General features: G+C 39.7%; 3 protein-coding genes across 6 annotated transcripts in view; 1 reads left to right on the top strand and 2 right to left on the bottom strand.

Moving 5' to 3' along the window:
- The first annotated feature begins 28852 nt into the window (after positions 1-28852).
- Positions 28853-29692, top strand: LRRC10 (leucine rich repeat containing 10). The gene has a single exon (XM_049883874.1). It carries the CDS (start codon positions 28853-28855, stop codon positions 29690-29692), a length of 840 nt encoding a protein of 279 aa, XP_049739831.1.
- A 4693-nt stretch (positions 29693-34385) lies between these two features.
- CCT2 (chaperonin containing TCP1 subunit 2) lies at positions 34386-50728 on the bottom strand. Its single transcript, XM_049883866.1, has 16 exons — positions 50623-50728; positions 49801-49875; positions 49641-49706; positions 48793-48904; positions 48362-48438; positions 48126-48238; positions 47128-47330; positions 44365-44465; positions 44042-44169; positions 42100-42203; positions 39619-39738; positions 39113-39241; positions 38806-38909; positions 38404-38503; positions 36447-36588; positions 34386-34672 (listed from the first exon to the last, which is right to left on the bottom strand). Exons 1-16 carry the CDS (start codon positions 50623-50625, stop codon positions 34642-34644), a joined length of 1608 nt encoding a protein of 535 aa, XP_049739823.1. The 5' UTR covers positions 50626-50728; the 3' UTR covers positions 34386-34641.
- Positions 50729-64101: 13373 nt separating this feature from the next.
- The window catches only part of FRS2 (fibroblast growth factor receptor substrate 2), a 116341-nt gene continuing 108353 nt past the window's right edge, over positions 64102-72089 (bottom strand). For 2 of the 4 annotated variants that reach the window (XM_049883867.1, XM_049883869.1), the window contains exons 5-9: positions 71559-71650; positions 70128-70314; positions 68994-69152; positions 68507-68670; positions 64102-66846 (exon numbers count right to left, since the gene is read on the bottom strand). In XM_049883867.1, coding sequence (XP_049739824.1) covers positions 65896-66846; positions 68507-68670; positions 68994-69152; positions 70128-70314; positions 71559-71624 — 1527 coding nt within the window. In that variant the 5' untranslated portion in view covers positions 71625-71650 and the 3' untranslated portion in view covers positions 64102-65895. Of the gene's footprint in view, positions 66847-68506; positions 68671-68993; positions 69153-70127; positions 71651-72089 lie in introns of those variants that run through there. The other 2 variants (XM_049883871.1, XM_049883870.1) reach the window with 2 other exon arrangements.

The following is a 72089-nucleotide window of genomic DNA, read 5'->3' as shown; positions in this document are numbered from 1 at the left end:
ATCCCTGAAAAACAGGCATCAGGAAGCCAAATTTCTCCCAAGGATGAAAGAAAATTCAAAAGGAAAAACTCACTCCTTTTTAAAGCCATCCATCTGAGCTGAAGCTGTCTGCGTTCTGTGTTACAGGTCCAAAGATGCCAAATGAAAGAGTAATGATCGTTGTGTCTCTGATGCACAGGACCGTTCACAGCCAGACACCAAATCACCATGAATAACACGCCCTGAGAACACTGCTGACTTTGGAGAAGCAGCTGGATGAGGGAGAAGAAAACATGGATGCAGAACAAGAAGGCCTGGAGTTGTGTTTCATAGTGTCACTTACTGTGTGTCATTGGACTAGTCATTTTAATCCCTCTGAGCCTCAGTGCTTCTCATGTTACAGAATTATGGGTACGCAGTGAGATAAAGCATGTCAAACACTTTTAGAAGAGCAAAGCATAAATTATCGGTTACAATAATCTTATTTTTATTATTTTCTTACTATTCTAGAATATAGAAAAGAAATTTAAAAAGAGGAAAAGAAAGAGGAATGGAGAAGAAAATATTTTTCACTGAGACAGCAATCCTAAGCAACAGCTCCAGATGGTAGAATTTACTCTGCACCAAGAGTGACGACATTTGGTAAATTAACAAAGAGACAGATGTTAGATGAAAAAAGGCTTTAGCAAATTAACATCACCTTGCATACCAAATCGACTACAAAATGTTAACATTGACAGAGAAAGTACATCTCATCCATTTCCTTCCCATGACAGATGAGAAGTCAAAGGCTCAAGTCTGAGAAGTGGCTTGCTTAAGAACACATGGTGAGTTCCTACATGAGTTAACACAAGAACAATGTTCTTCTTTACAATACGTGACATTGCCTCCTACAACTGAATCCTACAACTAGCCCTGCAGTCCTCAGAGGACACAACACTGTCCCATAACACAACACTATAAATTACAAAATAAATAAACCTGCAGGTTTTTTCTTAAAATAAGCTATTTTTTAAATTCTAAGTGCCTTGGATTGTAGCTCCATTAAATCTAAGAGATTTCTGTAGCCCTGGAGCATGCACTTAACTTCAGTGGGGTTTTTTGTTTTGTTTTAATCTTTCCTTTTCTGTTTTACCTCTTAGGTATGATGTCATTTCACATCAGGGTACCTTGGCCCAGAAAATTTCCCTACCACAAGAACCAGTGATTCTAGTGTCCAGACACTCCTTCATCCAACAGATTCTTAGTGAGGTTGTATGATATGCCAAGCCGTGGTCTAAGTGCTGGCGATACACAATGAGCCTGAGACAAAAACCACTCTCTGATGGAGCTTATTATATTCTAGTGGGGGATGGCAGACAATAAGCACGCTACTCGATAAAATATATATCTTGGTAGATGGTGATAGTGCTCTGGAGATAAATAAAGCAAGGAAGGTGAAAGAGGGCACAGGGATTACAATTTTTTTTAAGTAATCAGGAGAGGTATATAGAGCAATGGAATAGAATAGAGAACTCAGAACTAAACCCATACATCTATGGTCGTTGGATTTTCAACAAGGGTGCTATATGTCCATTCAATGGGGAAAGGACAGCCTCTTTAATAAATGGTGCTGGGACAAATGGATTTCCACATGCAAAAGAATGAAGCTGGACCCATACCTTACACTATACATGAAAATGGTCTCAAAATGGGCCAAGGACCTAAATATAAGACCTAAAATTATAAAACTCTTGGAGAAAAAACACAGGAATAATGCTCTGAGATTTTGCTTTTGACAGTGGATTCTTAAATATGACACCGAAGGTGTGAGCAACATAAAACAAAATAGATAAATTGGACTTCGTTTATCAACAAAGTGAAGAGACAACCTAGAGATCGGGTAAAAATTTCTCGGGACCATAGATTGGATAAGAGTTTAATAGCAAGAATATATAAAAAACTCCTACAACTTAGCAACAAAAAGACAAACAACCCAGTCAAAAAGTGGGCACAGAAAAAAAAAAAGAGTGGGCAAAGAACTTGAGTAGACATGTCACCAAAGAAGGTAAATAAATAGCCAATAAGCACAGAAAAAGATGCTCAACATCATTAGTCATTAGGGAAATACAAATCAAACCCACGAGATACCATTTCACCCCCACTAGGAAGCTATTATCAGAAAAACGAAAAATATTAAGTGTTGACAAAGATGTAGAGAAACTGGAACCCTCATCCACTGCTAGTGGAATCGTAAAATGTGTAGCCACTATGGAAAATAGTTTGACAGTTCCTCAAAACTTAAACATAGAATTATCATAAATCAAAAAAACCAAAACCCATTGAGTCAATTCCTACTCATAGTGACCTTATAGGACAGAGTAGAACTGGCTTCCAAGGCTGTAATCTTTATAGGAGCAGGCTGACATCTTTCTCCCACAGAGCAGCTGGTGCGTTTGAACCACAGTTGAACACTTTAACCACTGCACCACCAGAGCTCCTTCAAAATTCAAAATATCAAACCAAAAACCCATTGCTGTCAAGTTGATTCTGACTCATAGCTCGTGTATCAGGACTTCATTTCTCTTTATGGCTGAATTATATTCCAGTGTATGGATATATTGCATTTTATTTATCCATTTATCTGTTGAGGGACCCTTGGATTGTTTTCACCTTTTGGCTACTGTGAATACTGTATTTTTATGCAAATAATGTGTGCCTGCTATATTTGTTTGCCAGCGGAGCCCTCCCCCTTCAAGGTATTTTTATAAGTGGCATTACGCTAATTTTTTTTTACAGCAACATGTAAAAAAAAGTTGGCATAGCGGTGTTATGAAAATAACTCACCGGGGGAGGGCTCGGTTGGCAAACAAATGTAGAAGGCGTGCATTATTTGCATAAAAATACAGTAATGCTGCCATGAACATTGGTGTACAGGTATTTGAGTCCCTGCTTTTAATTCTGTTGGTATATAGCTAAGAGTGGAATTGCTGAGTCATACAGTAATTCTGACTATGAGTTACTGTATGACAGAGTATACAGTATCTCCATCAACAGATAAATGGATAAATAAAATCCAGCATATTCATACACTAGAATATAATTAACCCATAAAGAGAAATGAAGTCCTGATACATGTTACAATATTGATGAACCTTAAAGACACTACCAAAACCAAAAACCAAACCCAGCGCCATCGAGTCGATTCCAACTCATAGCAGCCCTATAGGACAGAGTAGAACTGCCCCATAGAGTTTCCAAGGAGCGCCTGGAGGATTCGAACTCCAGACCCTTTGGTTAGCAGCAGTAGCACTTAACCACTATGCCACCAGGGTTTCCTTTAAAGACATTAGGCTTAGTGAAATAAGTCAGGCACAAAAGGACAAATGCTGTATGATTCCATTTGTATGAATATCTAAAATAGGCAAACACATAAAGACCAAAATTTCTTAGTGGTTACCAGAGGCGCATAGGAAGGGAAAATGGGAAGGTATTGCTTAAGGGGTGCTAAGTTTCTTTTAAAAGTGATGAGAAAGATTGGGAATGGATAGCGGTGGTACTTACACAACCTGGTGAATGGAATTAATGTCACTGAATTGTACATTTAAAAATGAAATGGCAAATGTTTTGTTACATATATCTCATCACAATAAAATTTAAAAATTTAAAAAAAAAAAAAGAATTTTATTCAGCATATCCCATTCAAGGCTCACATTCACCCTATGAAGTAGAGTCTACTATTTTCCCCATTTTACAAATGAGGAAATTGAGTTAGAGCAGTTAGGTGATTTACTTGAGGTCAGATAGGCAAGGAGAGATTGACTCTGGACACCATGGCCTTTATCTGGTCATCTAATACCCTTCTCATTCCTCAAGACAGATTTAAGCTATCCCAGAAGGAAAGGGAGAAATTTTAAATAGTTGCTTCATGTTATAAAAGTGGAGTCCCTAGGTGGTGCAAATGGTTAACGTGCTCAGCTGTTGATAGAAATGTTGGGGGTTCAAATCTGCCCAGAGACACCTCGTAAAACAGACCTGGAGATTTACTGTCAAAAATATAGTCACTGAAAACCCTATGGAGCATGGTTCTACTCTGACACACATGGGGTCACCATGCATCAGAGTCAACTAGGCAGCAGCTGGTTATTATAAAAATAGATGCATTACATAATATTTTGGAAAAGCTGGAAAGAAGAATGAAATTCATTATCAAAACCACAGTCAGCATTTTAACATGCTTCCTTCCAATCTTTTTTCCCTCCTGTATATCTTTTTTTTCTAATAATTGTAATCAAGACATAATATAAATTCTTCATTAAAGAGTATTCTTAAAGATCTTTTTTTCCTTCAGGAATGTTCTATTCTTAAATATGATTTCCATAGTTTGAGTCAAAGCAACAGGTATTTGCTCATACATCCAGGAGCAGTCTGGCCCAGAGCTCTATGCCCGGAGCTTTATAGTACCTGAGCCTGCCCTAGTATGCTTCCCAGAGAGCCAGGGTTGCTGTGGAAACTGACTGTGGGCGTGAAACCTCAGGACAGGTCACGAGGCTTGCACGAGTGCACTGCACTCAGGACAGGTGTCCCAGAGGGAACACTGGGGGATTTATGGCTGATTCATTTCCAGCAGAGGTCAGCACAGCAGCTGTCCTCGAGCTCAGGGCATGGGGAGCCCCAGGGCAACCATCCACAGCCCCTGGGAATCTTGGGAAATTTTTCTCTGGCCACCAGAGGAATGTGGCTATATGGCAGCCCTCTCCATGAATCCTTTTTACAGTTTGCACTGTAACCTGAAGAGTGCTTCCCCCTTGCTAGAAGAATCTATTCCTCTGCCTTAGCGCTAAGATAACTGCCACTGGATGCAGTCCCTGGGGGGCTGAGGCCTTTGGAGCCAGACAGATGCCCAACTCTGCCACTTCTACCTCCTAACATAAACAAACAAACCTGCTGCCATTGAATATATTTCTACTCATAGCAACCCTATAGGACAGAGTAGAACTGTCCTATAGGGTTTCTAAGGAGTGGCTGGCAGTACTTAAGTTTCCTGGGCCTGCTTCCACATCTGAAAATTGAGGACAGTAATAGCTACTACCATGCAGAGTTGTTAAGAGGTTAAATAGACATTTAGCTGAGGATGAAGCACGCAGTAACAGCTCAACAAACCATGGTAGAAACTCTCCAGAAACTCTACAGAAGTTGTCTGTGCAGCAGAAGCTGAAGACCACATGTAAACAAAATGCTGTTCATCCAGAATATCCAAATTCCTGCATCCTCTTAGTCCTACACAAGCACTGGGAAAAGAGGGAGGCTGCCCAAGAGCAACCCTGCCCTCCTCGCCTCTCTCCCCTCTTCCCTGTACACTTTCCCAAGAATACCAGAAGGATTGTACCAGGGTAAGATTCAAATTATGTAAAAACTGGGACCAAAGCAATACAATGCCAGCCATAGTCCTGAAACAGAGTCCTGGGAGCCTCATGTGACATCAGATGTTACCACTTTATTTCCTGGATTGTTGGGAGATATGGGGTCCCGGGAGAGGGGCCAGGGAAGGTGAACCGATGGGAAGAATACTCAGCAGTCTCTGGGTAAGGACTATATGCCAATTGATATGGAAACACTTCAACATTATAAACAATTAACATAGCCAAACCAGCATGTGTCAACTTACTTATCCCCAGGTAAGACCCTGAGAAGTTCTCCTTGGGATCCCCTGAAGAACACAAGGGGCCACAGATGAAGTAAGCCCACGTGGAGCACACGACCTATTGAGGATGATTGATTTGGGAGATGGAGTTTATTACCCAGGAGTCTGCTGAAGCGTCAAGACAACCCCCATCCACGTCATTCTTTATAGCATACCTCACTGATGCAATAGATGGAAGGGACCCAGAAGTTAGACAATGCTGTGTTAGACATCCCGGTGAACTCCTAAGCTGTGGTGCACATGCTGACTACCCCCATAGTACTGGACCTGGAAGAAAAATATACCAAACCCAATAAGCAGAGCAGGGGTGCAGCCCAACACCAGCCCATCTGGCCTGTTCGTTCAGTCATTCATTCCACGAATATTCATCAAGCCCGTAATAGGTGCTGTCCTATGGGCTGGGCACACAACTGTTAGCAAGACCAACATGGTTCCTGCTTTAATGGGGCTCAGCCTAGTACAGGAGCCAGACATATGGGCACAAAATTATAACACAGGCTGAACAGAGCTACAGAAGGGAAAACACAGGGTGCTAGGAGAACAAGGGGAGCACCTAACCCAGAAGTCTCCCTGTAGGAAGTACTGTCTGAGCCACAACTTAAGGCTGAGGGGGAGCTAGCCAGTAAAGAGGTGGGGAAGCATGGAACAGCATGCGCAAAGCCCAGGAGTGGCTGAACCATCAAAAGGGTAACAGAAACATTTAGTCTGAAGTTCAATAAAATCATTTTGACATGCCAAGTTTGCGGTACAATTAATAGTACTAACATGTAGGCCTGATTTCTTGCCTAACCAGAGAATGGTTTGGGAAGACAATAACCTGGTAAATTTAAATTCCAAGCCAAGGAGACCAGGTAGTGTTGCAAGGGGTAAAATGTTGGGTTTTGGTGTCACATAAACCCAGGTTCAAGTCCCAGCTATACTTCTTCTAAATTGGGTGACTTTGGGTAAGTCAATTCAACCTCTCTGGCCTGTAACTTCATCACGTGTAAATGGAGAATAATGCTGGTACCTATTCACTGTGAGTCAGAATTGACCCCATGGCACACAACAACTTTGTACCATAGTAAGCAAAACAGAACTAAACCCATTGCTATCAAGTTGGTTCCGATTCATGGCAATCATATAGGACAGAGTAGAACTGCACCATAGGGTTTCCAAGGAGCAGCTGGTGGATTCAAACTGCCAACCTTTTGGTTAGCAGCCAAGCCCTTAACCACTGTGCCACCAGGGCTTGTACCGTAGTAGAGGTATTCAAATTAGCATATAAAGTCCTCAGCATGATGAATGGCATGGGGTCGACTCTTATTATTAGAAATAGTCCCATGGAATCTATCCCCCAACCTAAACATCATTTTGTGCTCAAGAATCGCAGGTGTTTTTTAGAACAGAAACCCAATCTAATCCAGAATCACAGCTAGCATTTATTGAGAACTTACCATATGCCAGACCCTATTCTACATGCCTTATATGGATGACTTTGTGTGTCTTCACAACAACCCAATAATGGAGGTATTACTGTTATCCATGTTTCACAAACCAGAAAGCCAAGGCAGGGAGGTTTAGTGATTTATCCCAGGTCATCGAAAAAGCTAAGAAGTTTCAAAAATAGACTTCAAACGCAGAAAGTCTGGCTTCAGAGTATGTATACCTCTTAGCCATATACTATACTACCCAAAGCCATTTTTTTCTTTTTTTTTGTCTGTAAGGAAACAGATAATAATTTTAACTTCTAATGAAAGGAGAGATCCAACTTTCAATAGATGTAAAAAAGGGAGAAAAAATAAAAAATACTGAAACAAGGAGATCACTGGGCTTTTGGAATGCGCTTACATTTCAGGTTGCCAACCCTTCCTAATCCTTCCTGGAGACCAAACAAGGCTTTGAAGCTGATTAAGCTGACTCCTGCTTCATGTGCAGTGTTTGATGAAAAGCACCTGATTCGTGGCGTGAGGCCAGCATCCCAAGGGCCCTTTAGTCTGGAAACAGCTGTGAGTAATCAGAGCACCCAGAGCGGAAGCTTTATCAGCTGGCCCGTCCCAAAGCCGAAGGAAAGCTGTCTGCTGATGTAGCTGCGCCTCCAACTGCCCTATTTTTAGAGAAAGGCATTCTTTCCAGGGCTATGCTTTGACAAGGAGTAAGCCAGCTCTGTCTCAAGGCAAGAACAAATTCCATCATTTGCCTGACTTAGGACTCATTTTCTGTAGGTTTATGAACAATCTTCCAAAGCATTTTACCAAAGGATTTATGAAACTCTGGTGGCACAATGGTTTAGCACTCAGTGGTTCAAACCTATCAGCTGTTCCATGAGAGGAAGACCGGGTGATCTGCTCCCGTGAAAATCACAGCCTAGAAAATCCAATGGGCAGCTCTACTTTGTCACATTGGGTTGCTATAAGTCAAAAATCAACTTAATGGCACCTATCAACAACAGCTCACTCCCTATTAGAGGGAACCCAGCATAATGTGGCTTTCTGACCATGAAAGAGGGACACAAGACGTTGTAAGTTACTGTTCAAACAATAGTGTCTTGCCAACATTTCAAAGAACACCACTCAAAGTCAATAAAAAGCCTTTTTTTTTTTTTTCCTATAAGGAAACAAACGTCTACATGGGAGGCCTAGTAAACTAATTTATATTTTTATATATCATTGTGGGAGGAAGACAGCATATAGTTGGCCCAGTCAGCTTTAGGTCTTCCTGACAACCAAGAAACCATATGTTGTTGTTGTTAGGTGCCATCAAATCAATTCTGACTCATAGCGACCTCAAGTGACAGAATAGAACTGCCCCACATGGTTTTCTAAGTTATAATCTTTAAAGAAGCAGAACACCAGGTCTTTCTCCCAAAGAGCCACTGGGTGCATTCGAACTGCCAACTTTTAGGTTAGCAGCTCAGTGCTAACCATTGCTCCACCAGGGTCAGGAATTGGGAAAAACAGGCCCAGAGCTCATCCAGGCCTCAACTCACTTAAGCGTCTATCAGGATTCCTTGGAATAGTCCCTGCCAATAGCTAATAATAACATAATAATAAAGAAGGATAATAATACCAGCCATTTTTCAAGCACCTCTTGTGTGCAAGACACTTTAAACACGACAACCCCATGTAGTGGTGTTATTCTAATTTGCAGGAAATAGAGGTGAGAAATTAACCATGAGAAATGAAGGCAAGTTGTTATTCAAACTCATGTTTCTGACTCCAAAGCCCATGCATTCTCTTTCCCTCCCTTATGTTGGCCCCTGTAAATGCCTTTGGGGGTACACAAAAGGAAGGCCAGGACAACGTTTTTGCCAATTTTAACTTAGTGGCAACTTTAACTTAGAATTTAAATTAAAACAAAAACAATAACATTTTTCTCAAGCCCAGTCAACTCCCCGTTTATCCACCCCGAATGGAGCCCTGGTGGGGCAATGAATTGGAATCAACTGAAGTTAGGAATCAACTCAGCTGCAACTGGTTTGGACATTACCTTTAGCTACAGGGCCTGAAGTGTGACCTGCAGCTTGGAATCCACTTCCTCATAGAAACCCTTTACGCATAGCAGTCAACAAGATGGAAATCACTCTATCATCACCATACTTCTGTTGTCCCATGGATTAAGCCAACTTCTGTGGATTGATTTGGGATACCACCATTTATGGCATTGTTCCTACTGGAAAATGCACCACAAGATCCACTGTTTCTGCCCCCTCCCCCAAGGAAAACAAAACAATTTACAACAGGTTTCATGAGCCTTTTCTAAGGTTTACAGTCAATTCAAATTTCCCAGGCCCAAACTCAAAGCTGCTTTCACATTATCAATCTATTACTTATCAGAAAGATCTAAGAATATTATGACTGCCAAATTTTTGAAAATACAATGACTTATTTCTACACTATTCCCACTCCCTATTTAATTAAACTGAAAGCAAATCTTCCCTAAGACTGAAAAAAATTTTATTCTGGTCAAGAAGACAAAATACTAGCTGCTGTATGCACTTTATTATAGTAATGCATTTCCTTGTGGAGGACTGATTGGCATCAGTACAGCCCAGGGTTTCTCCACCTTGTCACTACTGACATTTGGGGCTAGATAAATTCTTGTTGTAGGGGGCTATCCTATGCCCTGTAGAGTGTTTAGCAGCATTCCTGGCCCCTACCCACCAGGTCCCCCACGCATCTGTCAGTTTGTCATACTGTGGGGGCTTGTGTGTTGCTGTGATGCTGGAAGCTATGCCACCAATATTCAAAAACCAGCAGGGTGACCTATGGAGGACAGGTTTCAGTTGAACTTCCAGACTAAGACAGACTATGAAGAAAAAGAATTAGCCAGTGATAACCTTATGAATAGCAGCAGAACGCTGTCTGATGTAGTGCTGGACGATGAGTCCCTCAGGTTGGAAGGAATTCAAAAGATGACTGTGGAAGAGCTGCCTTCTCAAAGTAGAGTCGACCTTAATGACACGGGTGGAGACAAGCTTTTGGAACCTTCATTTGCTGATGTGGCATGACTCAAAATGAGAAGAAAGAGCTGCAAACATCCATTAATAACCAGAACGTGGAATGTACAAAATAAGAATCTAAGAAAATTGAAATTGTCAAAAATGAAATGGAATGCGTAAACATTTATATCCTAGGCATTAGTGAGCTGAAATTGACTGGTATTGGCCATTTTGAATCAGGAAATCATATGGTCTACCATGCCGGAAATGACAACTTGAAGAGGAATGCCGTTGCATTCATCGTCAAAAAGCATTTCAAGATCTATGCTGAAGTACAACACTGTCAGTGATAAAATAATATCCATACACCTACAAGGAAGACAGTTGATACAACTATTATTCAAATGTACACACCAACCACTAAAGCAAAAGATAAAGAAATTGAAGATTTTTACCAACTTCTGCAGTCTGAAATTGATCAAACATGCAATCAGGATGCATTAGTAATTACTGGTGATTGGAATGCAAAAGTTGGAAACAAAGAAAAAGGATTCAGGGTTGGAAAATATGGCCTCAGTGATAGAAACTATTCTGGAGAACACATGATAGAATTTTGCAAGACTAAGGACTTTTTCATTACAAATACCTTTTTTCACCAACATAAATGGCGACTATACAAGTGTACCTCACCAGATGGAATACACAGGAATCAATTCAATTACATCTGTGGAAAGAGACAATGGAAAAGCTCAGTATCATCAGTCAGAACAAGGCCAGTAGCCGACGCAAAACAGACCATCAATTGCTCATATGCAAGTTCGAGAAGAAACTGAAGAAAGTTAGAACAAGTCCCTGAGAACCAAAATACAATCTTGAGTATATACCACCTGAATTTAGAGACCACTTCAAGAACAGATTTGACACGTTGAACACTAATGACCAAAGACCAGACGAGTTGTGGAATGACATCAAGGACATCATACATGAAGAAAACAAGAGGTCATTAAAAAGACAGGAAAGAAAGAAAAGACCAAAATGGATGTCACAAGAGACTCTGAAATTTGCTCTTGAACTTTGAATAGCTAAGCAAATGGAAGAAATGGTGAAGTAAAAGAACTGAACGGAACATTTCAAAGGAAAGCTCGAGAAGACAGAGTAAAGTATTATAATGACATGTGCAGAGACCTGGAGATAGAAAACCAAAAGGGAAGCACATGCTCAGCATTTCTCAAGCTGTAACTACTGAAGAAAAAATTCAAGCCTCAGTTGCAATATTGAAGGATTCCATGGGGAAAATATTAAACGATTCAGGAACCATCAAAAGAAGATGGAAGAAATACACCAAGTTACTATACCAAAAATAATTAGTCGACGTTCAACCATTTCAGGAGGCAGCACACGATCAAGAGCCAATGGTACTGAAGGAGAAGTCCAAGCTGCACTGAAGGCCTTGACGAAAAACGAAACTGCAGAAATTGATGGAATATCAATTGAGATGTTGCAAGAAACAGATGCAGCGCTGGAAGTGCTCACTCATATATGCCAAGAAATGTAGAAGACAGCTACCTGGCCAGCTGACTGGAAGAGATCCATATTTATGCCTATTCCCAAGAAAGGTAATCCAATCCAATGGCAAAATTATCTAACAATATCCTTAATATTCACACCCAAGTAAAATTTTGCTGAAGATCATTCAAAAATGGCTGCAGCAGTATATCAACAGGAAACTGCTAGCAATTCAAGCCAGGTTCGGAAGAGAATGCAGAACCAGAGATATCATTGCTGATGTCAGATGGATCCTGGCTGAAAGCAGAGAATACCAGAAAGATGTTTAACCTATGCAAAGGCATTTGACTGTGTGGATCATAACAAATTATGGATAACATTGTGCAGAATGGGAATTCCACAACACTAGATTGTGCTCATGAGGATCCTGTGCATAGATCAAGAGGCAACCATTCAAACAGAACAAGGGGATGCTGTGTGGTTTAATGTCAGGAAAGGTGCGTGTCAGGGTTGCATCATTTCACCATACCTATTCAATCTGTGGAAACCCTGGTGGCGTAGTGGTTAAGTGCTACGACTGCTAACCAAAGGGTCAGCAGTTCGAATCCACCAGGCACTCCTTGGAAACTCTATGGGGCAGTTCTACTCTGTCCTATAGGGTCGACATATAGGGTCGCTATGAGTCAGAATCGATTCGACGGCACTGGGTTTGGTTTTCTGGTTTATTCAATCTGTATGCTAAGCAAATTATCCGAGAAGCTTGACTAAATGAAGAAGAACAGGGCATCAGTATTGGAGGAAGATTCATTAAAAACCTGCGTTATGAAGATGACAAAGCCTTGCTTGCTGAAAGTGAAGAGGAGTTGAAACACTTACTGATGAAGATCAAAGGCCACAGCCTTCACTATGGATTATACTTCAATATAAAGAAAACAAAGATCCTCACAAATGGGCCTATAAGCAACATCATGATAAATGGAGAAAAGATTCAAGCTGTCAAGGATTTCATTTTACTTGGATCCACAATCAACATCCATGGAAGCAGCAGTCAAGAAATCAAAAGACACGTTGCACTGGGCAAATTTGTTGCAAAAGACCTCTTTAAAATGTTGAAAAGCAAAGATGGCACCTTCAAGGCTAAGGTGCACCTGACCTAAGCCATGATGTTTTCAATCGCCTCATATGCATGCGAAATCTGGACAATAAATAAGGAAGACCAGAAAAGAACTGAATTGTTGTGTTGGTGAAGAATATTGATTAGACCATGGACTTCCAAAAGAACAAACAAATCTATCTTAGAAGAACAACCAGAATGCTCCTTACAAGCAAAGATGGCGAGATGACATCTCACATACTTTGAACATATTATCAGGAGGGATCAGTCTCTGGAGAAGGACATCAGACTTGGTAAAGCCGACGGTCAGTGAAAAAGAGGGAGACCCTCAATGAGATGGATTGACACAGTGGCTCAAGCATAGCAACAGCTGTGAGGATGGCCAGGACCAGGCAGAGTTTCATTCTGTTGTACACAGGGTCACTACAAGTCACAATTGGCTTGATGGAACCTAGCAACAACCCACCAGGTGGAGCCCTGGTGGCACAGTGGTTAAGAGCTTGGCTGTTAACAAAAGGTCAGGAGTTTGACTCCACCAGCCACTCCTTGGAAACTCTGTGGGGCAATTCTGCTCTGTCCTATAGGGTCGCTATGAGTTGGAATCAACTCAACAGAAACGGGTTACCCATCAAATGCCAGGAACACCTCCTCAGTTGTAACAACCAAAAATGTCTTCAGACATTGCCAAATGTTCCCTGGGCAGCAAAATCGTCACCAGTTAAGAACCACTGCTTAAAAACAAACAAAAAAAGCCAAACCCTTTGCCACTGAGTCAACTCCGACTGGAGACTCCATGTGTTACAGAGCAGAAACTGCTCCATAGGGTTTTCTTGGCTATAATCTTAATGGAAGCAGATCACCAGGGCTTTCTTTTGCGGTACCACTGGGTGGGTTTGAACTGCCAACCTTTAAGTTAATAGTCAAGCGCAAACCATTTGTGCCACCAAGGGACTTCTAATCACTTACAAAGCTGCATTAAATCTGACAGAGCCATGAAAATGCTCCAGTGAAGTAAGATGCACTGATCTGTGTTCTGATAGCAAATCCTACCTTTGTAAAGTAGGTCACTAAGATGGCCTTTGGCTATAAACATAGGCAAGGTCTATTAGCAGGGTATCAAGAAACCCAGCTTAGGAGAGCATATCTCTCCCATTGCTGGTACCTAGGGAGTTTGAGATACAATCCCCCCAAGGCCCATTTTCCTGACCTTGGCTTTTTTGCTCACACACAGTCTACAAACAGGCTACATGTCATGGATTGAATTATGTCCCCCCAAAAATGTGTGTGTTAACTTGGTTAGGCCATGATTTCCACTATTCTGTGGTTGTCTTCCGTTTTGTGATTGTAATTTTATATTAAAGAGATATTTATATATCTCTCAAGAGATAAAAGGAAAGGGAAGCTAGCAGAGAGTTGGGAACCTTATACCAACAAGAAAGCAGTGCTGGCAGCAATTTGGACCTGAGATTCCTGTGCTGAGATGCTCCCAGACCAAGGGAAGACTGATGACGAAGACCTCCTTCCAGAGCCGACAGACACAGAAAGCCTTCCCCTGGGGCCAGCGCCCTGAATTTGGACTTCTAGCCTACTAGACTGTGAGAGAATAAATTTCTCTTTGTTAAAGCCATCCACTTGTGGTGTTTCTGTTATAGCAGCACTAGGTTGAAGTAGAGAAAATACATCTTCTCTAGTTTTTTAATATTAAAGTAGAGGGAATATATTTTCTAGTTAATTTTCGTATAGCTGTATAAAACCCAGTGCCATCAACTGTATAAACTGTGATTAATCCCTAGCCTTTGGAAGATGGCACAGGTTCTGTTCAAGATGTGGCTGAGCAGCCTGTTCCAGTCTTAACATAACAAGCATGACTGAGCTTTGTTTTGCAAATGGTAAACCTTAACAGAAGTCAAATGTTATCATGAAAATAGAAGCAATTTTAGTAAGTTTAATGGGATTATAGAGCGCTTAATTTTAGTTCTGAAATTCCTCCCCAATTAAACCTACTGGCATCTCAAAATTGAAAATATCCTGTGACCCTAATACCTTACACCATGTTTTCTCCTATTCAAAATGGGTGATTGAGAGCTTGACGTAACTAATGCCATAATGACGCTCTAAGTAATCTCTAAGCATTTTTTATTGTACCAGCTGCAGTAAAAAGGGGTGCAGAGCTCTCTTAGCTCCTGTGGTCTTGGTCTCTCTCCTCTTGAGAAATGTCCTTCAGCCTGCAAGATGGCAGCTTGGAAGGCTGCCTGGCATTTTTGATCTGCAACTTTCTTTCTTGCTTCTTATCCCAGTCAGAGTGGACTTGGCAGAGCAGTTCCACTAGCCGAGAGATTCTTAAGTTTTTTTCAGCCTGTTACAAACATACAGATTAGAGTCCAGATGTCTGACATGCATATCTTTAGTTTAATAAAGAGTTTCTTGTAGTTGTTTTGTGATGTATAAGACCATCTGTGGGCTACATGCTTAAAAACATTAGGTAACTCTGAGCTTCCCCTATAAAACCCTCCCGTTAGCCCTTTGGAGTCAGACAGAATTTGGGAGAAATTTAACCCCCTCAGTCTCTTGTATACCAGTGTTCAATAAAGCCCTCTTGCTGCTTACCTCCTCCTGTCTCATTATTGGCTTTGCGGCAGGTGGCTTGAATCCACGATTTGCAGTAACAAGATGACCAAGACAACACCTCTCCCACTTCATTCATTTTCCCTTGGTCCTCCACCTTGTGAGACGATGGAGTCCTTTAGTGTTTGCATTTCATTTCACTGCTCACTGTTGAAGCCCCCTTTACTCAAAATAATTGTCCTAGCACAGCAGTTCCTGTTGAATAGATTCTGGTAGTTCACATTGAAAAAGAATCTAATTAACCTCACAGAATATTTTAGGAGGCTTCTCTGGAATCCATTTTTGGCCATCCCCATAGAGCAGGCTCAGCACATTTTCACAGCAGGAGGCTGAAACCTCAGGTGAAACCCTCAGCTTCCTCCTTCTCATTGTGCTTTGGAAAATACAAAATTGAAGCTTATTCTACAGTTGCCAAGCAAGTATGAATTCATTTCAGGGTTTTTCTGACCCTGTATATACCTTGTTGAAGATACTGAATAAATTTTGTGAGTCTTCCTTAGAACCATTCTCTTTAACCTCAAGGAAAATCAATAATAAAAACAAATGTTCTTCTATTTAGTCATAAATATATATTGTAAGTCACTGGCTACCAGCAATTTGAGTTTACATTACCAAACTGAGAGTATTCATTCATTCAGGTGGTCCAGAGCAGGGCAGAGCGTGAGGAGCAGTCCTTCAGACATGCCAGACAGCCACAGTTTTTTCTGTCCCTCTCCCTGGCTGGTATCTTTAGGCCTCAGAACAAACCGCCACCCTCACTGAGGCCTGATGTTTGTTAGCAAGGTTAGAAAGATACAATTCTGGTAAAACGGTCACCCCCTACTCAAGACGTCAGGGGGCATGATACAGTAGGATGTTTGTTGGCAGGGTTAAAAAGATACAATTAGTCACTTAGGCTGGGGGTATAAAATAGCTGGGAGAAAAAGCTTTCTGAGTCTCCTCAGCTACGGTGCAGGTGGGGCACACATAGCAGAAGCTTACAGTCCACCTAAGTGGACCTACCTGGCCAGGGGTAGACTGGCAGTAGGTATGGTCCCATTAAAGCCCTTCGCCCATGGCACAAAGTGGGGTGCACAAGGAAGAGTCATCACCGGTGCCCAGACAGCTTTTGAGGGAGGACTGCTCATGATGGAACTCTTTCTGTTGTATTCTGTCTGATTCTTGTAAGTAGTGAAAGCTACTTTCCATGTGCTAATGTGCGTTCAGGCTCTGATCCGGAGGACGTGATGTTTATGGAGCAATCCATATTAGTTACTGGTGACCTTTTTCTAATGGCCTCCTGGCTATCTAGAAATCAGGGACAACCTGTGAGCACCACAGAGATGTGGAGTGTTGTCTTATAGTTACAGCGTGGTCAAGCAGGACATGTTGCCCTACGAGTTATTGCCCACTTCATTTGAGGTGCTATTGGTAGTGCTTAGAATACAACAGTCAGCAGGCTAGACAAGATCCCTAACCTCAGAAAGCTTGAAGTCCAGTGGAAGAGCAAGACAACTAAAAAATAAATAAACTAATCACAAATTGTGATAAGAGCTAAAATAGAAATTGGCAGTGGGAGCAGCATAACTTAAATAGGGTGATCAAGGACACCCTTTTTAAGGGGATTCCCATTAAGCTAAGGCTTGAAGCTGGGGAGCTGGCCTGAAAAGATTTTGAGGAAACCATACACACACACACCCCACCCACATACAGTTTGTCATTCTTAGTTGGCCTCAAGTACATAACCCATTAAAAACCTGCTGGTGTCAAGAGGATTCCAACTCATAGCGACCCTATAGGACAAAGTAGAACTGCCCCGTAGAGTTTCCAAGGAGCACCTGGTGGATTCGAACGCCGACCTTTTGGTCAGCAGCCAAGCTTTTAACCACTGTGCCACCAGGGCTCCACCTGGTGAGTCCTTGTTAGGTTGCATTGAGCCTGTTCTGACTCACAGCGACCCTACAGGACAGAGTAGAACTGCCCCATAGAATTTCCAAGGAGTGCCTGGTGGATCCGAACAGCTGCCCTTTTGGTTAGCAGCCATAGCACTTAACCACTATACCACTATTGTGTTTATGCATGTGTGTGTAGTGTGCATGTGCATATGCGTGTATGTACATGCGGTGTGTGCATATGTGTACATGTGTTGTGCGATATGCGTAATTTCAGGTATATATGCACATGTGTTGTGCGATATGCATATTTGCAGGTATATATGTACTTGACACACATATATATGTACTTGACATATGTGTACTTGACACACATATACCCATAAATATGCATATCACACATGTGCACACACACGCACACATAACGCACACACCACATGTACATACATGCGTATGCACATGCACACTACACACACATGCATACACACAATATATGCAAATACAAGTTTGCTTTGAGGAAATGAAGCGGGCAGAGGGTTACTGGCCATCCCATAAGAGTCATTTTTTCAGAAAACTCTACTCTTGTTACATTTTTGTTGCAACTGTCACAACAGCTCACCATGATTGGTTGATTCACCAGGTGTACTCTCTTCTCCTGGCAGGAGGCCGAGGCATAGGCACCAACTCCAAGTTTACCCATTACACGACCTTCTTGAGACGGCAGTAGCAAGCCGTCACCATTTTTTTTTAGGGCTGTGCGCAGTATTTTTTGAACCGTGCGCAAAAACTCATTCCAAAAATTATGCGAACTGGGCACGCATCGCAGGACTGAAGATCCTCCCCTCACGGTTCATGAATATGTATGTCACTCCCTACATAAGGAGCAAATCTGCCTTAGTTCAGCGAGTTGAGACCCTGCCTGCCTGCCAGTTCGCAAACCGTGAATAAACCTTTCTGTTCTTCTAACCCTGAGTCTGGATGACTTCTCTTGGCTAGTCTGCTGGGCAAGAACTATTGTCGGCTTCAGAAGCATTTCAGAGAAAAGGGAAAAGACTTACTTCTTTTGCATTATTAAGTAAAAAGAAGAGGAAAAGGCACTCTCTCATAACAATGGTATTTAACATAATACTGGATGATAAGTATGTAAGAAAACCTTGAACTAGTCATGGTATTGGAGATGATAGGAAAAGAAAAGACTTTATTCCTGAGCCTAACCCTGGATATACTCCCAAGTAGATAGATTTTATGGTTATGAGCTTAGAAGTATTTTGTATTTGGAACAAAAAAAGAACTTTGTTGTTGTTATTGTTAGGTGTTGTCGAATTGGCTCCAACTCATAGCTACCCCATGTACAATAGAATGGAACACTGCCCAGTCCCGTGCCATGCCCACAATCATTGTTATGTTTGAGATCATTGTAGGAGCCACTGTGTCAGTCCATCTCATTGAGGGTCTTCCTCTCCTTCGCTGACCCTGTACTTTACTAAGCATGATGTCCTTCTCCAGGGACTGATCCCTCCTGACAATATGACCAAAGTATGTAAGAAGTAGTCTCGCCATCCTTGCTTCTACGGAGCATTCTGGTTGTACTTCTTCCAAGACAGACTTGTTTGTTCTTTTGGCAGTCCATGGTATATTCAATATTCTTCGCCAACACCACAATTCAAAGGCGTCAATTCTTCTCTGGTCTTCCTTATTCATTGTCCAGCTTTCGCATGCATGTGATGTGATTGAAAACACCATGGCATGGGTCAGGCACACCTTAGTCTTCAAGGTGCCATCTTTGCTTTTCAACATTTTAAAGAGGCCTTTTTTAGCAGATTTGCCAAAAAAGAACTTTGTGATTAAAGTATCTGCCAGAAAAGTAACTTTGTTATTGTTGATTAATTTTCTGTCTAAAAATACCCATCTGTACTTCCTGTTTTCCCAATGAAACAATTACTATTATAATATTATCATAACACAAAAACTACATAAAACCCACTGCCGTCGGGTCGATTCTGACTCACAGCAACCTATGGGGCAGTTCTACTCTGTCCTATAGGGTCGCTATGAGTCAAAAACTGTATATCACATTATAAATATAATTTTTTTTTTTTCTAGTGCCATCGAGTATATATAAAATTCAAGGTTTTTATCCAAGATACTCTGTATAGCAGTACTGGCTGGGGGAGAATAAGTTCAGACTGTGTTCTTTCCTATAGTTAGTGCTCTCTTCAGTATTTTAAACATAATTTTATGTGTATAAATCAGTGCCTACTTCACTAGCCAATTAGCATTAGCTAATTATTTGTACTTGCTGAGGGCCTATCATGCGCCCGGCACTGAGATAAAGAGATACAACAGTAAACAGGTCCCATCAGACCTCTGCCCTCGTGGAGATTATGGTCTAGTGGAGCAGATACACAGTCAACAAATATTAACAGACAGAAGTATCGACAGCACACTGTAAAATCATACACCAAAGGGCTGACCCAACCTGAGAGGTCAGGAAGTGACTATGTAAGTTGAGATACCGCAAATGAGTATGAGTTGACGTCAGCCATGAAGGGAAGGGTGGAGGGTGATGGGGAGTACTACAGGCACAGGGGCTGCACGCAGGGAGGCCTTGAGTAGGGGGAAAGGTTGAGCCAAGACACAGTCAGTGTGGCAGGAGACCATAGAATGAGGACAAGAGCAGCACCTAGTGGGCTGGAGAGATGGCAGGGGCCAGATCCTGGAGAGTCTTATAAGCCACAAGGAGCTTGGGCTTCATCCTGAAGCTGCTGGAGGTAGGATAAAAAAAAAAAACACTGCTGTCGAGTTGATTCTGACTCATAGCAACCCTATAGGACTGAGCAGAACTGCCCCATAGAGTTTCCTAGGAGCGCCTGGATGGATTTGAACTGCCGACCTCTTGGTTAGCAGCCATAGCACTTAACCACTAGCCACCAGGGTTTCCAGAGGTGGGTTATTACATAGATTTTCACCATAGGAAGTTCCGCTGGATCCAGGGCTGCTCCGTAAGGTGGGCTCCCTGGCATCATGCACTGCCTGCCCCCATGGCCCCTCAAGGAGGTGCTGCAGCCACTATGTGGGAAAGGCCAGGGTGGAGGCTGGTCAAGACACAGTGGAAAGACCAATGAAGATGGGCAGCAATAAGTGAGCGACTTTGACTTAGAAGAAGTGAGATCTCTTTTCCTGAAGTCTCAAGATCTCAACCCTACCTGCCACTGGGCAGTGAGGAGTTGTGAGCACATCACCCTCTGGAAAGCTACCAGGAACCAGCCACTCTCAGGAGCAGGCTTCTCTCCCCATCTCCTGGGTTTAAGCCGCTGTCTTCTTACGCATAGGCTACAATCCCATCATTCCTTTTCAGAGACTTTTTACCACTATCTCAGTTCCTGGCTGAACTGAGCTTGTACACCTTCAGGTTTCTTAGATAAGTTGGTGCAGATCCCTCTGAAGCCTGGGACGAATGTCCCACAAGGGTCACGTGACATATTAAATTGTTCACAGACATCTGTGACCAGATATGTTGCCACCCTTCCAGTGACACTGGCTTCAGGAAGAGGGTCCATGTGAGTCTTTGAAATGCCATCATATTAGCAAGCTGTCCCTTTGCCAATCAAAATACAGCGTGTCAACAACACTGATTGAATCCATAACCAATCACAATAGTGATTAATCCATAACCCACAGTGCTTTCCAAGGGACATTTTCCTTGCTTTAATTGCTACAAATGCATGAGATGTGAGGGCAGGACAAGTCCTAATGGCAGGTAAAACCCACTAGAAAGGATTGAATTGTTCTGACTCCCACAGGCCAGCTTTCCTCAGGGTCCCCAGGCTGCCCATCTGCTTGGTCACTAATATGTGGCTCACGGCATGGGTGTGATCTTTTTTTGCACTTGATTGTGGATTTCTGGGAAATCCTAGTGGTGTAATCCAGAGAAAGGAGAAAGGGGCTTTTGAAACGGGGAAACCATGTGTTGAGTAACAAGGAACCCACATGCACAGGGTGTTCCAGGCTAGCCTCACACCAGACTCCTCAGTCTCTGCTGCCACTTCCAGAAGTACGGCAAGAGGCTTCCCATCTGCTTTGTGTCTTTATTATGCAAATCGGATAATGAGATTTGGAGAAAAACCTGGAAAGGTTATATACGCTTAATTTCAAAAGACAGGAGAGTTGTCTGGGAAAGAAAAAAGCAAAGTTACAAAAGGAGACAAGGAGATAAGTAAGAATAGACAGCCTACCAGGGGAGTTTGGCAGAGAATATTGGATATACCACGGACTGCTGTAAGAATGAACAAATCTGCCTTGGAAGATGTACAACCAGAATGTTCCTTGGAAGCAAGGATGGTGAGACTGCATCTCACATACTTTGGACATGTTGTCAGGAGGGGTGAGTCCCTGTCTGGAGAAGGACATCATGCTTGGTAAAGTAGAGGGTCATTGAAAAAAGAGGAAGACCATCAGCGGCAGGAACAATGGGTTCAAGTGTAGCAACAATTGTGCGGATGGTGCAGGACCAGGCAGTGTTTTGTTCTGTTGTGCACAGGGTCACTATGAGTCAGAAGCGACTCAATGGCGCCTAACAACAACAACTTGACTGACACTTTGCGTATGGAATTCTATGTTGGAAATTATCCTACCTTACAATTTTAAAGGCATTGCTTTATTGTCTTCTAGTTTGGGGTTTTTTAGTTTCCAGTAGTGCTGTTTAGAAATTTATTGCCATTCTGATTTCTAAATCTTTGTGTGTGATCTATCGTCTTCTCTCGAGGAACTTGTCTTTATTTCTAGTGTCCTGAAATTTTACAGCGATATGCTTTGGTATCGCTCTTCTTCTTCATTTATTGTGTGCTAGGAAGTGATGAGCCTTTTCAATCACGAAACTCATGTACCTCGGTTCCGTATAATTGTTTTGTGTACTTCTTTCATAAATTGTCTCCCTTCCATTTTCTTCATTCTTTCTTATTATTTGGGTGTTGGACATCCTAGTTCGATCTTAAAATTTTCTGAATCCTCTTATACTTATTTTTTCACATCTTTTTCTTTCTGTTCTTTTTTTAGCCTTCTCAGCTTTTGATAAGACTTTCTCAAGCCTTCTATGTGCTTTAAATTTTGTTTTGTTCATATTTTAAATTTCGAACAGCTCTTTCTTGTTCTTAGAATGTTTCTTTTTTATAGCATCCTGGTCTTTTCATGGATGTTATATCACTCAAGAGGAGCCATAGTATTCAAAATACAGACTAGAGAGCAAGACTATCTCGTTCTCCTGCTGACTGGCTTGTTGAAGCTATATAACCTCCTTGTGCCTCAATTTCCTCATATATCAAATGAGTATAATAATAGCCCCTATGTTTTAGGGTTGTTGTGAGGATTAAATGAGCTAAAAATGCAAGTAAAGTGCTTAGAAATATGCTCAGCACACACGTGTTATAGTTTACTCATTGAAGAGATTATAGTTATGTTTATCTGTGTTATGTTGTCTCTGTGTCTTGATAATTTTTTTTTCATTCTGCTTATTTCTATCTGATTATCCTTAGCTAGCTGTTGTTGTTAGGTGCCATCAAGTCGGTTCTGACTCACAGCCACCCTACAGAGCCCATACAGATGGGCTCTATGCTTCAGCCACTGTGTCAAGCTATCTTGCTGAGGGTCTTCCTCTTCTTCACTGACCCTGTATTTTACCAAGCAGGATGTCCTTCTCCAGGGGCTGATTCCTCCTGATAACACGTCCAAAGTATGTGAGATACAGTCTCGCCATCCTTGCTTCTAAGCAGTACTCTGGTGGTACTTCTTCCAAGACAGATTTTTTCGTTCTTTTGGCAGTCCGTGGTATACTCAATATTCTTGTCCAACACCACAATCCAAAGGCATCAATTCTTCTTTGGTCTTCCTTATTCATTGTCCAGCTTTCGTATGTATATGATACGATTGAAAATACCATGGCTTGGGTCAGACGAACCTTAGTCTTCAAGGCGGCATCTTTGCTTTTCAAAACCTTAAAGAGGTTTTTCCCAGCAGATTTGCCCAATGCAATTCATCTTTTTGATTTCTTGACTGCTGCTTCCATAGCTGTTGATTGTAGATTCAAGTAAAATGAAATCCTTGACAACTTCAATCTTTTCTCCATTTATCATGATGTTGTTTATTGGTCCAATTTTGAGGATTTTTGTTTTCTTATTGTTGAGATGTAGGCCATACTGAAGGCTGTGGTCTTTGGGCTTCATCAGTAAGTGCTTCAAGTCCTCTTCACCTTCGGCAGACAAGGTTGTGTCATCTGCATAATGCAGGTTGTTAATGAGTCTTCCTCCAATCCGGATACCTGGTTCTTCTTCATACAGGCCAGCTTCTCGGATTATTTGCTCAGATTACAGATTGAGTAGTTATGGTAAAAGGATACAACCCTCACACAGCTTTCCTGACTTTAAACCACACAGTATACCCTTGTTCTGTTCTAACAACTGCCTCTTGATCTATGTACAGGCTCTTACTGAGCACAATTAAGTGTTCTGGAATTCCCATTCTTCACAATGTTATCCGTAATTTGTTTTGATCCACACAGTCGAATGCCTTTGCACAGTCAATAAAACACAGGTAAACATCTTTCTGGTATAGGGAGATTGATTTATAGCAAGGAAGTGCCTCACAGGGTTGTAGAGGCTGGAACATCCCAATTCTGTGGATCAGGCTTCTCCAGATGCACGTAGCCACAGGGGATGGCGAACCCAAGATCAGCAGGTCAGAGAGCAAGGCTCTTGTTCAAAGGCTGTGATCAACGAATTCCAAAGATTGGCAGGCAAGACAGGTAAGCTGCTAGCTCAAGTCCCAGAAACCGGAGATCAGATGAATAGGAGCCAACCACAGGGTCCAGAACGAGTGAAAGCCCCAAGCCTTGCCAGAATATCCTCTTATATTCATTGTAGGCCACACACCCAAGGAAACACCCTTTCAACTGATTGGCTACTCACAGCAGATCCCATCATGGAGGTGATCACATAATATCAAATCTCATCATGGAAGTGATTACACCACCATATGACTATCAAATCACTGAGATCATCACCCAGCCAAGTTGATACACAGCCTTAACCATTACACACACCTTTCCTGATTTTAAACCATGCAGTATCCCCTTGTTCTATTCGAACGACTGCCTCTTGTCCTATGTACAGTTTCTGCATGAGCATAAATAAGTGTACTGGAATTCCCATTCTTTGCAGTATTATTCATAATTTGCTATGATCCACACAGTTGAATGCCTTTGCATAGTCAATAAAACACAGGTACACATCTTTCTGGTATTCTCTGCTTTCAGCCAGGATCCATCTGACATCAGCAATAATATCCCTGGTTCCACGTCCTCTTCTGAATCTGCTTGAATTTCTGGCAGCTCCCTGTTAATGTACTGCTGCAACAGCTTTTGAATTGCCTTCAGCAAAATGTTACTTGCATGTGATATTAATGACATTGTCCAAAAATTTCTGCATTCGGTTGGATCACCTTTCTTTGGAATGGACACAAATATAGATCTCTTCCAGTCGGTTGGCCAGGTAGCTGTCTTCCAAATTTCTTGGCATAGACAAGTGAGCACCTCCAGTGCTGCATCCATTTATTGAAACATCTCAATTGGTTTTTGGAGCCCTGTTTTTTTCCAGTGCCTTCAGCTGGACTTGGACTTCTTCCTTCAATATCAGTGGTTCTTGATCATATGCTACCTCCTGAAATAGTTGAATGTGGACCAGTTCTTTTTGGTACAGTGACTCTGTGTGTTCCTCCCATCTTCTTTTGATGCTTCCTGCATCATTCAATATTTTGCCTAAAGAATCCTTCAATATCGCAATTCGAGGCTTGAATTTTGTCTTCAGTTCTTTCAGTCTGAGAAATGTCACATGTGTTCTTCTCTTTTGGTTTTCTAACTCCAGATCTTTGCACATTTCATTATAATACTTTACCTTGTCTTCTCGACCCACCCTTTGCAATCTGTTCAGCTCTTTTATTTCATTATTTCTTCCATTCGATTTAGCTGCTCTATATTCAAGAGAAAGTTTTAGAGTCTCTTGTGACATCCACTTTGGTCTTTTCTTTCTTTCCTGTCTTCTAAATGACCTCTTGCTTTCTTCATGTATGATGTCCTTGATGTCATTCCATAACTTGTCTGGTCTTCAGTCAATGTGTCAAATCTATTCTTGAAAGGTCTCTAAATTCAGGTGGGATATACTCAAAGTAGTATTTTGGCTCTTGTGAACTTATTTTAATTTTCTTCACTTCAACTTGAACTTACATATGAGCAATTGATGGTCTGTTCCATAGTCAAGCCCTGGCCTTGTTCTGACTGATGGTATTGAGCTTCTCCATTAATAGAGAAGCTCAATAGGCTTAGCTACCTGTTCATATCTAGAACTCAAGCATTAAAATGTTGACTTTAAGTTCTGTAGGGGGGGAAGAGTTTGTCAACTGGTGGGTCTTAACCCCAGGAAGAGACCCCCATCCTGATAGAATTGTAAACTCTGTGAGATGAGGTCCTATCTATCTCATTAGCCATCAGATTTCTTCATCTAGAACATAGCAAATATTCAATAAAAATTTGACGTTATTAAATCTCTCTGCGCCTCAGTTTTCTCATCTGAAAAATGGGAATAAAAAATACTTGTCTGTCAAGTGTTATGAGAAGAGATAATATATATAAAGTACCTGAAACTGTGCTTAATATTTAGAAGATGCTCAATAAATAATAACTGGCAGCAGTCAGTATTATTATGATGCTTTCTAGGAATGACATTAAGGCAGCTGCTTCATGACCATTGGTAGTCACCACTGGCTATGCTAAATATAGAGGCAAAGCACAGTACTCCCTTGATAACTGCCCTTGACGTTCAATGTATAGAAAGTCCAAGAAGGACACTGGTTTCAGTCATGACCTTGTGAATAGGAAAAAGGTGAGCAGTGATGCTGCGTCACCAAAGAGCTCTGTTGAATCAATATTCACCTGGAAGGGGTGCTCCTCTTCAGTCTATTGCTCTGTTCAGTTTGTTACAAGCAATTTAGCAGTAAGTCCATCAGAAAAGGTAAACAGTGTGCCAGCCCTCCACACACACCAAGACACTCTGTCCAGAGAGAGAGCAGGCTGATAGTTTCTTTAGGACTAGCATTTTTTATTTTAAAAGTAACGTATTGTGTCTTAGTCTGGGTTCTCTAGAGGAGCAAAACCAATGAAGTATAAACATATGGAGAGATTTACTACAAGGAAATGGCTCCCACAAATTTTGGGGGCTGGCATGTCCCAAATCTATAGATTGGGCAGCAGGCTGAAGGCTTCTGTTGGTTCACCTGGTTGCAGGGGCTGACGAACCCCAAATCTGCAGGTCAAGCGACAGGCAGAAGACTTCTGCAAGCTTACATCCCAAGAACCAGGGGCCAGGTGAGAGTAGAGTGTAGAGTCCGGGGGCAAGGGTGCACAGGTAGGAGTCGAGAGAGAGAGAGAGAGAGAGAGAGAGAGAGAGAGAGCAGGAGCAAGCAAGCAAGCCTTACCAGAGCATCTGTTTATTTACTGGAGGCAGGCCACACCCCCAAGAAATCTCCTCTTTCAACTTATTGGCTATAACATCAGATCACATCATGGAGGTGATTATATTATATTATGGAAGAGCAATCAGTCCATTGTCTGCCACCACTGAGAATCAAAGCCTAGCCAAGTTGGTACAACAACTTGAACCATCACTCTATGCCTGTGGAGCCCTGGTGGCATTGTTGATAAAAGCCCAGCTGCTAACCAAAAGGCTGGCAGTTTGACTCCACTAGCTGCTCCTTGGAAACCCTATGGGGCAGTTCTACTCTGTCCTATAGGGTCGGTATGAGTCGGAATCAACTCAACAGCAGCGGGTTTATAGTTATAAATAAATAAATAAGTAGTATAAAAGAGTGTTAATGGAAAAGTCAGCATCCCCGTCATTCCCAAACCTTCAGGCAGATTCGCCAGAGATAATTTACTGTTATTTCTTACAAATATTTTTATGCATGTATACAAGTACATTGTCTTTTTTTCATAGATGAGATCATAAAAAGTGGTTCTGAAACTTGTTTTATTTCCCACTTTATTTACCCTAAGTATCTTTCCACGTCAGTATATTTAGATTTACTTCCTTCCTTTTAACAGCTTAACTATTAAGGTAATGTAACACTTGAACCTCAAAATCTCAATAGCTTAAACAACTAAAGGGTTTTTTTTTTTTTTTCTCGTTTACCTAATCTAATTGGTGGGAGAGAGAGAGTGTGTCTGCGTCTGTGTCCATCTGTCTGCGTGAATGCGCGCGTGCGTACATGTACGTGTGTGTTGGAGGATTCTGCTCCTAGTATTTTTTCAGGGATCCAAGTAAACTGAAGTCCTGCCAACTTCAACATGTAGCTTCGACACACTTGGCTTCTAAGGTCACCCTGAGTGTCACATCCAGCCAGCAGATAGAGAAAGAGTGAAGAGAATGGCGAGAGGTTTGTCTTAAATAAGCCAGGCATAGAAGTGACATATTTCACCCTGCCAACATTCCAGAGGCCAGAACTTAATCAAGGACACCTCCAGATGAGGACTAGGAGGTGTCTTGGGTAGACAACTGCTCAACTGCTTCCTGACCAACACTTGACTCTAGGGAAGGGAAGCACGGATCTTGGAAGGCAGCTAACTCTATCTGACACAGACACACTGCAGGATTGCAGCTTGATTCGTTTAAGTATTAGAAGGATAGCGTTCCACTTCTCTTTCTTCTGCTTTTCTACTTGTCTTTTGTCAAAGGCAAATTTTTAAAGTGTAGAAAGATTTTACCTAGGAAGGAAGAATAAGAAAACAGGCACCCACTGCCACTGCTAGTGGGTGTGTATACTGGTTCAGATTGGTGGGGGTGAGGAAGTGGCAATATTAATGAAAGACCTTTGAAAAATGTATGCCTTTGAACCAGTAACACTCCTAAGGGCGTTTCCTAAAGGAATTAGTGCATAACCGCTCCCATCTCTATGAACAAGGATGTTTTTAATAGCGACAAATTGTAAGCAACCTAGACACGCACCCATATAATGGACTACTATATATTTTTTTTTATATATATGCAGGCATGCTATGCAATATCATTACGTAGACACCTGTTAACATAAAAACATGCTCATGACATGTTATGCGAAAAAATAAGGCTCCCAAACAGTATCAATTAAGAAAAAAAAAAAATTGATCGCTGGTAGCAAAATGTTTATAGTATTTATCTCCGGGTGATAAAAAAAAAAAAAAAAAAAAAAAAATTTTTTTTTTTTTTTTTTGATAGGACTAGGGAGGTTTTTCACTTTACTATTTTACACTTTTATGTAATGTCTTGATGTTTTATCATCAGAAAAAGCAGTGAAGCTATTTTCAGCTTGAAATGAAAAAAATGTAGATAAAGGGGATTGGGCCTTCAGTGCTTGAAGGCAAGTATGTGAGCCAGACCCGGCCTCCGGGTCCCTGCCTGTCTGTTGGGTCTGTCACCTGACACTCAAGTTGCTATCAGGAGCACTTTTCTCTGTTGAGATGACTGGCCATTGTCACGCAAACCCCAGGTTATAATGGGAGGGTACGACAGGCCTCCTATCAGTCCGCAAGCCAGCCCCAGTCTGTTGGCTGGACTTGCCAGGCCTGGGGCCTCCACATGGGGAACACCATCAGGGCCCTTGTGGCCTTCATCCCTGCTGACCGCTGCCAGAGCTTTGTGGTTGGCGACCTCCGAGAGATGCCGCTGGACAAGATGGTAGATCTGAGTGGGAACCAGCTACGTCGCTTCCCTGGGCACGTGTGCTCCTTCAGGGAGCTGGTCAAGCTCTACCTGAGTGACAACCACCTCAACAGCCTACCTCCGGAGCTGGGACAGCTGCAGAACCTACAAATACTGGCCTTGGATTTCAACAACTTCAAGACTCTGCCCCAGGTGGTGTGTACCTTGAAGCAGCTCTGTATCCTCTACCTGGGTAACAACAAGCTCTGCGACCTCCCCAATGAGCTGAGCCTGCTCCAGAACCTCCGGACCCTGTGGATCGAGGCCAACTGCCTCACCAAGCTGCCAGACGTGGTGTGTGAGCTGAGCCTCCTCAAGACTCTGCATGCTGGCTCCAATTCTCTTCGTTTGCTGCCAGGTCAGCTACGGTGCCTCCAGGAGCTGAGGACCATCTGGCTCTCAGGCAACCTGCTGACTGACTTCCCCCCTGTGCTACTTCATATGCCTTTCCTGGAGGTGATTGACGTGGACCGAAACAGCATCCGTTACTTCCCCAGCCTGGCCCACCTGTCCAGTCTGAAGCTCGTCATCTATGACCACAATCCTTGCAGAAATGCACCCAAGGTAGCCAAAGGTGTGCGCCGCGTGGGAAGGTGGGCAGAGGAGACACCAGAGCCTGATCCCAGGAAAGCCAGGCGCTACGCATTGACAATGGAGGAAATCCAGGAGCCACAGGTACCTGCCCCGCCTCCTCTACTGCCTCTTGCCAACTCCTGAGGTGCTTCAGTTCTAGGTTAATGCCAAAGACCCAACTTTAGATCTGGAGACCTCTCCACTAGAGCAAAAATGATTGCTCTCCGCCATTTGGGGTGACTCTGCCAAGGAGCTGATGGAGAGCCAGGTGAAATGTAAATCACACTGAGAAGAAAAATGTCTGGCCAACAGCATCTCTCCCAAAGGAAAGTTGTGTGCTCTTGGGAGCGTGGTTACCCAGAGTGATCATTACTTCTTTGTAAGAAAGTCAACCTCTTCAAGCAGCGTTTTGAAACACTGAAGACCAAGAAGGACTGGGACACTTTGGCCTCTTCCAGTCCCCAGAAGTGGCTGGTCATGAGATTGGTGAGCTCCTTCATTCAATAAGGTACTTGTTACAGAACTCACCTGGTAGCTGCCTCCAGCCCTTTGCAGGGTGTATTTGTTTTACTATACCGGGCAGTGTTTTGTTCTGTTGTACATAAGGTCATTATGAGTCAGAACCGACTCTAAGCCACCTAACAACAGCGTAACTATAAATGGTTTAAAATTATTGTCACTAATTCAGGCCACCTAAAAGGACATTTTTACCTCGTCAATCAGATTCACAGGAAAAAAAGATTTTTGTTGTTGCAAAGGCTCAAGATGAAGCATTTTCCCCAGCAGTTTCTGGCCTGCTAAGAAGATTCCTGATGGAGAGAATGCCCTTTGGCTGAGTCCAACTGCCACTTCAAACTTGACAGTGGTGCATGCTAATTTAGCTCATTTCCCTAAAAGGATTGACCCAAGGTCTGCTCCCAACTGTTTACTGTCACTGACAACATCAGAAGTCATGTAAAGCAGAACCTCACTTTGGTAATGCTCTCTCCTTAAAGCCAAGCCCACTTGTGATTCTTGGCTGCCTCTCCAGAGTGGTCCTTCTGTTTATTCCCATTAACGAACCAAAGCTGAACAGAATCCCCTTCCATGGAGGGAAATCACATTTCCAGAATCTTACTAGGCTAAAGGTACTAGGTGAGCCGTCTGTTCACTTGAAACAAGCATTTGGAAATTTGAATTTCAGACTGTACTGTGTAAAGAAAGTTTCTGCCTGTGTCTCTTTACTCTGATTTGTTTTCATTTTTGTTATGGGTGGGGTCTTTGATGGTCAGTGTAGAAACCTGAGTATTTTGGCCATTATTTTTGGAAGTATATACACTATGGCCTTTTCTTCACCCCATGAAAATGTTAAAGCTTTAAAGAAATTGCTGGCAGTGAGTTAATAACATAATCTTGCCTGTGCTTGACTCTTTTCCGCAAACAAAGACAAAAAGTGTTAACTAAAACACACGGGATGGAACTATTAAAATGTATCTTTGCCATAAATGGATCTTCACTCAGCAGTTTGGTTCTAAAATGCCATTACACAGCAGACTATTCTCGGGCATATTTTCCTACCATGAAGATTTCTTGCTAGAGAGAGATGAAGTTATATTACATAATCTCCTATCAATACTTCCCAAACTGTGGAGTACCTGCAGCCCATTGATTAGTCTTTCAAAGGGTGCTTTTAATCATTAAGCATAATATAGGTTTGTATCTATAAGTCCAATGTTTGGATATTTAACTCCTTTAGTAACAAGCCCAAATTTCTGTTAGACTGCTAGGACTTATTGTCTATTTTCTCATCTCTATTTTACTGATGGAAACCAAGCTACATCCAGCTGATACGAGAAAGTTCCTGCCAACAGAACCTGCTCTCTGAGCTGTATTTGCTGCAGCAAGGAGCCCTGACAGTACATGCAATGGTCGAACACTTGGCTGATAACCCTGAAGTCAGGGAAACGAACCCACTGACCACTCTGCCAGAGAAAGACGTGGCAGTCTTCTTCCACAAAGATTACAGCCTTGGAAACCCTATGGGGCTGTTCTATAGGGTCACTATGAGTCAGAATCAACTTAGTGGCAATGGGTTTTTTGGTTTATAGGGGTATAATTTTCTTTTGACCCTGTCTTCCCTTTTCCAAGATTAGCATGCACACCTGTTCCGATGTAGCAGCTGGCTATTGCCATAAAACAGAGAAGCCAATTGACCCGTATATAGCTCTCACCCAATGCACTGGTTTGAATCAAATGTCAAATTATAAACATTTTGGCCCATAGTGAAGTAAGCTGTTTTCTTCTGAAACAACCAATACACGACAAATGAACAGTTCTCAAACAATACGGTTAAGTATTCACTGCTGACCTTGCTTTCCTAAAATATTTTCACTATAGGTTTCCAATCAATTTTATGAAGAATAGTCAATGAAATCTGTTTCTACAATAATGCTTCCGATGTTTCCTGGAAATTCTGACATAATTAGAAAGTAAGAGGAAAATGTTGAAGAACCAAATGTAACTATTTCACTCATGATTTTAAAAGTCCTGAAACCCAAAGTGTTAATTCATCAAAGAGGAAAATCCCTTCCATAAGTTTATATACTACTTTAGCTTCCATAAATATTATTTTTTTTTCAAATTTTGTTAAAATGCAACATTAACCTAGTAATGTTGGGCTTGTGCCCTAAAATATCAACTCGGCTCAAGCAAACTTTACCTAAAAGCACACATCCTACACACAGCAACCCAGAGGCAGTGTAGCATTGTGGCTAAGAACTCTGCTGCTACAACCGACAAAATACCAACATTGTCCAACTCTTCATTGTCGGACTAAATTTTCAAGATGTTATTTTTTTTATGTATATAAAAATATGTATCTGTAAGTTTATATGTAATGTTTTCCATCCCCAAAGATTATCACTGGGTTTTTAAAGATACCGATAATAAAAAGCAATTAACTAAAAAGAAAAAAAATGAGGTATCTGACTTCAGTCAGAACCAACTTTTTTAGAATAGAACCCCATCGTAAGGCAGGGACTACCCATAGTGAGACTTCCAGACACCATCAATAGCAGAAGCTTTTACCACCTGTAAGGCTAAACGAATAGGGAAGAGATGTTACGCGGATCCAGTAAAGAGCTGAGAGCTGTGAAAGAGGGGCTGCCCAGCCAAAGTTGTAGTGGTAAATCTTGGAGAGGTACAGCTAGTGCTAGAGACAAAGGGCAAAAGAAGGTAGAAAACAGATTCCCTTCTCCATGTACCGCCAACGTCTCCTGAGGTAAACCCAACAGAAAACCAGCCCACAGGGAGCTGTGAGTGAGCAGGGGAAAGCCTCCAGACCTCGAAGCTGGCAAAATCTTAGGTTGGGAAGGGCAAAATGAGAATAACTGGAACACATATTATCCTACTTCAAAGAAAAACTGAAAGATATTAGGACAGATTTAAAACTCCTAAGCACTTAAGACAACTTTCTACAGTAACAATAACCATTAATGTACACTTCAAAACTCTTTTTCATGTCACAAAATTCTTGTGAAAATAAAAACTCACTGCTTCCATATTTGGTGCTTGAGTCAAAAGAAACTCCACCCTAAAAATGTTACAGAATTACAGAGCCTACTGGGTTTTTATTTTTTTTTTTTTTAGGTTATACTTAAACCTCTGTGCCTGATACAATTTTTTAATTTGGCATTTTCTAGGCCTAAAACAGCAATCTGTATGAATTCAAGGGAGGAAAGAGGTATGGGTGTATTCTTGAACATAACAACCTGTAACATTTCATCTTTTTACAAAAATGGCTAATTTTAACAATTGCTGGCTTATCCTTTTTAAGGACTTTGGGTAAAATGTGCCGAAGTACATGTTTAAGGCCTTTTAGATTAAGATCCAGCTTCAGGCTATCTGGTTCCCCAGGAGAGGGAGGGGTGTTCACCCCACTGAAACCTTTGTAGGTTTTCTCAGTCACGGCAGGCTCACCTGTCCTACTTTCCTGAGTTGTAGGGGTCACAATTAATTAAGGTATGTGAAGCACTTAAAAAAAATTACACAACAGTTATTACTAATGCTACTAAAAGTAAAAAAAAACTATCAGTATAATTCCTTTTGATAACTGACAAAACAGTATTTAAAATAGAAACTCTTTTAGACAAAAAAAAAAAAAAAGGTGGGTTATCAATGTTTTTTTTTTAAATCCTTTTGCTCCTTTATAGGAATAAAAAGCCCCTCCATGATGCTAGCAGAGATACACCCAATAAACTCATAACCTCTTAGGCCTCCCCATTTTACTGTGCATTCTATTATTATCCATGTATTAATAGCCCCCAAATCTAAATTCTCCTTTCAACCACCAACCTGAGTATATGCTCATGTCCATTCTCATTCTCTCTCTGAAATCCATTCACCAAAAATCAAAAACTACCAAAACAACACTGAAGTGTAACTACATCCACCTTCTTCTAAATAATACTGCCCTGGTAAAGCAGTACAGGTGCTTGAAGCAGCTTTTAACAGTCAATATTTTTAAATATGCCTTTTTGAAATTTGAAGTAATGGAGACCATCATACTGCTTTCCAATGTAAGAGACAATACTTAGATCACACAAAATTAAACTAGTCGTTTATGATACTTTCACTACATAAAATTAAATGGGCAATAAAAATTACGTGTGATTGAGTATATTTATGTCCCTGCAATGGAACCAAAAGATTAATACATATGTTTATCACATTTGGTTTGGGACTGTATTAATAAATTTCATAAATGTCTAAGGTCAAGCATTATTTAAGTTAGAATGCTACTGAACACACATTCATTCCTATTAAGTAGTTAAAATGATACAAAACAATGACAGATAAGCACTAATTATTCAAACTTTTATTTTAATGCACAATATCAAGACATGAACTTTTAAATCAACTACATTTTATGGAAAATGAAACAGCAAATAAATTAGACTCATGTTAAAACCGAAGGTCAGCTAAGTGTTCAAACTTGAGGATTTAACAGCCAGAGATACACTTTGATTCCACAGTCTTCAAGGCTGAACCTTCTCATTTCAAACACAACTTCACTACGAACTGGTCCAGAACTCAACAGCATATGGAAGTGTTTATTAACAGGGGTGGTGATCAGGGACACGCTTCCTGTAAGGATTACAAACAAACACACATTTAAGAAAAAAGTCAGTAGTGAAAAATGAAAAGCATGATTTTAACCAAAGCTGCATATCAAATACAACTACAACTACAGCTACAATTCTAATTTTATTAAAACCATTATAACCCAATTCTTCGTAACAAGGGTGTTTCTACCTCATGACTAACATCCTACAATTCTAATTTTATTAGTAAGGAGCTATTACAAAACCTGGGAATGTGAAGGCACTGTAAGTGTTCAGCAGTTCTCCATTTCTCAACCAACCAAATTCCTACTTAACAAAGTTAACAGAAAAAGTTAATTCACATTTCAACTGATCTATGTAACTATCAGCAGAGCTAAAAAGAACTTGGTGACACTTGTCTGAGCAGGGCAGACACCAGGCCAAGGACAAGGGCCAAAAGGAGCCCTTAACGGCTGAGAGAGCTGTCCTGCACTGAAGACGACTTTGCCTACATGGTCCTTAATCCCAAGTTGTAGCCTGTAGATCCTGATTTCGAGTTGTAACCTGTTACTTCCTTAATAAACCCCATAACTGTTGAGTATGATCTGTGAGTTGTGTGTGGCCATTGCAACGAATTATCAAATGCAACAGAGGAGAGAGCACCATGGGAGGGACGGCTGGTGTCAGAAAATTTTGGAGGGCAGAGGTATGTTTGACCTCCTCCTCATAGGAATAAACCTTGGGCTGATGCTGATTCTCACCCCTCGTGAAATCAGAAGAGATCCAATGTCCCCCCCGACACCACTTTTACTGCAGGTTATCTTGAATCTTTCGAAAAATTATTGGAGCTCTCCAGTGATCAGCCCTTAAAACCTCTTCCCTCCTTTAGCTACATTCATTGTCTTGGGAACCCAAACTATCTTATAGCTTTAAACACCGTAAGTAGGCTGACAACTTGTAAATTTCTAACTATAGCTCTAATATCTCCCCAAACTACAGGCTCAACTATCGCGCACTGCATACTCAAGAGCTACCTCAAATATCTAAAACCGGAACCCCAATCTTCCCTTCCAAATCTCTTCAAGATCCTTCCCCATCTCAGATAGACAGAAATTCTTCTTTCTCGGTGCAAATACCTTGGATTAGCTTTTTTTTTTCCTCTCACACCCTATGTTCAATCCATAAATTAAATCCTGCCGGCTCTACCTTGAAAATACATCCAAAATCAAACTCCTCCTCCTTACATTCTCCACAATGACCACCTGGTCCATGTCACTATCCTCTCCCCTGTCTCCCTTAACCACCACTAACAGGTAAAATGAACAGTTTTGATAATTAGTAACAAGAATAATTAAAAATTACTGAATCTTTAAAAGCTAAGCTATTCTGTCCACTTATCCATTTTTGTGCAACTGAGTTTTTGAAAAGCTGCTCAAATAGGAACCCATAAGGAAATCTTCACATTATATGTCTAACAATGTCAATATGGAAAAGTGTAGCAGGATAGAAAATAAAGACAATCAGTTGTTACTACTAGACCTCCCAGCCCCAAAGCTCTTTGGTTCTTGACCTTTCCAAGCCTGGCTCTTTGTATGTCCTTTCGATCCTGAGAGCTATCCCACATCACCCATCCTCCTCTCCTCCCAAGCTTTCCTGGCTTAAATCTAAGAGTTGTGACTGTATAAATAACTTGTATAATACTTTTATCTAGGCCAAAATCGCTCCACTTTCTATCAACTACAATTACCAAATATGAAGCTATCTATTTTGTTTCCTTGTAATTTTTTCTAAGAGATGTTTTAAAAGGGCTGGAGTACCTTGGTGCTGCTTTGATAATGTTGTCCACACGTAAAATCACCTCTGCTGCTTCAGCTGCACTCAAAAGAACTTGTCGCTTCACTTGGAAACTTTCTGTTATACCCAGTACTGCCATATCTCCAATGGTACCTTCTTTCATATCTGAAAAGAAAACATACTTTTTAAATAAATAACTTCAGTTTTTAAGAACTAAAGTATCAAAACCTCCCTTATGTCTTATAATAAAAACTAATCCTGTTAATAAGATTACAGCACCTAACTACTCAATTTAGAGCATTCCCACAAGCCTGTAAAAGCAGTCAAGAAAAGCCTTTTTAAAAATTTAAACGGTCAACTATTGATCACCTGTATTAAGAAGCCAACGGTGTCAAATAATGAAAAACTATAGAGAACACTAGAATTACCTATCTTCATGTCCATGTACCCATCCATAATTACTGCAGAAAATCTGCCCCACATTAAAGACCATGGACTTTTAAGAACTGGAAGGGAATTCAGAAGTTGTGTGAAAATCCTACTTCATGTTTTGATAGATCATTATTAACTAAATCTCTGGTGTCCAGTGACAGGATTAACTACCCTCTAAGACCACTAAACCCTGGTGGCATAGTGGTTAAGAGCTACGGCTGCTAAACAAAAACCAGGCAGTTTGAATCCACCAGGCGCTCCTTGGAAACTCTATGGGCCAGTTCTACTCTGTCCTATAGGCTCACTACAAGTCGGAATAGACTCGACAACAATAGGTTTGGTTTTTTGGAAGACCACTCCTGTAATGTCCTGGACAGCTTGTTCAAAGTTCTTCTATCTGAATTAAATCTGCCTCTTATCTATGGATGTAAGATCTGCCCTTAAAGAATGTCAAAGATTATTTCCGAGCATTAGATGGAGGGGTTCCCCTAGTCTCAGTGGATCCAATAAGACTGGTTTCCATATGATTAAAGTACTGTTCACTGGTTTTCCTCCTTTTGATCCGGATCAATCTATTAGCTCCTGGATCAAAACATTCGGTAATGGCAGCCAGGCACCATCCATTACTTCTGGTCTCATGGTAATGGAGGTAGTTGTTAATGGAGGCAATTAAACCTGCAGTTCATTTCCTTCTCGATTCCTGGGTCTCTTCCTACCTCTGCTATTCCAGGCAAATAGAGACCAACTGTTGTTATCTTTAAACCTTGAACCTAAACTATCCCATGGCCAAAACCCAAACCAAACCCATTGCCATTGAGTCAATTTTGACTCATAGCAACCCTACAGGACACAGTAGAACACCCAACAGGGTTTCCAAGGCTGTATATCTTTATGGAAGCAGACTGCCGTATCTTTCTCCCACAGAGTGGCTGGTGGGTTCGAACCACCAACCTTTAGGTTAGCAGCCGAGTGCTTAACCACTCCACAACCAGGGCTCCTACTATCCCATGAAGCCACTGTTAAACAAAACAAGTTTGGCCCAATTAATAAATACCTTAAGCATTGCTCTCTTATAAAGAAATCACGTATAAGAGTTTAAACCAACAACAGTTAATTTAAAACACAGATAGGAATTTTAAGAGCAAAAAAGCCTAAATTAATGGTGATGAAACAGTATGGGTAGAGACAGTGAGAATGGTGACACAACGTGAAGTAGGAAACCAATGGTACTGAACTGTTCATGTAGAAATTGTGAATGGATGTATGTTTAGTTGTGTATATTGCCACCAAAATATTAAAAAAAGGAATGTCAGAATTTATGAGATTAGGAGTTAACATTATTATTGTAATAAATAGTCTGCATACTATTTCGTAATTAAAATACTGTTAGTGTACTTAAGCCTTCTAACTAGTTATATACCCTTTGTAGAGTAACAGCTTTTTGACAATGTTGAGAACAATATTAAATTAAACATTCTTCCCAGAACACATAATGTTCTGAAGGCAAGGGTCATAGGAGTCTTTTCTATGGTTGTTGTGAGAACTCACCTAGTCCAGCTGTTACATCGCCTTCACTGTGGGCAGCTCGGAGCTGTGCCACAAGAGCTGCGCTGTCATAGCCCGCATTGTCAGCTATGATGGTTGGCAACTATAATATAAAAAGACAAATGGTAACTACCTATTTCACTGTAAGAAAGTTGATTTACTACCAACCGGAAGGAAAGCTATTTTCAATTATATATTTGGAAAGAATGTAAAATCTGCTTCCTTGTAATTATGGTTCATGAGCAAGGTCAACTCCAGAATCAAGTTTAAAGGTGGTATGGAACACTTCATTTTCTTAAAGCCAAGAAAGTGAAGTTTTTCTGTCAGGACAAAAAAAGTATTCATTTTTAAAACTATCAATACCCACAAAATTTAAACTCAGAACTCTTATTTCTATTAACGTACCATTCTCAGTGCTTTGGCATAAGACTCCATTGCAACAGCTTCTTTGCCAGGTGTTCTATTGGCAAGTTGTGTAACAGCATGAGCCATCAGCATCTCAGAACAGCCTACAGATTAAAATTCCAATAAAATATTATAATGCCTAGCTGTCTCGAAGACACTGAATTGCTGACTTCCTTTAGGATCGGTCGATCATTTTAAAATTAAGTGGAAAGGCAATGTCAATAAAGTTTAAGAACCATTAAAACCATTTATGATTTATACTGTACTTCAAGAAATAAAATTAGCTCAGTATTTTTCAAATGCTTACCTCCTCCATAAACTGTTCTAGGATCCTTCACAGTTTGGGCAAGAACACAAAGAGCATCATGCAGAGATCTTTCTGCTTCATCTAAGATTTGCTGAGTGGCACCACGCAGAACAATGGTGCAAGCCTCACCTAAAATTAAAAAATAATACTCTTATGGCACAGTGAACACTTATTTATAAAAGTTTACCTTTTAAAATGCTAGGAAGATGCTGGTTGTGCTATCTGGTTTTGAAAACTGACATATGTTCCATCATTATACAGTCTTCCCTAAAAACCTATATTCATAACGTTTCTAAGATATCAAGGAAAATACTATGTCGAATATGACTGTTCACAAAGGCAATGTAAATATGATTTTGGCTGACTTCAGAAAAGATTTAAATAAAACATATCGCATGCTTCTCAAGAGTTATGATATCATAACTCTAGAAACTTCGGTAACTTTACTTCAACAGAATCTAGCTAAGATTTAGGCACCTTAACCAAGGTCTAACATAACTGCTCACCAAGGGCTACCCCAGAAAAGTGAATGAGTTTGTCTTCTCCAATCATGACTTCCTCAATAAGTTTGCAACTTCCAAGCTTCACCAATTCTGGGTGATCAAAGGTAGAAGCAATTTCACCACCTATGAACATGAGACATACTTTAAGTAAATGCATGACAGGTAAACATTTTTTTTCTAACAAGCAGTAATGGATAGATAACATAATAACTAACATATTTTAAGATGGATGCCTTACTACATGCCAGGCACTCTCTTAAAGCACTTTAGATGGCATGACTAATTCCAACAGTCACAACAACCCCATGAGATAGGTTCCATTATTATCCCACTTTACAAACACAAAATTAGGACTAAGGTTTAATGACTCACCCAAGATTACATAGCCAGTACAAATATGGTAAAGCTGGGATTCAAACCAAGCATTCTGGCTTTAGACCTATACACAATGTAATGCTACCTCCTAAAGGTTCAACTGAGACTTTACCATTCACCTTTATGTATAAATTTCAATTGACTCTCTTCTAAAATCCAGTCTAGAAGAGAGACCAAACACTTATGACATCCAGCACAAGACATGAAAATATTTAATTAGTTGACAACTGTACAGACATTAGAACTGCTTAAAAGAGCACCTCATAGCTAATTACTCCTGTAACTGAAATGTCTGAAAGTGCCTGTGAGGTCTAGGAAACAGGGCAAACCCAGAGCAGACATAATTACGCAACAAAAAAGTAAATTCATTTTATTCCTTATGTCCTCTATTCCTATCATCCACTCTGTAAACTGAAACGGTCAGCCATTTCCTTTCCTAATTCTTAATTAGCAAGGGTTTGGTTTCAATTTTAAAATTTTATCTGATTTCTCTTTCTCTTAATGATGTAGATTCCATCTATTATCAACCAAACCCTCTAAACCTATTCCTTACAGATAATCTGCTGAGTATTAATTGATAATACTATCTTTCTCATTTTATAATAAATTTATAAGAAGGGCTACTGGTATTCTAAACTCTAATTTATACTCATAATTTCCATTGCTGAATTTTTTTTTTTTTTTACTTTGGCTGTCAAATTCCTGAGATTGCTCTGTGTTCTAGATGTAAGACAGCATAACCTTTGGAGAATCATATCCAAAAATAAAGAATATCTGGCTTATGAGACTTTTCACTTAATCCTTCTATGCCTACCTTACATTCCTCTACATTTTCAAGAACCAATTTCACACACTTTGACAACTGTGAGGGGCTCCATGGATGGAAGCCACCAGAGTGTCAACTTCACAGTCACATAATTGGTGTGCTCAGTGCAATAAATACTCTTCTGAGTATATGCGGCAATTTCATTTATCAAGTCCTCTATGGTACGAGCTTATTCCATGAATGTGACATCTTTCACATTTGTCTTATCTTTAATTTTCTTGCATTAAAGAATGTATTATATTAACATGAGCATCAAATGTTTTGTGTTACCATAAACATGAAGTACGTAATGGCTTTTAAAGAACTTTAATTAAAGCAGGTAAACTACCACTCCAAAGTAGTTAATGAGAGGAAAATACCTACTTAGATCAGGGGATAGCTATGCTTCTCATATTATTGTAAGTGGATTAAAAAGTTATTCTGAGACCAGTTCTACTCTCTAAATGTTAGTATGCTTTAATTTCTTCTAATACTCATGGCAGTCCAAACTTTGCACCCTGAATCGTAGGTCTCCTTAGTTCTCATTCCCAGAACCCAAACCAACTTTCCAACCTATTCATTCATTTTCCAAGAATGAAGATTAGAGGATAAAGGCTGCTTAAGTTTTTCAAGGGCTTAGAGGCTACTTTAAAGCCATTACAACAACAAAAAGCAAACAAGTTGCACTCTGTCATTTTGATGTAAGCGTATCTGCTGTATAAACACGATTTCTATTCAACATAGTTGAGGTTATATCATTCATACCTCTATTGATGGGTGTCGGAATACACCAACTTTTCATCATACATCTTTGGATTGTTTCACTCACCTCAAAGTTCATTACTTTCAGAAATTTAAAAAAATGTATAAAAGTAATGTCTAAGTACCTGAATCACTCTCTGGCACACGTGTTTAATACACAAGGCACAAAGCGTTAAGCTACTCACTTAGCAGTATAAGTAAAACTACACAAGATTTAAGACTTCTTTTTTCAAGCCTTGGCTTGTTTAGACTATGTTTAGAACAGTGGTCCTGTGGGTTTGTGCGTAAAGATCTAGAATCTTTACAACAGTAACACAACCACAAAAACAGACCTATGGAGAATCTGGCATATAATTTGGGAGATTAAAAACAATACTGTAAGTAAACTAAGATTTCAATCCAAAAAGTGTTATGTCTGATTTCAGAAAAACTCTTTAGATTCCAAGCTCCTTAGGGATTTCTTTGTATTCTCAATGAGTTGCATACACTAACACTCCTTAATTCCAAAAGTGATTGTTACAAATGAATGCCTCTTTCCGTACCTGTTACAAGTGCCAGGCGTTCCACACCTGCAAAATCTGCATGCTCAATAGCCATGACGCCAGCAGCACCAAACAGCTGTTCAGGGTAATTATAAATTAATTGCCTGTAAATAAAATACATATAATCATTATGTTCAAAACTAACAATTCACAAAAGACTTCTTAAAAAAACGGAAATATTTTTACCTCACCAATAATCAAAAAAATGTAAATTAAAACAAGATACCATTTCTTATAGTGTTACAATTATAAACTACAACACTAGCCTATCCATGCTATCACTGAAATCAGGGTTTTTCTGAGTATTTGTGAATATTGCTATAAATTGGTCCCACAATTCTAGAAGGCAATTTATCAGAAAATCTTATCAATGTTCCTAAGCTTTAATTCCACTTCTGAAAATCAACAGCAAGAAAATTTAAATATTTTAGAAAGTAATGAAGATATTTATGAAAATTTCATACACATAATAAAAAAAAAAGTGATCTAAATGTCCACTAGGAAAGTGCTTACAAATCACAATTTACTGATTACATTATGAAATATTCATAATTTTATGTAAAAATATGTACTATTAAGTTAAAAAAAAACAAGGTACAAAAATTTATAGCATATGATCACAAGTAAAAAACTGAAACTAAAACACCATACATAATTAGACACACAAAGGTCAATATAAAGAATGTCTGGCAACTCCTGAGGGAGCAGGAGACCAATGGGATACAGACCCCAAATTCTCATGAAAAGACCATACACCTAATGGTATGATTGCGACTAGAGGAATCCCAGAGACAATGCTCCCCAGAACTTCTGATGGCACAGGACAGGAACCATCCCCGAAGACAAATCATCAGGCATGAAAAGGACTGGTCAGTTGTCGGGGGAGAGAGATGCCGATGAAGAGTGAGCTAATTAAATCAGGTGGACACGGGAGAGTGTGTTGGCAACTCTTGACTGGAGGGGGGATGGGAAGATAGAGAGAGAGGGAAGATGGCAAAATTGGCACGAAACGAGAGACTGTAAGGGCTGACTCCATAGGGGGAGAGCAAGTGGGAGAAGGGAGTAAGATGTATGTAAACCTACATGAGACAGACTGATTGGAATGGTAAATGTTCACTTGAAGCTTAATAAAAATTAATTAAAAAAAAAAAATGTCTGGGAGGCAAGACCTCAGATTCTGTTCTTTACGCTTTCCTATCTCCCAAAATGAACAGATGCTACATTTACAGTAAAAAAAAAAAATTTTTTGAAGTTTTGTACCTTAAAAAGTTATTGGCATAACATACTGCCAGGCAAAACGTATATTATCAGATTCGTAGGTAACATCAGTTTTTTCTAGAAACTTAATTTAAAAAGCGCAGGAACATTTGGCCTAAAACAATTATTTTTCCTCAAACATTAACTATTACTTTTGATTTTCCTGAAGTTAACTACAGTCGTTTCACTTACTGAAATGCTCTCCTCCTCTTGGTATTTTCACCATTCAAGACAATGCAAAAAAGTCTTAGACACTGACCATTAAGCAGGCACGAGAAAAGTATATGCATATTTTATACGAATTAAAGCCCTCAAACTCTTAATACTCATCTCTTCATTCTTGTTTTACTCCTGTCTTAGCTTTTGCTACTTCAAACTCACCCTTTAACATGAAATTAAATCTCTCCTCCGAATGTTAAGTATTTACAGCACAGCCAAAACTAGCAGCATAACCACCAAATCAGAAGACTCTAACCATTGTTATTGACAATATAAAAAAAAATAAAGCATATTAACATAAAAAGATACTAAATCACTGTAATGCAAATGACTTGCTGTACAATTATATTTGGGAAAGAACAGTTCCTAAATAACTAATTCGATGTAAGGCATTTTCGTTAAGTCTTCATAGGAAGAAAATCCTTTCTAAGACTATTACAGATATCGTTAACACAAACACACAGACCTGTTAATAAAGCAATTGATTCCATGTTTAAGAATACGTTCAACTTTCTCCTTCATTTTTTCCTTTTCTGCGTGTTCTATTTCTGCAACCTTTGCTGTAGAATCAACTCGTACTCTAGAACCAAATATCTAAAACAAAGAAAGCGTAAAGACAGTATCGCTTCCATTACTTAGTCCCATATTTCAACATTTTTATGTAAATACATCAAAAAGTATGTGCGTGTGTGTATGTGTACACACACGCACACAGTTTTTTAGGTGTAACTGTTCTCCCAGCCTTTCTGGTGGCCAGCAATCAGAATTTCAAAACATACAGTTACGCACCTTTATTTTGTCCGTATCCATTCCAGTATTTGCAATAAGAATTTTAGCATTTTCAATTCGCTTTGGTTGATTGACTCCAATTTTTTTATCTAACAGAAAGCCTATGATAAATAAAAGAACGACGATATTATATTAAATAGGTACTTCAAAGCTGCATCAGTAAATCTTACAAAGCTGTCTACTTTATCAAATTACTCTTTCAAAGAATGAATGTAAGTCCAATTTACCAAGCTCTTAGAATAAAATCAATAGAGTGGGTCATTTAAACACACAGAAAAACAGAAAACTTGAGCACAGCACAAGCAGGAAGAGTAAGCACAGTATTTCAAAACTTTTGTTTCAGATATATGCTACTATACACACAGTGGTACGGCCTGCAATGTAAAAACATTAAAACAACTTTCATTAACTTAAAATGAAGTCAAGAGAAAACAAACTGTGATTCAGATACACAGGGTACTTCTACCTATTACTGAATTTTTAAAAGAACTAAAACACTACAGATAAACTGGGACCTAATTATGCCCACAGATCAAGAGGCAGTTGTTTGGACAGAACAAGGGGATACTGATTGGTTTAAAGTCAGGAAAGGTGTGTATCAGGGTTGTAATCCTTTCACCATACCTATTCAACCTTTATGTTGAACAAATAATCCGAGAAGCTGGATTATATGAAGAATGGGGCATCAGGATTGCTGAAAGGGAAAGAACTTGAGGCACTTACTAATGAAGATCAAAGACCACAGCCTTCAGTATGGATCGCACCTCAACATAAAGAAAACAAAAATCCTCACAATTGGACCAATGAGCAACATCATGATAAACGAAGATAAGACTGAAATTGTCAAGGATTTCTTTTACTTGGATCCACAATCAACAGCCATGGAAGTGGCAGCCAAGAAATCAAACGACGTATTGCATCGGGTAAATCTGCTGCACAGGACCTCTTCAAAGTGTTGAAAAGCAAAGATGTCACCTTGAGCACTAAGATGCGCCTGACCCAAGCCATGGTATTTTCAATCGCATCATATGCATGTGAAAGCTGAACAATGAAGAACTGATGCCTCTGAATTGTAGTGTTAGTGAAGAATATCGAATATACCATGGACTGCCAAAAGAGTGAACAAATCTGTCTTGAAAGAAGTACAACCAGAGTATCTACAACCAGAATGCTCCTGAGAAGCAAGGATGGCAAGACTGCGTCTTACATACTTTGAACATGTTGTCAGGAGGGATCAGTCCCTAGGGAAGGACGTCATGCCTGGCAAAGTACAGGGTCAGCAGAAAAGAGGAAGACCCTCAACGAGGTGTGTTGACACAGTGGCTGTAACGAGCTCAAGCATAACGATTTTAAGAATAATTCAGGACCGGGCAGTGTCTTGTTCTGTTGTATATAGGGTCAGTATGAGTCAGAACCGACTCGACAGCACCAATGACAACAATCATGCCCTGTTGCTTACTGGATATGTAACCTCAGGTACTCGTCTGTAAACTGGGAATGTAAGCAGCAGAGTTGCTATTCACCAGTCTACATCCCTGTTGATTTGGAACCATCACACGAACCCAGTAGCTGCCTACCTCTTCAGCCCTTAGATAAGAAAAAACATAAAAGGTATTAAGCCACTGTTATTTGGGGTTTTCTGTTGTAGTCAGCTGAGCCTAATCATAACTCACTGGGTCATTATCATGAGGAAAAACTGAGGTTTTAAGTAAAATTCCTATTACAATGTCTGGCACAGAGCCCTGACAGTGCAGCGATTAAGCGCACGGCTGTTAACCAAAAGGTCAGTGGTCTGAACCCACCAGCCGCTCTGCAGGAGAAAGATGTGCAGTCTGCTTGTGTATAGATTACAGCTTTGGAAACCCTATGGGGCAGTTCTACCCTGTCCTATGGGGTCGCTGAGTCGGAACTGACTCGATGGCAACAAGTTTGGTTTTGGTTTTTTTGGCACAGAGCAGACATTCAAGAATGGTAGCTGCCAGTGCTACTATCCTTGTTTTAATGCTCTTTCCCTACCACCAACCCTTATTAGAAATGCTACACAGCCACTATATATAAATTCAACTAGAAATACTGTCAGAATTATGTAACTTCCTTGAAATAAAGACATACAACATGCAGCAAAACCAGGACTTCAAACAACTGGTCAAGCAGAAATTACAAAGCCCAACTTGTTCCTTCTTTTCCCTCTCTGTAAAAGAGAATGCCTATAGTTTCCTCAGTTCATTTTGTGAAGTAAATATACCGTGAAAGTGTTCTGAAAAGCTCATACGCTATGAACAAAATACATTCCTAAGAAAATGGCAGTTACCAAGACATCATTCTTTAAGACCAACACCAAAACTATACAGTCATAACCAAAAACCTTCAACTACATTCTAGTTTTAACTAGATGACAGACATACCCAGACCCTTCCTGGAGAATACAAGTCATCTGGGAAAAAGCATCATTTGAATACTGACTTAGGGTTTTTAAAAAGCTAGCTTCTCTTTATTAACTACAAATAACTTCAAAGTATGAAGTAAAATCTAAAGATTATCAAGGAAATGCTGGGATGGTGTGCGAAGATGAAGCATACGTCAATGTACCAAATGGATTAAAACAGTAAAAATGTTTGCAACATGACTTGTGTTCTTAAAGAGAAGTTCTCTGGCTTTGTAAAGCATCGTTAGTCCTAACTAGCTAAAATCAACATTCTCCTACTAGTTAGCACTCAGCATCCAATCAAAGCTTGTTTTCCCATATTCGACATATATACATACCTTCATCTAAATAGGAATCTGCCAGACTTCCTCCTAGCTTCTTGATGACATGAATTGCCTCCAGATTACCAGAGCCTTTCAGTCTGAGAACAGCTTCTACAGCTAACTTAGTAAAGTGATCTTTGTGATGAGTAAGAAGCTTTGAGGATAATGTTGTTCCCGCAATGTTCATTAAATCTTGACGGAATTTAATTTCATCAGAACTTGAAACAGACAAAAAGAAATTTGTATCTGAGCTCCTCCAAAGGTATCAAACCTACTTTATTTTTCAAAATTTACCCAGGTACTCTTACATTAACAGATAATTTCAGTCCAACTCTAAGTGCTTTAAGTCACATCAAAAGAAATGTAAATTAAAGGATACCATTTTCCCACCAAACCAGCAAGTTACAAAAAGAAAAACCCACGAACAAACAAAATAATACCAAAACCTGGGGAAACAGACACTGTTGTACATCTTGTGGAAGTGTAACATTTTTTCTGAAGGCTTATCTGATAAATAAAAATGACTTTAAAATACATACATACCTTTGGACCCAGAAATAATACCTCTAGAAGATTTTTTTTGGTAACAAATTCATCACAACATTATAAAGCTAAAATTTGGCAAAAACACACATCTCCCACTGTAGACAGGGTAAGTAAACATAATCAAATTCCCAATTCTATTAAAACTAATGTTGCAGAAAATACTGATACCTAGAAATGTACTTGTTAATCAACTAGGTTAAAATGAGGCTAAAAACCCTCTACACAATGATGCTATTCGTTTTTGTTTGCCTGTTTGTTTTGATTATATATGCAAGACTGGAAGCCCAAACTTTAACTTAAGAGTCTACCTCCGGAGAATGTGGGTTTTTTGTTTGAGGGTATGGAAAGGCAGCAGGGTCATGTCTTCATATGCTTTTCAATGCTCTCTAATTTCCTGCATTACACATGTTACAAAAAGAATGCTGAATTCTTAAAATAGTAGAATAGTAACATTTTGGTATACCAACCCATGATCAACTGCAGAACTCAACAGAGCCTCTCTTGCTGCCTTTGTGGCTTCTCTCCAACCCGCAATGATGGTCTGTGGGTGAATCTTTTTTGCAATTAAAGTTTCTGCTTCCTATTAATAAACAGTGAAAAGCATTATCAATAAGAGCTACAAGAAGGATTTGATTACTGCTGATATTCAAAACCACAAAACAAAAAATAAAACGAGGTAAGAGTTGCTCAGATATTTTCTCACCCTTAATAATTCTGCTGCTAAAACAGTAACAGAGGTAGTTCCATCGCCAACTTCATCATCTTGAACCCTTGACATATCTAGAATAAAATTAGTTATCAATTTATACCTGATTCTGCTTTTTAAACTACTTTAAGGTAGTTTAATTCTCAAAACATACCCACTACCAATCCAAACCTTGCATACCTAGATTTCTCTACCTGACAAATTCTCTGGAACTTTTAGGTAGAAATGCAAGTTTTACCATCGATAATCACTTGGCACTCCAGAAGCTTGCATTTTAATAACAATAATCAATTACAAAGTGGTAGACAGAAATTAATTAAAAGTACAATTACTTAACACTGACTATTAAAAAGTAAGTATTTCATAATGTTAACAAAACAGCTTTTTACAAGTCACTCCCTCCTCCTTAAATAAATCTTCAGACTCACCAACTAAAACTTTAGCTGCTGGGTTGTCAACACCGATGTTTTTTAGAATAGTTGCACCATCATTGGTTACCATAAGGGAGGCGTCTCGTCCGCTGCTTAAAAGAATCTTATCCTAAAGGAACATAAGATATAAGCACATCTTGAAGAACGAGTGGGTCAATCAGTACTCTCATACACCCCACAATCAAGCCCTGGTATCTGCCCCTAGAAAGACTAGAAGCACAGGGAGACACGAACAATGAGGTTTGTTTCAGCACCCTAATAATCAAAACAATGGAAACAAAGTTGTGTCCATCAATATAGCCACAGTTGAATAAACTATAAAAAACTATCTACACCGCCAAGAATTTAAGAAACAAGCTACATAAAAAAAATACATATAAATACTATCTGTATAAAACAAGGAGCCCTGGTGGCACAGTGGTTAAAAGCTCAGCTGCTAACCAAAAGGTCAAATCCACCAGCCACTCCTTGGAAATCCTATGGGGCAGTTCTATTCTGTCCTATAGGGTCTCTGAGTCAGAGCTGACTCGAAAGCAACAGGTTTGGTTTGGCTGGATTTGCATAAAACAAAATATTATCTGTTACACGAAAAAATACTTAAGTAAATATATATACATACATCTACATAAGTGAACAGAAATACATCCAGAAGATAAACACCAAAGTAAGTGTTAATCACAGGAACTTATGAGTATTGTTCTGATTTTTAGTAAGGAGAATAGTCACATATTACTTGTGTAAAACTTTTTAAAGATTAAAAAACATCAAAAAAAGTGTTACTAACTGTATTTCCATTAATAGCTCTAAAACAATACTAAAACCTACAAATACGTTGTTCTTCTTACCATGCCTTTGGGTCCCAAAGTGCTCTTTACCAAGTCTCCAATAGCAATGGCACCGATAAAAGAAGACTGGATCGAAAACCAAACAGATTATCAGAATTAGACAATTTTAACGTGCAAGTTATAATTTCATCCTCAAGAGAAAGGAGAGAACAAGGCTCACCAGACGAGCTGTCTCTGCTCTCTCTTCATCAGCTCCAGCCTTGAAGATGTTAACAGGAGCAAGAGAAAGGGACGCCTAAAACGGGCAATCAAAATACATACTTTGAATATGTACTCTTTAACATATATACTTAAAGGCCTTCCGCTATACTCGAGTATTCAAGAGAAAAGTAATTTATAGGATACTTTTTCAAATGAAGCTTTCCATCATCCGTGCAGTCATATATTTAAGTGGAAGGGAGATTTACGTAAATTGCGAGGAAAGCGGCTTTTAAGATCTATGTAGGCGCCAGGAATAAAAACCACACACTGAAGCGATTGTTTGATAAGTATGGCAAGACTGAAGATTTTAAACTATGGATGAAGAAGGCAGGATTACAGACCACCCGCGGGGCGACGCCAGGTAGGCGATGGGAAGCGGCGGCCTCCATCTTCGACTCTCGGGCGCGCCTTCCCCGCCCGCTCCAGGCTCCTCCCCGAGGGCGGGCGGGGTCGGCCTCGTGGCCCCGGGCTCTAAAAATTCCTCTGCGGCCGGTGGGTCCCGGTGAGACCCCGGCTTCGAGGTGCTGGGACCGTGGAGAGGACGAGCTGGTGTAAGACAATGGCCTTGAGACCCACTCCTCCCCCTGGCTGGCATGAAGGGCTCCCACCAGCAGGCCTCGGGCAGGCCACACGCAAGCGCCGTCGCCATGTGCGGCGGTGTCGTGGCAGACACAGGGAGCCCGTGGCCTAGGAGGGACGGAGAAGGCAGAAGGGCGGCAGCGCACAGCGGGACACGGCAAAGCACGGGCTGGGGGACCAGGGCTGGGGGGAGCAGGCTCACCATGGTTCCAAGGAGGTCGGCCCACACGCTAATCCCTTACCGCTCGCCCGGGTAACCAGGAGTGAAGAGGGAGGCGGAAGTGACGCCACACGCTCTATCGCAGGGGGCGGGGCCTCGGCCTGAGCTCCGTTCCTGCTTGGTGCCACCGCCTGCGGAGGAAGGGAGGGGTTGACACTTTGAGAGAAGCCTGGAGGGCGGTAAACGCAGCCTGTCATATTGGACCCGCTCAGTAGGGAGGAGGAAAGGGAGGAGTCTGAAATTTTGCTTGAGGCTGGGCGGATTAGAACTAAAAAAAAAAAAAAGTCTTTGAAAAACAGACGCCGCGCTGCCGGGTTGCTATAGCAACCGAGTTCTGGCTCATGTTTTAAACTTTTCCTTAAATTTAACTTTTAAAATTTTGCAAATAACACATACGCAGTTTAAATCGTCATATGAAAAAAAATATATAGTAGTAATAAAAAATATAATTTCCCTGCCTCATCACTTCCTCTCCCCAGAGGCAAGCACACTTTAAGTTTTTTTAGCATGTGTGTGAGATTATTTGCCGTCATATTCCTAAATATTTTTTATTGCTTTTTTAATTTTAAGCATTTATTTATTGAGCATAACGGAGGCCGACTTGCTTTCCTTTTACTGAATTTTAGAACTGTTTCTGATTGGACGTTGACTGCACAGCAGGGCAAGGTTTTGTGAACTCTAATGGGAACGTTTATCTTTGGCCTGTTCGCTCCTTTTCAATAGGCTTTGTATTTTGCTTTTATTGTGTCTTCCACTAGTGGAGATGACTAGTACACTCTTACATAATGACTTTGTCTTTTTCTCCCACGGAGCCGCTGGTAGGTCCGCCCATAAAGCTTTACAGCCTAGCAAACCCTAAGGGCCAGTTCTACTCTGTCCTATAGGGTCGCTGTAAGTTGGAATCGACTGGAGGGCACACAACAACAAAAACATCTTGGCAGAGATGAAGATCAATGCCGAATATTCCACGGTATTACAAACAGTTTTCTACTTTCCCACCCTCCAGGACATCTAAAGCCAGTTTTTTGTGTATTAAAAAAGTCCATTGGTTTTGTATCATTCACTGATACCCACTTTTCTTTCTTTGGCTAACTGATTACTTAGCAAGCTCCTGTATTTTTTACAACTGCTAACATTAAATTTACAAGTGTTCTACCCTTCAGATATACACTAAGTGGGGTAGTTTACACTAAAAAAAAGGATTGGCAAACTATGGGGGAACCAAATCCAGCCTGTGGCCTAGTTTTGTGTGACCTGAGAGCTAAGAATGGTTTTTTAACTTTTTTAAATGGTTGAAAAACAATAAAATGGCATGACACATGAAGTTTATATGAAATTCAAATTTCAGTGTTCATAAATAAACATTTATTGAAACATAGGCATACCCATTCATTACTGTACTGTCTTTGACTGCTTTCATAATGTTGTTCTTGTTGTTAGGTGCCATCGAGTGGGTTTCAGCTCATAGTGACCCTATATGCAACAGAAGGAAGCACTGCCCATTCCTGTGCCATCCTCACAATTGTTATGCTTCAGCCCATTGTTTTAGCCACTGTGTCAATCCATCTCGTTGAGGGTCTTCCTCTTTTTCGGTTACCGTCTACTTTACCAAGCATAATGTCTTTCTCCAGGGATTGCTTCCTCCTGATAACATGTCCAAAGTATGTGAGATGTACTCTTGCCACCCTTGCTTCTTCCAAGACGGATTTGTTCATTTTTTTGGCAATCCATGGTGTATTCAATAGTCTTCACCAACACCATAATTCAAAGGCATCAATTCCCTGGTCTTCCTTATTCGTTGGCTCAGCTTCCACGTGCATATGAGGCAAATGAAAATACCATGGCTTGGGTTAGGCACACCTTAGTCCTTAAACTGACATCTTTGCTTTTTTAACACTTTAAATAGATCTTTTGCAGCAGTGCCCATTGCAATGAGTTGTTTGATTTCTTGACTGCTGCTTCCATGGGTGTTGATTGTGGATCCAAGTAAAATGAAATTTTTGGCAACCTCAATCTTTTCTCCATTTATCATGATGTTATTTATTGGTCCAGTTGTGAGGATTTTTGTTTTCTTTATGTTGAGGTGCAATCCATACTGAAGGCGGTAGTCTTCGATCTTCGTCAATAAGTGCTTCAAATCCTCTTTGCTTGCAGCAAGCAAGGTTGTGTCATCTGCACATCACAGGTTGTTAATGAATCTCCCTCCAATCCTTATGCCAAGTTCTTCTTAATATAGTCCAGCTTCTCGTATTATTTTTTCAGCATACAGATTGAATAAGTATGGTGAAAGGATACAACCCTGATGCACACCTTTCCTGATTTTAAACTACACTGTATTCCCCCCCCTTTTTTTTTACTCATTCAAAAATGTATGCATGTATTATTTCATGAAGTTGGTTGCAATCCCCACAATGTGACAGCATGCTCCCCCTTTTCACCCCGGGTTTCCTGTGTCCATTAGTCCAGCTCCTGTCTCTTCCTGCCTTCTCATCCTGCTTTTGGATAGGAGCTCCCCATTGGTCTCCTATATTTGATTGAACTAAGAAGCACATTCATCACGTGTGTTATTTTTTGTTTTATAGGCCTGTCTAATCTTTTTGTGAAAAGTGGGCTTCAGGAATGTTTTCAGTTCTGGGTTAGTCTTTATTTTGTACGAACGATTGCCTCTTTTTCTATGTACAGTGTCTTAGTTATCTAGTCCTGCTGTAACAGAAATACCACAAGTGGATGACTTTAACAAAGAGAAGTTTATTTTTTCACAGTAAAGTAAGCTAAAAGTCCAAATTCAGCGGGTCAGCTCCAGGGGAAGGCTTTCTCTTTCTGTTGCCTTCTCATCACTGTTCCCCCAGACCAGGAGCTTCTGCCCACAGGGACCCCGGGTCCAAAGGACGCACTCTGCTCCCAGCACTGCCGTCTTGGTGTTATGAGGTCCCCAACTCTCTGCTTGCTTCTCTTTCCTTTTATCTCTCAAGACATAAAAGGTGGTGCAGGCCACACCCCAGGAAAACTACCTTTACACTGCATCAGGGAGGTGACCTAAGTAAGGGTGGTGTTGCACTCCCACCCTAATCCTCTCGACATAATATTACAATCACAAATTGGAGGACAACCACACAGTACTGGGAATCATGGCCAAACCAAGTTAATACACACATTTTGGGGGGACATAATTCAATCCATCCCCCACATGTCTGTCAGTTTGCCGTACTGTGGGGGTTTGCGTATTGCTGTGATGCTGGAAGCTATGCCGCCAGTGTTCAGATACCAGCAGGGTCACCCATAGAGGACAGGTTTCAGCTGAGCTTCCAGACTAAGACAGACTAGGAAGAAGGACCCAGCAGTCTACTTCTGAAAAGCATTAGCCAGTGAAAAACTTATGAATAGCTGTGGAACATGGTCTGATATAGTGCTGGAAGATGAGCCCCCCAGGTTGAAAGGCACTCAAAAGATGACTGGGGAAGAGCTGCCTCCTCAAAGTAGAGTTGACCTTAATGACGTGGATGGAGTAAAGCTTTCGAGACCTTCATTCGCTGATGTGGCATGACTCAAAATGAGAAGAAACAGCTGCAAACATCCATTAATAATCGGAACCTGGAATGTACAAAGTATCAATCTAGGAAAATCGAAAATCATCAAAAATGGAATGCATAAACATCGATATCCTAGGCATTAGTGAGCTGAAATGGACTGGTTATTGGCCATTTTGAATTGGACAATCGTATAGTCTACCGTGCTGGGAACAACAACTTGAAGAGGAATGGTGTTGCATTTGTCAACAAAAAGAACGTTTCAAGATCTATCCTGAAGTACAACGCTGTTAGTGATAGGATAACATCCATACGCCTACAAAGAAGACCAGTTAATACGACTATTATTCAAATTTAAGCACCAACCACTAGGGCCAAAGATGAAGAAATGGAAGATTTTTATCACCTGCTGCAGTCTGAAATTGATCAAACATGCAACCAAGATGCATTGATGATTACTGGCGATTGGAATGTGAAAGTTGGAAACAAGAAGGATCAGTAGTTGGAAAATATGGCCTTGGTGATAGAAACAATACAAGAGATTGAATGATAGAATTTTGCAAGACCAATGACTTCTTCATTGCAAATACCTTCTTTCACCAACATAAATGGTGACTATACACATGGACCTCACCAGATGGAACACACAGAAATCAAATTGACTACATCTGTGGAAAGAGATGATGCAAAAGCTCAATATCATCAGTCAGAACGAGGCCAGGGGCCAACTGTGGAACAGACCATCAATTGCTCATATGCAAGTTCAAGCTGAAACTGAAGAAAATCAGAGCAAGTCCACGAGAGCCAAAATATGACCTTGAGTACGTCCCGCCTGAATTTAGAGACCATCTCAAGAATAGATTTGACGCATTGAACACTAGCTACTGAAGACCAGACAAGCTGTGGAATGACATCAAGGACATCATACATGAAGAAAGCAAGAGGTCACTGAAAAGACAGGAAAGAAAGAAAAGACCAAGATGGATGTCAAAGGAGACTCTGAAACTTGAGCGTCAAGCAGCTACAACAAAAGGAAGAATTGATGAAGTAAAAGAACTGAAGATTTCAAAGGGTGTCTCGAGAAGACAAAGTAAAGTATTATAATGACATGTGCAAAGAGCTGGAGATAGAAAACCAAAAGGGAAGAACGTGCTCAGAGTTTCTCAAGCTGAAAGAACTGAAGAAAAAATTCAAGCCTCGAGTTCCAATAGTGAAGGGTTCTATGGGGAAAATATTAAATGACACAGGAAGCATCAAAAGAAGATGGAAGGAATACACAGAGTCATTATACCAAAAAGAATTAGTCGATGTTCAACCATTTCAAAAGGTGGGATATGATCAGGAACTGATGGTTCTGAAGGAAGAAGTCCAAGCTGCTCTGAAGGCATTGGCGAAAAATAAGGCTCCAGGAATTGATGGAATGTCAATTGAAATGTTTCAACAAACAGATGCAGTGCTGGAGGTGCTCACTCGTCTATGCCAAGAAATATGGAAGACAGCTTCCTGGCCAAGTGACTGAAAGAGATCCATATTTATGCCTATTCCCAAGAAAGGTGATCCAACCAAATGTGGAAATTATAGAACAATATCATTAATATCACGTACAAGCAAAATTTTGCTGAAGATCATTCAAAAACGGCTGCAGCAGTATATTGATGGGGAACTGCCAGAAATTCAGGCCGGTTTCAGAAGAGGACATGGAACCATGGACATCATTGCTGATGTCAGATGGATCCTGGCTGAAAGCAGAGAATACCAGAAGGATGTTTACCTCTGTTTTATTGACTATGCAAAAGTATTTGACTGTGTGAGTCATAACAAATTATGGGTAACATTGTGAAGAATGGGAATTCCAGAACACTTAATTGTGCTCGTGAAAAACCTTCACATACATCAAGAGGCAGTTGTTTGGACAGAATAAGGGGATACTGATTGGTTTAAAATCAGGAAAGTTGTGCATCGGAGTTGTATTCTTTCACCGTAGCTATTCAATCTGTATGCTGAGCAAATAATACGAGAAGCTGGACTATATGAGGAAGAACGGGGTATCAGGATTGGAGGAAGACTTATTAACAATCTGTGTTATGCAGATGACACAACCTTGCTTGCTGAAAGTGAAGAGGACTTGAAGCACTTACTGATGAAGATCGAAGACCACAGCCTTCAGTATGGATTGCACCTCAACATAAAACAAAAATCCTCACAACTGGACCAATGAGCAACATCATGATAAACAGAGAAAAGATTGAAGTTCTGAAGGATTTCATTTGACTTGGATCCACAATCAACAGCCATGGAAACAGCAGTCAAGACATCAAAAGGCGCATAGCATTGGGTAAATCTGCTGCAAAGGACCTCTTCAAAGTGTTGAAGAGCAAAGATGTCACCCTGAAGACTAAGGTGTGCCTGACACAAGCCATGGTATTTTCAATCACATCATATGCATGCGAAAGCTGGGCAATGAAGACCGAAGAAGAGTTGACTCCTTTGAATTGTGGTGTTGGCAAAGAATATTGAATATACCATGGACTGCCAAAGAACAAACAAATCTGTTTTGGAAGAAGTGCGCCCAGAATGCTCCTTAGAGGCAAGGATGGCGAGACTGTGTCTTATATACTTTGGACATGTGGTCAGGAGGGATCAGTCCCTGGAGAAGGACATCATGTTCGGCAGAGTACAGGGTCAGCGGAAAAGAGGAAGACCCTCAATGACGTGGACTGACACAATGGCTGCAACAATGAGCTCAAGCATAACAATGATTGTAAGGATGGCTCAGGACCGGGCAGTGTTTCGTTCTGTCGTGCATAGGGTTGTTATGGGTCAGAACCGACTCGACGGCACCTAACAACAACAACATTATCAACGGATTTCATTTCAAGACGGTAATGGTGGTTTATAAAATATTGGTTATACAAAGGAAGTATTGGGTCTGGTAGGGCATTTGAGGTTATACTCAAATGCTTGATCTTGGAGGAGTAAAGATTTAGTTATATATTTTTTTCCCGAGCGTTCTATTAACAACCATTTATTTACTGTGTGCACAGTATTGTGGCAGGTAATCCTCCCAGTCCTTTAAAATCATAGGTGTTTCCTAGAATTCTGTCCTTGGGATACTGTGCGTTCTACAAATCTGTATGTACTGACCAAATGGCTCCTCAGCTCCAGACTTAGATGTCATGCAAGCCCTGGTCCTCCAGGAACTCTAGGCCATTGCTTCTCAAACATCTGTGGTGAAGAACTACTTTTTAAAAATTCCAGTCCATCTCAGACCAATACTTTTGGAAAATACAAAATCACAGGCGTGGATGTTGTGGCAGTGTCAAATTCCTGTAAGTTTCTAAACACTCTCAATTTCTGTATTTATCTCATTGCAGATTGGTGAATTTATATACTGGAACCACTTTGTGTCCCATTACTCTAGGCCCTTGTACATCACCAGTCTTTCTGAATCAGGAAATAGGTAAAAACCACCCTTAGTATTGATTGGGAAGTTATCTCAGGAACGAAGATAGAAACAAATTGTAATTAAAACAAAACAAAAACTCGTTGTCGTGTCGATTCCGACTCACATCAACCCTATGTGACAGACCCTGCTCCACAGGGTTTTCCTGACTGTAATCTTTATGGAATCAGATGGCTGGTCATTTCTTCCACAGCACCTCTGGTTAGGTTCATGTCACCAACTTTTAGGTTAGCAGCTGATTGCAAACCACTTGCACCATCCAGGGACCTTAGGGAGTTATCTCAGGAATGAGATGAGAATAAAAATCCTAATTATGTCCTGCAAAAGAATTACCCACAGGGAAAGCAAAAGTACAGGCCCAAGAGGTGGATAAAGACTCCTTAGTACTTAGGTCAAGTGAGTAGAACAAGAAACAACTATTTTAAGAACATGAGCACTGTAGCCAGAGTGCCTAGGTTCAGACACACAAAAACAATTTTGGTTCACAATCCTGTTTAGTTAGTGTAGGCCTGGAGAAGTTGCTTAATCATTGTTTCATTTTTCTATAAAATGGAGATGACAATATTAACTACCTTATATGGTTGTCTTAAGGTTATAAAGGGTTAATACATGAACTGTGCCCGACACATGGTAAGCATTATATTGGCTATGCACAGGAAGGATGAGTATCAGCATGAGAGGTAAGGAGGGTCAGTTAAGAGGGAAGAAAGGTAGAGTTCTCCTTTCTGTACTCTGGGCCCGACTAATTTGAACAGAGCTGTTTTGTTCAGTTGTGGGAAGTATCATAATAAAATAGGGTACTCTGAAGAGCTGCCTTTTATAATGTCTTTTAAAAAATTGCTCAGCTTTGTTACTAGGGAAATTGCTGCTGGTAGAAACACAGAAACCATCTATCTAACCACCTACTGGACCATCTCCATGTGGATGGCCCACAGACCACGAACGAAGCCCCCAGTGGAACCCTATCTTTCTCTCCAAGCCAACATCTATGCTCCTTTTTTTTATCTCAGTGAACTGGCACCATCACCCGAACTATAAAACTAGGGGTCATCCTTGACTCCTTCATTTCTGTTATTCCCCTCATTAAAGGTGATTTCTTCTGAGGCTCTCTGTTGCATTGATGGCTCTGAACTACACCTCTGAAGTTCACATCTTCCCTTGATACCCTACCCTTGAATCTGGGTCCATAATTTAATAGAAAATACAGTCGGCACTCTGTATCCATGGGTTCTGGATCTGCAGATTCAATCAACCATGGATCGAAAATATTTGGGGGAAAAATACTTTTTTTCTTGTCATTATTCCCTAAACAATACAACTATTTACATCGCAATTACATTGTATTAGGTATTATAAATAAGTTAGAGATGATTTAAAGTATACAGGAGGATGTGCATAGGTTATGTGCAAATATTCAAGCATCTGAGATTTTTAGTATCTGTGAGGGGCCCTGGAACCAACCCCTCGTGGATACCGACTATATGCCAATTCTGGGCTTAGGCTTCAAGAAAGCCAAGCAGCTTCTGCTTTTGTACTCCTGGGAACCCTAAGATGCCATGCAAGCCCACATGGAGACAGACCCTAAGACTACATGGTACTTAAAAGCCATCAGTAAGAATTACTCAAAGATAAGAAGCCAGGGAAACTAGAGTACTGGAAAGGGAACAAACTGAACACAATTAGAGAAAGTTGACACAGTGTGATAAATTTAATGTCACTGAACAATTTGTGTGGAAACTGTCAAATCGGAATCTAACTTGCCGTGTGAACTTTAACTAAAAACTCTATATATTTTTAAAAAAGACTATGTGGAAGAAAACCAAGTAGCCTGCTGACGACTGAACTCACGTTCCAGACATGAGCCCAGTCGAGTTGTTTCAGCCTGCCCCAGCTGTTCGTACTATCCTAAGGCAGAAGACACCTGAGTGAGGCAGCCACTTTCGACGTTCTAGTCCCATAGATACCATGTGAAACAGACATAAGCCATTTCTGCTGTCTTGCCCAAATCCTTGATCTATAGCAACGTGCAAAATAACAAAACGGTTGTTTTAAGCCACTAAATTTTAGGATGGTCTGTTGCATAGCAATAACTTAAACACTCCCTTTAAGAATGCCTTTGAATAGGCATTTATCTGGCCTTGCCTCTATTTGAGGAAGCTTCCTAATCTCCCTGCTTTATTTAAATGCCATTCTTTCCAATATATCCTCCATGCTGATGTCAGAGTAATCTTTTTAAACTAGTTTCTCCACTGTTTATAATCCTTCAAGTTCTCTCATATCCTGTAGATTAAAATAAAAACTCCTTAGCATTCTAGATTTATGTGATGTGCCTCTCATTTCTCCTCCTGTTTTTTTTTATTTTCCCATCCTGCCTTTGTACCCTATGCTTGTAATACGAAACCACTTGCCACCATTGAACACTGTAATCTTTCCATACCTCTTTGCAATACTGTTCCCCTTCCATAAGACACCCTCTCCCCTCCTCCTCTAACACAGGAAGGGCTCATGGATGACTTCTTCCAAGCTTTCCTTGAAAAGCTCTACTCCCAGGTTGAGTTAGATGCCCTTCTTTTGCTTGTGTCTTTACCACACATTTGAGGGCTCCGGTGGTACAATGGTTAAGGGCTTGTCTGCTAACCAAAAGGTTGGCAGTTTGAATGTATCAGGTGCTCCTTGGAAACTCTATGGGGCAGTTCTACTGTCCTACAGGGTCACTATAGTTGGAATCAACTCAAAAGCAATGTTTTTTAAGAATCTGACTACTTTGCCAATTTTCCTAAGATACAGAGTTATCATTCTAGGGGCATCAGAGAGAAGTTAAATCATTATTTACAATGGATACCTTAGGGCTTAATTCTCTAGGGGAGGGAGGGGCTTGCCCTGCTGAGAAGGGCTGTTCTAGACTATAAATTCTTTCAAGGACAAGGACTGTGATCTTCACTACTAGCACAGGGCCTAGTTCATGCTTATTCATTAGATTAAAAAACACATGAATAGATAACGCCCTCAAAGGAGCTCAAATGACAAACACAGAAATAATCCACCGTTTTTAACATCTGAGTACAAATACCTGTATTTTGCAAGATGCAGTCTCTGCACCACATCTTAACCGATTTCTGTGTGCCATAGTCTGGCACATAGTAAGCACCTAATCACTTGTGGACTTGGGTGTCCCTTTCAGCTCCATCTTGAGCTGTGCCCAAGTAGGCTATGCACTGTCAACCAGTAACTAAAACCAGGTTTGGAGTCCCAGGGCTGAGAACTACTAGTTTGAATGACCATGCTGATAAAATTGTGAGAGGTTATGTCAAATCTAATTTCATTTCACTTTGAAGATATAATCCTTAACTCATTACATTTTCACTTTGAAAACTGAGGCAGTGATATGACTAAGAAAACCTCTATCATAAAGCTTCAAGAAATGTGAGGAATATAAATACAATGAGGAATATAAATACAATAAAACTTTAAATAGATATCCAACCAAACTTTTATTGGGATTTTATTGCAATCTACTTTCAGTAATAAGGGCAAAGTAACCGTAAGAACTCTGATCAGATTTCATTCAACATAACAGTTTTTCACGAACGCTTAAGGTCAGTGTATCGTCAGCTGTTTCCAGTATCAACTTGAGTACCTCATCATGGAAATTTATGCCCAAATGACAACAGTAAGGCATTGCAAGATCCTAAATTGTCTAAGATTAAACTGTAATTTACAGACTATAATTTTTAGAGCAGTAAAGTATATTAATACTCTACAAATAATAAGAATCTTAAAAATGTGTTGCTTAGCCCTTGTTTAACAAAATTCAATTATCAGCTTATTCTTTAAGTAAAGGTTTGATTGTATTTCAAGAACTCTGGCTTTTCCAAAGATAAAAAATTAGTTATTTGTTATGACAAAAATTAAAAGCACATTCACACTTGTCCTTAAAAGCATGTTTATATCATAAATGAGATAACCTCTGGAGACACGGCTAATCAGGCAAAAAAAGACACATGCAAAGAACTAGAGGGCAATCTTCCCAACCCCACTTCCTCCAAAAAGCCACACTTGGCCTCAGTGTAAAAGTTGTATTTTATTGCCATGCTACAAAATGTATGAAGTTGGCACTGGTAGGGAGAAATAAGAACAAAGGGTGGAAACGGATAGAGGGCATATGATGCTGTTACACATACGACGAGGTTTTATTTTAATTAACAGTGGTTAAGTTTTGCCAATATTAAAAATACAAATCAAAATTTAAAATGCTGATATGAAACAGCATTAAAAATACAATTTATGCATAGTACAGTATCACGTCTTTTATTAGAGAAATATGGAATGTTTATAAAAGAAATTAATCATGGGGTAAAATTCGTATTTCATATACAATTTGGCAATGGTAGTCCCACTGTTAGACAACTTTTTATAAAAGGAAAAATAAAAAATCTAATAAGCTACCTTTACACAAAGTTGCTATATTTATGCCTTTATGTAGGAAAAAAAACTTAACATTTATAATGCAGATCCGGACATACAATAATCTTACAATATTATACACAATGTAATGAAAATAAAAACATAACACAAAATTTGTCCTTTATAAAATGTATACTTTGCATTTACTAATGCAAACGTGGCACACTGGTGACTACTGTACTATTATACCAGTTTGTTTCCATGCTATAATCGTCCAATTGTCATAGAACTGCAATTGTAATGATGCTATAAAAGAATTGTGTCATACCCCCCCAAAAAATGAGGAAGGAGAGATAGCGAAAAGGGATGCGAACAGGAAAGATCAAGAGGGTGCTGGTTCAGGCAGAGTATATTGTGGTATGTCATAAAAGATTTGTCAATTTTTCAAGCCAAAAACATTTCTATACATTCTGTATTTCGTACCAATGCCTTTATTCAAATTTGGCAAACATCAGGGGAAAGGTAATTAGTACCATATACCTCACAGATCAGAAATATGAATGAGATGGCAATACATCAGTCACTTCTGTATGATGTCTCTGATGGTATGTCTATTTCAAGGAGATATATATACATATACACACACACGTATATACATATATATACACATACGTGTACATATACATACACACTACACATTGCACAAAACACTGGGGCATTATGGGTTAGAATGGACAGCAAAGGGGAAAGCAGGAAGTACTTTTCAGCTTGTAAAAACCTTTACCTTGAGGCAAAAATATGGTGGCACATTGCTGGGAAATTATTATAACATAAGGCCCCTGTCCCATTTTTAATAGAACGTTATTGAGGTACATTTTTATAAGCTTTGCCACAGGGTTTTTTTGGGGGGCTGGCGGATAAACAAACAACCTTGACTTATTCTTATAACATTGAACTGTGGGGTCAACATTACTACGTATAAAAACAAAGATTGCTTGGCAAATTTTCATAAATCCGAAATATGATCTATTCTGGATATACTGGGAAGTGAAAAGGTTTTTGCTGAGTCTTCAGGAGTAAAGTGCATATCTCATCACCCCACAGCAGCAGTAAATAAAGGGAACAATTTGCCAATCTTTCTGGAGGGAGGGAAGGCACCATATTTTCATTTTTAAAGGAAGATGAAACTGTGAAATAAAAAACTTAAGAAGAAACACACAGGTAATACCAACATCAGTTTCAAACCTTGGTCTGAGATAAATGCCGTCGTGATCTACACTGACGGAAAAGGATTCTATTTGGGGAAAAACGTCTATGACCAATGATTTATATTTCCAGAACCAAAAAGTGGGATCACACAGTCTGTTAACAGAATAGAATATCTAAAATTAGGTTTGTCTCAAAAACCTGAGACATAATGGGCACAATTCATTATATGCCAACAAAATGTCTCATTCTAAAATGCACCTAGTTAATAGGAACATTCTTCTAGGAAAGAGCTTACTGCCCAGTACTAGACTACTTCAAGGGACAAATAGTGTTCTAAATCACTTTTTATTAAATAGGAACACAGGTGATTTCCAGAAGACATCTAGAAATTAACGCCAGTTGTATATATCTTCTTAATACTCGTACAGTACCTAAAATCAAATTCTTATCAAATTGGTCCCATTCTCATTTTTAAAGCACACCAGATTTAAAGCATAAATTGTAATGATATATTGGAGTTACCTAAAAAAATATAAAAACTAATTAGAAGCTGGAGAAAAAGACAAAAAGGATGAGAGAAAGAAAAATAAAAAGTATCCAACCCCCAAAATGAATAAATAGATCAGCCCTTTCATTTGGAGGTTAGTGTTCTGTCTTGACTGTCCTCAGAAAACCATGTGTATTCATTCCATTGTAATTCTTATTCCATATTACAAAACGAGCACATAAATTTGGCACAATTAGCAATCTATTCAAAAGAAAGCACAAATGGAACAATATATTAAAAATGGAAGCTGGACACCTATACCACTGACCTCTTTTTTAAAGAAGGGCAAACTCTGTAGTAAGCACCAAGGTCAAAGAAAAAAAAAAAAGAAAGTCTGCTATGCACATAAACCAACGGCACTGAAAATGAAGATACCTTTAATAATTTATTTTCTTTATGATGGTCCCACACTATTCTTCTGCTAATCCATTCTTACACAGGTCGGATGCTATTTGTCCGAAACTTCTTCTTGCTAAATTAACCTTAGTTACATCTGGTTGATCCAGATCACAATCTCGAAGTTCCTCATATTTAGAGAAAAGAGTAAAATAATTTGTAAGGTAATCTAACCTTCTCTCCACTCACCCTTCTCTTATATTACCTAGTGTCTAGGCAAGTGGAACATTCTTGATTTTCTAAGAATTTCACGTATGGACTCTCATCAGTTCATATACACTTCACTTCGTTCTAAATCCTTAAGTATGACACAGTCTCATTGCTACAAGACTTTCACTGTACTTGCTATGCTGGCAACAACATTAACATTCTACTGAAATCAAGAGATAATCAAAGGTCCAGCAACAAGTGAAAGCATAGCAGAGCTGAGGACACCACAGCGGGCAGAGGACAACTGCAGCCCGGTGACTGACTGAATCACTGCTAAAGTGCTGGGAAGAGTGCCCACAGAGGAAACACAGTACCTTTAGCGAATTCTGCACGTTAAAAGTATCTTTCTTTTTCTTTCAGCTGCTAAAGAGATCACCTATGGACACGAGTGAAATTAAAAATTGAGAAAATGTTTTTATCGATTAGAAAAGTAAACAGCATATAAATAAATACTGGACAAGGGCAACCCTGTTACAGAATAACAGTAAGTTCCAAATGAACCTTCAAAATCCTAATTTGACGAAAATGCAAACCGAACAACAATGAACATATAATCCAATCTCATAACTATATACAAACTTAGACATTTTAAACTGAAAAAGACATTTAAGCAACAAAATAAGACATCCCAAACACCAAAGGAAAAAACTGAAGGTAAATGGAAACCAAATGGCACAAATAACCTCCAGAAAACAATGTTAATGTTAATAATCTATAGGAGAGAAATTTTCAACAGATCATGGTTCATTTTTTCAAATGTTTTGGGGTAAAGTGACCTGAGACTGGTTCTTGAGCCTATCATGATTTTGATTAAGATACCTGGCACGCCCTTCAAATGACGACATTGAGATGAGTGAACAAAACCTTTTCTCCTTCCTGCCTTTCTAACACACCAACAGCAAACCATATTCATGGACACAGGACTCTCTAGTAATGCTGAAGGCAAACGAGCTGACTGGTATACAAGGAGGTGTGGTACTTATCTTTCCTTTACGTACGCTGTGGCTCAAGTCAAAAAGCCGTTAATTAAGGAAATAAAGGATTCCTCATGTTACATACTGGAGGCCACATACCGTGAATAGTGAATCTATAAATATTACGTCCAAAGCCTAGAGTTATCTGTTAACAATGCACATTATCAAGAGGCTTTATAAAATGTTCTAAATGCCAACCATGACTTAGACATGAATGATATGCATAAGTCCAGAATATTGATAAAAATCAACCAGCATGTCACTCACTTCAACTCTCATTTTAAATAGGCACTGTGAAAATGGGAATGCTGCTGTACAATAACAAGTAGTATATAATGAAATTAGTGTTCTTTGATGAGTACCTGCTCTACGTTAATTCCCTTTAGTTAAAGAAGCACATGAAATATTCAGAAAAAAATTTATCAGTCTATAAAAGGAGTTAGTGTTTAGAAATGAAAATGAAGCACTTGCATCTTCATTTTTAAAAACTTCACAAAGGTGCAAACAACATAATGCTTTCCAGGCTCACATGGGCAGATCAGTACTATTATGTCTAGTTTTCCTTGATGTACCATCATCTCGAGGCAGTGCTTTCTGCAAATTTGACATAGCAGCAGTTCTCTCAATGTCTATCACAGCATACAGCTCTGTGCGCCTGGTAGGGGTTTGTGGAAGGGGAGTGGTAGGCGTTTTTGGAGTCTGAGGGTTGTCAGAGTCACTGCCACCTTCCAGGTCAACCTGTATATAATTGAGCTGCCTGTGTTCTAAACTTGGGCGTCTGATATCAAAGTTAAAGACTGTCGGTGTACAGTCCCGACGCCTTGAATATTCTATTTTGTGAGCACTTGCTGGCACTGATACATTCTCTGTATTTACATAGTTATGCATTGGATCTAGATTATTATGGTAGCCATTTAGAGATGGAGTCTTTGGTCCTAAATTGTCATCTTCATCCCTACTTAGCTTGCGGGCTTCCCAAACAGGAGGCAAAGATGGTAAATTTTCATAGTTTAACAATGCAGTTCTTCTCTGAGCTGAGTTGTTGATATTCTGGGTCTCTGAGGTACTGGTGGATGTCAGACGACCTCTCCTGACCCCTGAGGCACTAGGGATAGATAGCCCATTTATGTTTTCATACACTAGTTTGTTAACAGTGGGTGCATCTCTTCGTTCATCACTGTCATATCCAGTGTCCCATTCTGTGTTATTTGCTCCACTTCCACTAACTTGATCTCTTCCAAGTTGCTCCAGTTTCTCTTTTTCCATTAACTGCTTTTGGACAGGAGTTGGTCCTAAAACGAATTTGACTCCTTCAGGCTCAAGAAGAATCTGAGGGTCTCTGTCCTCAATACTACTTGGCTCCTCTTTTGGCATGTTGCTTTCAACATTAGAAGCCCTTGCCTCCAGTGGGATGTGTACACTTGTTCGGTTTTTCCGCTCTTCTTGCACACCTGTGGTGTTGACATAGGTATGTACCTGAAAGAAAAGAAGAAAGTGAATCAGTAGCTTGCATAAAAAACAAAACAAAAAATGCATGACCATGCCAATTAATTTTATTGACTCTCTCTCTAAATGCACTACTTCAAAAGCTTTTATCTTTTTTTTCTTTTTAAACTAATAAAAAAGTGATTGTGTGTTTGTAGAAATGTCTTCCTAACTTGATAAAAGAATACTTTAAAATAACATGTAACATTATATTTGATAGTGAAATACAAGAAGTACTCCGTAAAAACAAAATAAAATTTAGGAACAAAATAAGGACTATCATTTTTTATACCGTTCCAGAAATTTTCATCAAAGCATTTGTTATGGGTTGAATTGTGTCCTCCAAAAATATTTGTTATAAATCCTAACTCTATGGGGTCACTGTAAGTTGGAATCCACTCAATGGCAACAGGTTTGGGTTTTTTATTGTTGTTGTTGTTTACATTTGTGGATATAATCCCATTTGGCAAAAGGGTTTTTGTTTTTATGTTAATGCAGCCTCATCAGTATAGGATATGTCTTAAACCAATCACTTTTGAGACATAAAAAGAGCAGATTAGGCACAGAAGCAAAGAAGCACAGATGGGTAAAGATTGATGCCACATGGAGAGATCGGCAACGAATGCCAAGATCAGACAGATGGCATCTTCCCCTAGAGCCAACACTCTGAATTCAGATTTCTAGTCTCTCTCATAAACTGTGAGAAAATAAATTTCTGTTCATTAAAGCTACCTAACTTGTGGTATTTTTGTTCTAGCAGCACTAAGAAACTAAGACAGCATTAAGATATAATTCAGTTATAACAAGTATTGAAAAGAGGCAGACTTATCATTATTTACAGATTATATGATTGCATAAACACATAAATCCTACAAGATTTAACAGGAGTTCTGCAAATGCAAATATATAAAATCAATACCACCTAGTACAGAAATCATCATTAGTTAGAATACCTCAATGGTACTTCTGTAGCTAAAATATAAAAAATTTTGGAAGCCTATACATAAAATTTTAAAAACTCTAAAATGCAAAATTAGAAAAATGTAATTATAGTAAATAAAATACTCAATTACTATGTAAGGAACACAAAGAAACTGATTTAAAAACACTAAAACTGTTAATAATAAATGACCATATGGTTTACAAAGAGAAGTATAACGAATTAATACATAGGTAATATTCAGCTGGGTATTTCATTTCTCAAATAGAAAATACAATAGCCAGGAGCAAACACTAAAGAGTTCCTTAATAATATTAACAACAAAATTCACCCTCCTGCTAATAGTCCACTAATCATAAAGACTGAGATATGAAAGGCAGCATAAATTCTTAATCTATTGAAGGATATTATAATGGGAGCTGACTATTAGTTATGTCTTTCTTTACAAATTTCTGACATCATTTATGTTTATCTGTAGATGCACCTCTCTTGTGATGCCACAAATAACTTTAATACTAAGTTTTCCTGAACTTCTGCGCTTGGGCATTTATGCCAGCAAACAGACGGTATTTTCTCTGATTCTTCACTACGGAAGTAATTTATAAATAGTAAACATTAAAATTCAAACTGAATACAATCTTCAAGTATTATCCCAGTAACGCTTCAACTTTACACAATCTTTAACACTGTTACACAGTAGCACATACTTACTTGTTCCTCAGCCACAAGCAAAGGATGTGTAGATTCTTCACCCACCGATGGCAGGCGTGCACTTCCCACTGAAGGATGTCTGCTCGAAGGATGAGATGAACCATCTCCAAATGAGGGATACCGGGGATATCCATTAGGTAAGTTCTGAGCAGCAAACCCTGGAGCTGAGAAGTTTTTGTTTATTGGTTTAAGGAGAAAGGCAGGATAAGGGGGTAGGGGAGAGAACAAGTATCAAATTTGCACTGAGAGGATTATTAAGGCAGGCATTTCTGGAAAGACAACAGAAATCAGGGCACAAACAGCCCCCACTCCAGTTTCCCATTCACATCTTAGATAACATCGAATATTTACTGTTTTCGTATTTAAAGTATTAAAAATGTTCAGTTACAGCTAACAGTTTTTTTAATTGACAACCATTATACTTATGTTAGCTAACAGTGATTTCTGGTGTGTTATTCAAAATATGTCAATGAAAATGGGCACTTACTTGTAGGTGTTCGAGGTGTTCTGGGGACTTCCAATTCTGTCTGATGATTATTCCTTTCTACAACTGGCTCTTCCACCACATTTATACTGTTATTTTGCATAATCTCTTGCAACATGTTAAATAATTCTTCTGCACGAGCACACTTAAAGGCAAAGATTCCTGTAAACATAAAGAAGGGAAAAATCGTTACCAAGACTTCAAAAAAGCTATAAAAGCACTTGTCAAAGAATAAACCTGCATATAGAGCATTCTGGGCACCAACAGCAAGAAAGACCTTTTAAATAAGTATCTGATAAACTAATGATAGTCCAGTTTCAAAACACAAAACCCAAAAGGAAGTTGACAGAATAATTTTTATTTGTCTAAGGGTCCAAAACAGACAAAAACAAGGTTGCACACTTACTCTACTCTCCTTTTTAACAGCAGGGGGAGCCCAATTCACCATTTTCAAGGTGAGCATTTACAGTTTGACAGGCCTCTTATTGGAGCCCTAGTGGCGCAGTGGTTAAAGCGCTCAGCTGCAACCTAAAAGGTCTGCGGTTTGAATCCACCAGCCACTCCTTGGAAACCCTATGGGGCAGTATGACTCAATGGCAATGGGTGTGTTTTGTTTTGTTTTTTAGGTCTCTTATTAGGTATTTTAAAATGGTTATTTTGCTTAATTACTACAATAATTTTGTAAGATACAGATTACCGTTCCACTTTTGTACAGAAAAAATGTGAAGCCCAGCAGAAGTCATGCAATTTGCCGTTCAAGTAGTAGGCAGCAAAGAATTAAACTAGGTTTGTTTGACTCCAAAAGTTTAGGCTCTCTCCCCAGCATCAAGTTATAACGTTAAAGACATACCGTTAATTTACCAGGATTACTCATTTACTAAAAGTCTTAAAGTTGACACTTTTACTAAAAGTCTTAAAGTTGACACTAGTCAAAATTCTTGACATAAAAAAATATGCTTAATAAATGTTTGTTAAATGAATAGTTAACTATATATTTTTTTAACAATCCACTTATTTGGGGCATTTTTTTTCCTTCAGGAGAAAATAAAAATGGTAAACATTGTTTATGGAATAACCAAAAGAACAATATTTTAAATATGAGAATGCTTGAAGAAAAAAAATAAAGGCTCTATCTACCTTGTCCAGTTTGACACCTTCGACCACTTTCAAAAGAAAAGAGATTTGAATCATAGCCATAGCGTCGCAGGCAGAGGTAGTGCCACTTTACCGAGTCACGTTTGCGGGTGTATAAAATCAATTCTGTGTCTGTAAGTTCCATTATGCCAGAACCTAACTCATTCCCATCATCATCCACATTAATGACCTAAAGAAGAAGGTTTAATTAGTGCTAAGATAATTCTCCCACTTAAAAATCATACCAGTATTTCACCAATTAATCAGGAAAACGCACTGTTGCTGACTGGTCCAGTTAGTCATTCATTTCTTAGTTCATTCATCGAAGTGCATGTAACGCATGGGCTATGCAGCAGCGTATTACCTGGTTCATATCTGCAAGGAATTTATATTCCCATTGGGGAGTCAAGATATACAAACAAAAAAATCAACAGCACAAAACTGTATATGATCAATTGACAAATGAGTATAAAAGAGGCGGCAAAGGCAAAAAACTATAGTTTCAGGTTATTGGAGAAGCCTTCATATAAGAAGGATTTAAGCTGGGCCTTAGGCAGAGTTAAACTTAGATAGGAAATAAGGGGAAAGCTGGTGGGTAAGGAATTGTAGGATACACCATAAAGATAAAAGCTAAGGCAGAAACAAAGAAGGTATGTTTCAAACAGACTCAAGTAAGATTGGCACAGAGTTCATGTAAGGGTTATGTTTTGTACTGCAGAACTTCAGAAAATGTCTAAATACTAAGAATAATAGATAACATTTATGGTGAATTTACAATATGCCTGAAACTGAATGAAGGGCTTTAAGTGTTATTTTTCTCACTTAATCCCCACAACAATCCTAGATTGCAGGTAACACTATTCTTTCTTCCCATTGTACAAAAACGGAACTATGTAATTTGTGATAATGTAACCTATCCAAGGTCACAAAACTATGAAATAACAAGGTTGTGACTTATACTTAGGTTTGCCTGGTCCAGTGGCTATAATTTATAACAGACTGAGGTCAGATCACAAGACACATCAAATAAGGGTCGATGAACAAGGAACGGAGCGTTCAGTCTATAGACTGCAAAACACCACTGATGATTTTACTGAACAGTTTAGTGAATGATGGAAGAGGAAGATTAATTTTAAGACAACTGCAAGATGGATTACAGGGTGACTGGACGTAGAGTCAGAACTGAAAAGGCACCTTTAAAATGACATTTTAAAGAAAGTATCAGCACAACTGTATGGTTAATGTGATATGGAGCATCAAGGGAAAAGCCTAAGAGGATTCTGCATTGTTATCAAGAAAATGTTACTGGCATTTGGAAAAAAAGAGAAATAAAAGGTATAGACATAACAGTGAGGAAGTAAGATATAGTCAGTGAAATAAAAGAATAACATCCAAGTAGGCAGTGAGAGATATAAATCAATTCGTTTTACTGACCTTAAACTTGTTCCGATGGTTATCTGGGACAGTGTCTTTATCTGGACAGCTACAACAGCTACCCATGGCTTCTTCAGAAGACCATGTGAGCTCTACATAAAAAAATAATTTGGAAACAAATGTTAGATGTAGGATACAAAAATCATAAAACAGAAAAAGACTAACATCTAACACATGCCCTGTACTATTCTGATGAGAAAAATGAAGTTCAACAAGGTACGTGGCTTGTGCTAGATTTCACACAATCAGCTGATGAATTTTACTCAGTGACAATGAGAATAAACTTGGTGAGGTAGACTGCACAGAAACCTCAAATTTTCAGTTTAATTTGCAAAGGTCTGCCTATTCTAAAAAGATCTTAAAAACAAAGCAGTTTAAGACCTCTTTTATATAATTCTATTTAAATAAGGTGACTCACGGAGTTAACCCTTTATGGCTTATCAGGAATTTCACATCTCTTATAAATTACGAAGGTTGGAGTGCTAGACTTCTGTAGTGGCAAGTATTCTGACTTTAGTTACTCATTGTTGT

This window comes from Elephas maximus, chromosome 4 (assembly GCF_024166365.1).
Source record: "Elephas maximus indicus isolate mEleMax1 chromosome 4, mEleMax1 primary haplotype, whole genome shotgun sequence".
NCBI classification, from domain to species: Eukaryota; Metazoa; Chordata; class Mammalia; order Proboscidea; family Elephantidae; genus Elephas; species Elephas maximus.
This window is presented reverse-complemented; position numbering and strand designations above follow the sequence as displayed.

Excerpts from the sequence above, each read along its gene's own strand:
- LRRC10 (XM_049883874.1), top strand. The coding sequence starts at position 28,853 with ATGGGGAACACCATCAGGGCCCTTGTGGCCTTCATCCCTGCTGACCGC.
- CCT2 (XM_049883866.1), bottom strand. Across the intron at positions 47,331-48,125 it reads AGTTCTGCAGTTGATCATGG|TTCTGATGAAATTAAATTCC; the intron begins GTTGGTATACCA and ends GTCTGTTTCAAG. Across the intron at positions 36,589-38,403 it reads CGATGTAACAGCTGGACTAG|ATATGAAAGAAGGTACCATT; the intron begins GTGAGTTCTCAC and ends TTTTCTTTTCAG.